The following is a 72089-nucleotide window of genomic DNA, read 5'->3' on the forward strand; positions in this document are numbered from 1 at the left end:
GGGGCAATGCCGGGTGGGCACCGGCTCGTATTAATAAAATAACAGCGGGGCAATGCCGGGTGGGCACCGGCGTCCAAAATTAAATATAAAGCGAGGTAGGCACTCGCGCTGCTTGGCAAAGCGCTCCAAAGCGCTATAATTAAAATAAGGCGCACCCAGCGCTTAGGGGGCAAAGCACACGGCAATATTGCGGCGTGGGCAGCCGGGGAAGTCAAATAAAGCGCTCCACAGCGCTAGCAGGCAATTAAGCGCTCCCAAGAGCTAGGGGCATGAAAGCAAAGCTCCAGCAGGGTCTGGAGGCAGGCAGGGGGGCAAGACTGGGCCAGAGCCAGCACACTGGGTCTCCAGGCAGGGAGACAGTCCAAGTGGCGGTCCTCCTGGTCCCAGCAGCAGCAACAGCCCCCTCTGGCAGGATCCAAAAGTAGAACAAATTGTAAGGGGACACAGCCCCTTCTTATACTGTGAAATCCTTTGTTTCCAGGGTGCAGGGTGGGGGTAAACCAGTTGCAGCTGGCTGGGGAGTACCCTTGATGGCCCAACCACCCCTTTCATTCACTGGGGAGGCTTGGGTCGTTAGACAAACCACAGGGGGGCGGAGCCAGCATTGTGTGGGGAAAACCCAGCCCATCCAGGACCCAGGTGCACTCCTCCCACACATCACTCATGCTGATCTCACACTCACCACCGGGCAGACCCATCCAGACTTCCTGGAGCCTGGCATGCCAGCCAGCTCCAGCCAATCACGCTCCAGCACCCTCACTGCACACATACATCCATGTCCAGAAGTAGCACTTCGCTTCTAGACACATACAGGCCGCAGACACCATCTTGCGGCATTCGCTCTCACGAACTCATACATACCAAATTCGAGCCTGCACTCCCCACACATCAGGAACTAACATGGACACACACATTCCCCATGCATTCCTATGGGAGGGCAGGCCAGCCACACTACACGCACGCACTTTACTCTGGGACACAGGGAAAAAGTGCGCCAAGACCCAAAAATCACTACACAGGGTCACAAATCAAAGCAAAAAGATTAGGGGTGAACCTGCCCTAAGGCCCAAGTCCAACAGGACCCCCTTCCAGCCAAAACGCAGGGCAGACCAATCACCACCGTGATGGACTTCCCTGCTTGGGGCGATAAAACACGGGCGCGGGCCCACAACTGCAGGGACACCCTCCTGTTTTACGCCACGGTGAACCCCTAGGGTTCCTTCTAAAACTACTGTAGGGACTAACTGGGGTACCCCACTGATACTCTCCAGCTGCCCTCGGCCAGGACCAGGCCCTAGGCCACCCAGGTACCACTGGATCCTGCCTACTCACAAAGTGGGGGGTAGTAACCCCTGGCACATAATAGCCATTTTCCACCCTTCCTGTCTGCAAGACAGGGCTAGACTGCCACTGGTTCTCCAACTTAGGGTCTACAACCTCAGGCGGACCAGGAGTCTCAGGGAAGGCTCTCCTCCCCTTACCTCTTCTCCTAGGGTTCCTCCTCCTCCTGCGAGGGGTTCCCTCTAAACAACATTCTCCCAACCTAGGGTTTAACCCCTCAGGTTGCACCGGGGTCAGAGGTGGGCTCTCCCATCCTCTGCACCCCCTTCCAGAGTCCTGCTCCCTCCCAACCGGGGCGGTACTTCTGGAAAAAGAACTGGTCAGGACACTGATTACAGTAGTCCCACCCTTCAGGTCAGGCTGATCCTGAACCTGGCCTTCCAACCTCCGGTCTAGAACCTTTGGTGGAACCAATGCCTGGCACTCCAGGACTTCTGGGGACTCAAATACTATCCCCCAATCACTCTTTTCGCTGGACTCCTGTACCCTCCCTACCGGAGCGGTACTGCCAGACTCTAGAACCATAGAAGCTCCGCTTACAGATGCTCCAGGTCCTCTACACACTAGGAGATCTTCCTCAAGTGAACTAACAAGTAAGCCTAGGTTCCCATCCTGGTGTTCCCTAAAGAAACCATCCAGGCTCTGTGACAGGGCTTCGGCCTCTGGGGACTCTCGGTCACACACTCACTCCCGCTCCACTGAGACAGGCAGTCAGCCCCTACACCCTCCTCACTAACCTGGGACCTAGCTGGGCTACTCTCACCCTCCTCCACCACGCTGGGCTGGAGGACACCTGACCCACTATTGTTGGAATCACTCACTAGTGACTCTAAAGAACCTCTCGCACTGTCCCAGCGCTCTGCTTCCTCTGCGAGGGTGTCTGGATCAGTCAACCCATATTCCAACAGGTGTTGGCGCAACCCTGGCAAACAACTATTAAGCACCTGCTCTCTTAGAACCAGATCAAATAGCTTGGTAACCTCAGTTCCCATGTGAACCTCTAGCCAATCACACAGTGCATCTTGACATTCATCCACAAACTCTTCCCAAGACTGGTGAGACAGTTTCCTAAGGTTCCTGAATTTCAACCTGTTCTCCTCCTCTGGGGAAACAGGCACCACACTCGGGAAACTGGGAGTGGGACTGTCTACACTAACACTTAAATAGCTGCCACCACTGGATTCAACCCTCCCTGGGGAATCCAGAAAACCACAACTGCACTCAGGGGATAACCTACCCTCTAGGGTTACCTTCTCCCTGAACAAGGCCCTTTCAGCCTCTAGCTTGGCGTGCTCAAACCTGAGCTGTTCCATCGCTAGCTGATGCTCCCGCTCTTCCCTCCTATCTAACCACTCCTCTGGGGACAGGACAAGGGATGGGGCGCTGGTACTGACACTGGGCTCAGCAAGGGACTCCCTACCTATGGGGTCCTCACTATCTGCTGATATCCATCCACTGTCATCATCATACAACTCACATTCTTCAGGGCTCTCCACAGACTCACCGCCCTCATGGCGTGCGGCCCGGGCCCTATCTCTCTCACTGCGCTCAAGATCCCACTGACCCTTTTGCCATAGGATCAGGCTGCTCCTAAGTTCTGACTGAGTATCTGACTCATCCACCCCTATGTCTCTCTCTTCACAGAATCTGACCAACTCCAACATACTGTATCTAAACAGATCACAGAAATCAAAAATAGGCTCCATTTTGGCGGACGTTCTCAAGAAAAGTTTGACACAGGGAACCTGGGGGTCTGAGCTTACACAGAAGTACACAATTACAAAATTCAGCAAGATTCCTATCTCAGAGAACTTGCACTCCTCTGTCCAGTGTAACACACCACTCATTCACACACACCCTCCCCTCGGACCGGTAAGGCAGTTTCTACCACCCCTGATTTTCTCAACCTGACCACAAGTGACACAGGTACCAAACTCTGGAAGCAGGGCGGGGAACAAATGTACTGAACAGAAATTACAAAATGACACCTTTCAGGAGAAGCAAAACTGAACTTCCCTCAAAAACAATAATCCCCAAAATGTGGTTATCTAAAATTGCAGAGTTTTGTAGTGTGGCCTGTCGCCACTGTAGTACAGCGCAAACACAAATCCTTATCCCACCGCTAGCCACCAATGTTAGAAACGGGATCTCTGGCTGGCCAAGGCTTGCGCCAAGGTCAGTCAGGGATCACCATTTCTAAGGTCAGGGCAAGGGAGTCACACACCAAGATAACCCCCGCTCACCCTCTAGGTAACGTGGCGCGAGCAGCAAGGCTAATCTCGGAGGCGATGTGTAAAGCGTTTGCGCGCGCACCCCAGCAGCAACACCCTAGGCCCACCACAAAGGAAACTCCACACAAGGTTATATCAAAAATAGCCTTTGTATTATAATAAAAACGCATTAGATAACACACAACTTTACAATGTGCCAACAGGCACGGGCAAGATTTACAAGGGATTATGTACAGGACAGGGCCACCTGGACCACTGTCAGGGGTATGCACTTTTTAGAAATAGTACTTGTAGGTATAACACTTTAGCACATCAACATATAATGAATGTAGCACACAAAATAGTTACATGTAGCACACAACCAGTAACTGGTAAAGGGTAAATACCTCCTACGCCACCCTAAACACTGTAGGGAAATCACGCAGGGGACTAGGACCTTATCATCAGGACCTATGGAAGGAAAACCTATCACCTAAGCAAGTCACATTTAGCAAAGGGAAGGAAACCTAAAATAATCACCTAAGCAAGTCACATTTAGCAAAGGCAATAAACCATCAACATTCCTCTAAGCAGGTCACTTTTAGCAAAGGGGAATAAAAACACAAGGCATTACCTAAGCAGGTCACTTTTAGCAAAGGTAATGACACAAACAATCCTCTAAGCAGGTCACTTTTTGCAAAGGGGATAAAACATAAACAATTACCTAAGCAGGTAACTTTTAGCAAAGGTAAAAACAAACCTTCCTCTAAGCAGGTCACTTTTAGCAAAGGGGAATAAAACACAAGGCATTACCTAAGCAGGTCACTTTTAGCAAAGGTAATGACATAAACAATCCTCTAAGCAGGTCACTTTTAGCAAAGGGGATAAAAACATAAACAATTACCTAAGCAGGTCACTTTTAGCAAAGGTAACAACAAACATTCCCCTAAGCAGGTCACTTTTAGCAAAGGGGAATAAAAACATAAAGAATCACCTAAGCAGGTCACTTTTAGCAAAGGTGATAACAAACAATTGCACATGAAACATTACAACACATTCAGAGGTGCAGGTAGGACATTTGCGCAGAAATCAAATTAGCAGTAAATCATAAATTGCGCAGGGTGCACATGGCACAACACTAGAATTGTCCCCCAGGCCAACTGGCCTCGCAAGGGCTGAAACGCCCTGAGTCTCAATGTCAGGGGAGGCTGCGCAGGCAGCCAAGAACAAAGCCTAAACGTAGCAACTGTCCACTAAGTGCTGGACAGTTGTAAATCACAGGTAGGCAAACGTTGGAGCCACGTGGCCTCAAGAACACAGGTGGGGCAAAACACAGTGTGGGAGCCTCGGGGCTCTAACCAATTAGCTGCCTGTGTCCCCTAAGAGCCACTAAGGCTCGAAAAACAATTATGCTGGCACTAAAGAGCTTCAGCGCTCTTAAACAATTAAAATGCCCCTAGAGCCTCTCTCAGGGCTCTAAATAAACCCCTGCTGGGGCTCGCAAGATCGCTGTGGGCGTGGGAGCCTCTCGGGGCCCGAAAACCAATGTGCCCCCACGAGCCGCGGGGCTCGTGAATACCGTTAGGGCGTGGGAGCCTCTCGGGCTCTAAACAAACAAGTTGCCCCCAGGAGCCGCGGGGCTCCTAATCCAACAATGCGGGCGTCGTTGGAGCGGCCCTCTGCCAACTGGGGCCGCTCGGAAACAAAGAGGAACGCCCCCGCACTCACCGGGTCTCCTGGGGCGGATGCGTCTCCTTGGCTGGTCGGCACGGGGCTCTCCCTCACTCGGGGAGCCTCGAGGACGGGGCCGGCTGCTCCTCTCGCGCTCCCGCCTGGACCCGTGTCCGCTGCACGCCGCCTGACTTCCGCTGGGGCCGCCAATGGCAGCGCGGCCCTGGGGGTCAGGAGGCGGGACTTCCGGGTCGCGATAGGCAGCGGCCCGGCAACGGTTTCCAACGCTCCGGGGCTTGCGGCGGTGATCACGGGGCAATGCCGGGTGGGCACCGGCACGTATTAATAAAATAACAGCGGGGCAATGCCGGGTGGGCACCGGCGTCCAAAATTAAATATAAAGCGAGGTAGGCACTCGCGCTGCTTGGCAAAGCGCTCCAAAGCGCTATAATTAAAATAAGGCGCACCCAGCGCTTAGGGGGGCAAAGCACACGGCAATAATGCGGCGTGGGCAGCCGGGGAAGTCAAATAAAGCGCTCCACAGCGCTAGCAGGCAATTAAGCGCTCCCAAGAGCTAGGGGCATGAAAGCAAAGCTCCAGCAGGGTCTGGAGGCAGGCAGGGGGGCAAGGCTGGGCCAGAGCCAGCACACTGGGTCTCCAGGCAGGGAGACAGTCCAAGTGGCGGTCCTCCTGGCCCCAGCAGCAGCAACAGCCCCCTCTGGCAGGATCCAAAAGTAGAACAAATTGTAAGGGGACGCAGCCCCTTCTTATACTGTGATATCCTTTGTTTCCAGGGTACAGGGTGGGGGGAAACCAGTTGCAGCTGGCTGGGGAGTACCCTTGATGGCCCAACCACCCCTTTCATTCACTGGGGAGGCTTGGTTCGTTAGACAAACCACAGGGGGGCGGAGCCAGCATTGTGTGGGGAAAACCCAGCCCATCCAGGACCCAGGTGCACTCCTCCCACACATCACTCATGCTGATCTCACACTCACCACCGGGCAGACCCATCCAGACTTCCTGGGGCCTGGCATGCCAGCCAGCTCCAGCCAATCACGCTCCAGCACCCTCACTGCACACATACATCCATGTCCAGAAGTAGCACTTTGCTTCTAGACACATACAGGCCGCAGACACCATCTTGTAGCATTCGCTCTCACGAACTCACACATACCAAATTCGAGCCTGCACTCCCCACACATCAGGAACTAACATGGACACACACATTCCCCATGCATTCCTATGGGAGGGCAGGCCAGCCATACTACACGCACGCACTTTACTCTGGGACACAGGGAAAAAGTGCGCCAAGACCCAAAAATCACTACACAGGGTCACAAATCAAAGCAAAAAGATTAGGGGTGAACCTGCCCTAAGACCCAAGTTCAACACAGTGCATTATTAAAGGCGCCAGAATCACGTTGGCTTGCAGCTGCATATATGTTACGGCTAAGACGTTAGCCGATCAGCCCGTACAACAGCTACCTTGTTATGATAACCTCGGAGGCTTTAGCACTCAGTGTGCAGACTAGAGTCACGATGTGAGTCTAGGGATGCTGAAAACAAGTCATTCTCATGTGAAGCATTTCACGCAGCCTAACTTACAACAGTTATATGCAGTGTTGTGGGCAAAAGCATCAAAAGGGAAAAATGGTGTTTACATTTCTATTAAGCCGATACTAACATAGCAATGTGAGTAACTAGGCCCAGCCCTCACTACATAACCTTCCGTCGAGAGTGGTCCAAGATCTCCTGGAAGTGCACACGCGATTGGCCTGTGCTAATCATTAACACAGCCAAGCGGTTGACGGACCAGCTTCTAATCCAAATCACTGTATCCGCGAACAGACTCAAAGCAAGGATATCGATAACTGAATTTAAATCTCGTCTAGCGGAAATCAATCAAGAGATGAATGATCACAAAGAATATCTTACGATGCAGAAGATTAACCAACTCCAAAAGGATATCAAATGTTTCGATAGAGAAAATCTATCCCTATACAAAGGAATAATATATCTTTCAAAACGGCGACACAACATCCGATGAAGGAAGCAGCAGTCATTCTACAAGATCGGACTGTACCAGCAGTGAGTCAATCTATGAGAATAGACAACAAAGACTAAGGGGTGGATACAGACATCAACCACCCCCCCTGTTCCAAGGCTTTCCACCTCACTCTTTTCAACCACCGATATATCAGGGCCCATGGTTGGGACAACAACCTATTTGGAATGGGCCACCGGGACTCAATTCTCATATGCATCAATACCAACAGTTCCCGAACTCCCCTTTTTTCAACAGAGGGAGGGGCAGAGGAAGAGGCAAAAGAAGAGGAGAATCCAAGAACGTCCAATGGCAAGACCAGGACCAGATGGTCTTGAGGAGAAAGACAGCAAGACCCTAATGGTGAACTTCTACCCCAGACTTTTGGCAGAGGGCGAGTACAGGCTCCTGGGGAAGGGCCTGGGCTTTATCCCCAAGCCCAAGGAAGATGACTTTAAACTACACCAGGAACTGCATCAATTTTTCTGGAAGGTGTGTTTAAAAGCATTCTTCCAGGATAAGCCTGTGCTCCCTGGCTTTAAGAACATTTGACAATCTATCCAAAGAAGAGAAAAAACTACTGAAGACCTTCACAGAAGACACCACAATTGTTTTCAAACCCGTTGACAAAGGCGGCGCTATTGTTATACTGGACGTGGAAGGGTATGAAGCTGAATGCCTACTCCAACTATCAAATAGCAGGTACTATCAACCTATTGAAGAAGACCCTTCATCACGGTTATCAACCAGGATACAGAGCCTAGTCCTCAAAGTAGAGACGGAAGGTTGGATCACCCTTGACTTTCCCTGGTAGGTCGCTCCCCCACCGCTGTAGCTCCGCCTGCAGCCCCGCTGTCTACTGCCGCTGGTGAAATCGAGGCACTCCACCACCCGCAGACATCCACCTGCGCCTCATCCCTGGTGGTCAGTGGTGGCCTTAGGTTCGTTGCAGTTTGCTGTGTGTGCCTGTAACTGTCTGCCCGCTCCTCTTCTGTGCACCCCTGCCCCCGGCTCGCCGCTTTGCTTGTGTGCCCCCTTTTGAATTCTGTACCCCTCACCAACCCCTGTGCCCCCTTTTATTTTGTACCAACTGACTTCTGTGCCTTCTGCGACTTCTGTGCCCCCTTGATTTTGTACCCCTTGTTCTGACTTCTGTGCCCCATTCCCGAGTCCGTGCCCCGCGCCTGTCTCCTTTCCTCCGTTCCCGCCGCTGCTTCACCTGTGGCCCACCCCCTCCATGCCCATTCGCTCCACCCGACCCTCGCCTCCCGCCTCCCAGCTGCTCCTCCCTCCCAACCTCCCCATATACGGCGCTGCTGCGCGGTGAGGAGAACGACCCTTGACCTTCCCTGGTAGGTCGCTCCCGCACCGCTGCAGCTCCGCCTGCACCCCCGCTGTCTCTACTGCCACCTGGTGAAATCGAGGCCCTCCACCACCCGCAGGCATCCACCTGCGCCTCATCCCTGGTGGCCAGTGGTGGCCTTAGGTTCGTTGCCGCTTGCTGCGTGTGCCTGTAACCATCTGCCCCCTCCTCTTCTGTGCCCCCCTGCCCCCGCTCTCCGCTTTGCTTCTGTACCCCCTTTTGAATTCTGTACCCCTCGCCAACCTCTGTGCCCCTTTTTATTTTGTACCAACTGACTTCTGTGCCTTCTGTGACTTCTGTGCCCCCTGGATTTTGTACCCCGTGTACTGACTTCTGTGCCCCCTTCCCGAGTCCGTGCCCTGCGCCTGTCTCCTTTCCTCCATCCCCACCGCTGCTTCCCCTGCGGCCCGCCCCCTCCATGCCCATTCACTCTACCCGACCCTCGCCTCCCGCCTCCCAACTGCTCCTCCCTTCCCACCTCCCCATATATGGCGGCCGCACCGCGGTGAGGAGAGTGACCCTTGACCTCCCTGGTAGGTCGCTCCCCCACCGCTGCAGCTCCACCTGCCCCCCCGCTGTGTCTACTGCCGCCTGTGAAATCGAGGCCCTCCACCTCCCGCAGGCATCCACCTGTGCCTCAACCCTGGTGGCCAATGTTGGCCTTAGGTTTGTTGCCGCTTGCTGCATGTGCCTGTAACTGTCTGCCCGCTCCTCTTCTGTGCCCCCCTGCCCCCGCTCGCTGCTTTGCTTTTGTACCCCCTTTTGAATTCTGTACCCCTCGCCAACCTCTGTGCCCTTTTATTTTGTACCAACTGACTTCTGTGCCTTCTGTGACTTCTGTGCCCCCTTGATTTTGTACCCCTTGTACTGACTTCTGTGCCCCCTTCCCGACTCCGTGCCCCGCGCCTGTCTCCTTTCCTCCGTCCCCACCGCTGCTTCCCCTGCGGCCCACCCCCTCCATGCCCATTCGCTCTACCCGACCGTTGCCTCCCGCCTCGCAGCTGCTCCTCCCTCCCCACCTTCCCATATATGGCGCTCGCTGCGCAGTGAGGAGAGCAACCCTTGACCTCCCTGGTAGGTCGCTCCCCCACCGCTGCAGCTCCGCCTGCACCCCTGCTGTCTCTACTGCCGCCTGTGAAATCGAGGCCCTCCACCACCCACAGGAATCCACCTGTGCCTCATCCCTGGTGGCCAGTGGTGGCCTTAGGTTTGTTTCCCCTTGCTGCGAGTGCCTGTAACTGTCTGCCTGCTCCTCTTCTGTGCCCCCTGCCCCTCCTTTCCCTCGTCCCCGCATCTGCTTCCCCTGCGGCCCCGCCCCATTCACGCCCATTCGCTCCACCCTCCCCATCTCCCCATATATGGCGGCCGCTGGCGCACCTAAGGCAAGCCCGTCTGCGCTACGACGCCAACACCCTTGTTGCTCTCAACACCTGCTGCAAGGCCGCCCCGAAGCGCACCCACGGTCCCTTCACCTGCCTGAACTGCAGCTTCTCCTGCCTCGTAAGCGCCGAGATGCCTGCCACGACAGAACACAACCAGCTTAGATGCATCCTGATCAACACCCGCTCCGCACACAAACACGCCGTCGAATTCTGGGACCTACTCGACACTGCATCACCGGACGTCGCCTTCCTGATCGAGACCTGGATGAATGAAGCCTCCTCGCCAGACTTCGCCATAGCCATCCCAGGCGGGTACAAGATCACCCACAGAGACCGCACCAACAGGGCTGGAGGAGGAATCGCCATTGTCCACAAAAACACCATCAGGGTCTCAACAAACACCAACGACACCCTCAGCACCACCAAACACATGGACCCCAAGACCACCCTAAGAGGCACCCTCGTCTACAGACTGCCAGGACCCCGGCCTCAATTCTGCGACTCCATCGCCGACCTCATCAGCACGCACGCACTGACCTCCACCTGATCGACAACCTCGCCAACCTCGGACTGAAACAGCTCGTCACGACACCGACCCACATCGCCGGTCACACGCTAGATGCCATCTTCTCACCAAGCCCCCACGTCACCTTCAGCCACGCCTCCGAACTCAACTGGACAGACCCCCACTGCATCCACCTCTGCTTCTGAAAACCCCTCACACACCACCGCACCCTACAGACCCTACAGACCCCCCGCCACTGCTGGGGCAAAGTCACCGAAGAACAACTACTGACAAGCCTCACACTCAACCCTCTGACCAACCCCACCAACCCCGATGATGGTGTGCTCACCCTCGAACACTGGATGAACGACTGCGCCAACACCGTAGCCCCACTGAAAAAAACCACCAACAGAGACACCAGCAAAAGAGTCGGATGGTTCACCCCAGAACTCCTCAACTCAAAGAGCACCTGCCGGAAATTGGAGAACATATGGCACAGCGAGAAGACGCCGGACAGCCGCGCTGCCCACAAAGACGCCATCCGCAACCACCACCACCTCATCAGGACCGCCAAAAGGACCTCCTTCACAGATCGCCTTGACAACAACGCACACAACAGCAAGGAGCTCTTCACCATCGTGAAGGAACTCTCCAACCCCAGCTCCAGCACCAACGACATCCCACCATCGCAAGCCCTGTGCGACTCCCTCGCCACCTTCTTTCACCAGAAAATCACCGACATCCATGACCGTTTCAAACCCCGGACGACCCCTGCAGACCTCGCCGCACCGGACCCAGCACACCCCACCACCCGCGACACCCTGAAAACCTGGAGCATCGAGGACACAATCAAGACCATGGGCACAATCCACTCCGGATCCCCGTCTGACCCTCTCCCACATCACATCTTCCACAAAGCCAGCAATTCCATCGCACCCCACCTGCACAAAATCATCAACCACTCCTTCGAGACCGCCACCTTCCCTGAGAACTGGAAGCACGCAGAGATTAACGCCCTACTGAAGAAACTCAAGGTGGATCCCAGCGACCTCAAGAACTTCTGACCCATCTCCCTGCTTCCGTTCCCAGCAAAGGTCATTGAGAAGATAGTTAACACCCAGCTCACCCGTCACCTCGAAGACAACAACATCCTGGACCCCTCCCAATCAGGATTCTGCAGCAACCACAGCACCGAAACGGCCCTCATCGCCGCCACAGACAACATCAGGATCCTACTAGACAACGGAGAGACGGCGGCCCTCATCCTCCTGGATCTCTCCGCCGCCTTCGACACCGTCTGCCATAGCACAATACGCACACAACTCCAAGACGCAGGCATCGGGAGAAGGCCTTGTACTGAACGACCTCCTTCCTCTCCGGCAGAACTCAGAGAGTCTGCCTCCCCCGTTCCGGTCCGAGGCCTCCGAGATCATCTGCGGCGTCCCACAAGGATCTTTCCTCAGCCCGACGCTGTTCAACGTCTATATGGCACCACTAGCACGCATCGCCCGACAGCACAACCTCAACATAATCTCCTACGCCGACGACACTCAGCTGATTCTCTCCCTCACCAAGGACCCTCTCACCGCCAAATCCAACCTCCACTAGGGAATGAAGGCAGTTGCCAACTGGATGAAGGAAAGCCAACTTAAGCTGAACTCAGACAAGACGGAGATCCTCATCCTCGGGTCCAACCCCTCAGCATGGGACGACTCATGGTGGCCCACATCACTGGGGACCCCCCCGGCACCCACCGACCACGCATGCAACCTGGGAGTTATCTTCGACTCAAAACTCACCATGACCAAACAAGTCAACGCAGTCTCCTCCACCTGCTTCAACACCCAGCGCATGCTCCGCAAGTCCTACAGATGGATCCCGACAAACACGAGGAAAACAGTTACCCAGGCCCTAGTCAGCAGCAGACTCGACTACAGTAACACCCTCTACGCCGGAGCCTCTTCCAAGCTCATCAACAGACTGCAGAGAATCCAGAACGCCTCTGCACGCCTGATCCTCACGTCCCGCGCTGCGACCACATCACCCCCCACCTGAGGAACCTGCACTGGCTCCCTGTCGACAGGAGAATCTCCTTCAAACTCCTGATCCACGCACACAAGGCTCTCCACTAGACCGGTCCAGCCTATCTCAACAGTCGATTCTCCTTCTACGTACCCCAACAGGAAACTCCGCTCTGCTGACCAAGCCCTGGCCACGGTCCTGCGCATCCGCAGAACCACTTCCGGAGGCAGGTCCTTCTCCCACCATGCCGCCAAGACCTGGAACACCCTCCCCCTCTACCTACGACAAACCAAAGACCTGGACCAGGAGACAACTGAATACCTGGGTCTTCGACCAGTAGCAGCAGCACCCTTCAATCCACCACCAGGATGCCCCATTGTGTCTGGCAGTGATTCATTACTGGAACCTCTCAGCAAGTTTTGTGATTTTTTTCTCCGCCCCCTGGTCGCAAAAACTCCTACATATTTGAGAGATACTACAGCGGTCCTAAACCTTATTGAGAATTTTTCAGAACCAGGGTCCATCAATCTCCTGCTAACTTTGGATGTCGAAGCACTATACACAAACATATCCCAGGACTCTGCCATCGCAGTCCTTGAGAAGGCCCTTCGCAATCTTAAACCCATGGCCTTATGTTACACCTATCACCTTCATCTGTGATTTCGCGACCATTGCCCGCAAGGAAAACTTTCACCTTTGAGAAGAAACTATACCATCAAATACAAGGCACCAGTATGGGGAGTACCTTCGCGCCGAGTCTGGCATTCCTCTTTATGGCCAATTTTGAGGAAGAATACATTCTGAAGGCGACCCATCCATATGAGAACAACATCTTACTGTGGCGACGCTATATCAATGATATCATTGTCTTCTGGAAAGGGGAAGAGGAAGAATGCAAGAACTTTTTGGGATGGATAAACACCCTTGACTCTTTCTTAAAATGTCATGCAAAAAAATTCCATTACTAGACCTCCTTATTTCTCTACAAGATGGTATCCTACTGACAACTAACTACAAAGAACCCACTGACAGGAACAGCCTCCTTATATATCAGAGTCATCACCCTAAGGCTTTGAGGGACAGCCTACCAGTGGGTCAGTTTCTACACCTTCGTAGAAATTGCAATACCCTCAACGAGTTTGAGAACCAACCCAGACTACTATCTGACAATCTGACAGCGAGACAGTACCCGAAAAGAATCATCAAACAAGCACATAAAAGAGCCAAGAATAATCATAGGGAAGCTCTGTTAGAAACTAGAGAGAAGACCAAGGTGGCCGCCCGCGCATGCATTGGTTAGCAGACGGCGGCGTGAACGAGCAGAGGGAGCCCCGGGATGCCGCGGACAAGGTAAGTGCTTTTTATTTATTTTTATGTGCCCATTTAATAAAATTAGGTATGTAGGGGAGGGGGGCATGCGGCGCGTAGTGGGGCTACGCGAAGTGCGTGGGTGAGCGTAGTTTCTCGCCCACTTTGCGTAGCTTCGCGTAGCCCCACTAGGCACACTACGCCCAGGGTTAGTCAAAATTAGGGAAAGTGTGTGCATCCACATCACTAAAATGGCCAGATGCATTGCCTCTTATGTTGATGGGACTCCAAAGTATTCCTGACAGAAAAACAGTATTGAGTCCCCATGAAATCCTCATGGGAAGGGCAATGAGACAAACATTTATTCCTGGTCATAAATTGATGAATAATATAACTGATGAACTGTTATTGTACTATTGCAAAGGATTGGCTGACCTAGTGCGTTCTGTGTCTCACCAGGTAGGAGAAGACGCAGTTGCCAGGCTGCCTGCACAGGCGCATGATTTGAATCCTGGAGACTGGGTTGTCGGGAAGAAACACGCCAGAAAGTCGTGCCTAGCACCCAGGTAGGATAAACCTTGTCAAGTCATACTGGTCACTACCACAGCAGTGACGTGTGCAGGTTTACCCAATTGGATACATGCGAGTCATACCAAAAGAGTTCCAGGACCTACCGAAAAAGAAAAACTGAGTGAATTAGTTGAAACAGCTGAACGTTGTGAAGTCGAAGAATCTAGAGTGATAGATTCTAAAGTGATACACGAGGAACAATAGAGCACAAGTCAGGAGGGTTTGATACCAGTGGTTGACATGCCTGATGTTGTTATTCAGACCAGAAGAAGAACCAGATTAGAGAGAGACAGGAAAGTAGTGAGGATCAGGTAGGTGTAGGAGAACACGCTCAGAAAGAAGTGAATAAAGCTACTCGAGACCCTGAGCAGGACCAGACAGGGAAAGAAGAAGATACTCAGGCAAAGGCAATCAGACCTATTTAAAGACCTTAGCAGAGACAGACAGGAAAAGAAGAACACGTTCAGGCAGCAGAGGAGCAAATTGTAGTAAGACCTGAACAGGACCAGTTAGATGAAAAAGGGCAGAAAAAGAAGATCAGTTTGAAATAAGACCCGAACATGACCAGATAGAGTAAGAAGAACAAGTTCAGGTGGATGAGATAACAATAATAAGACCTGAACAGGAACAGGTAGAGAGTAATTCAGGACAAGAACATATTTTGCCTAGACATACTGAAAATAAAAGCCCTAGAAAAAGGCGAAGAGGGTGAAAGTGCAGTTCAAGTTAAAAGGGTCAGAAAAGGTGATAACCTGCCAGGTGGAGTGAAAAGACTAAGATACTCTCTGAGAAAGACAAACGAAGACCAGAGCAAGTGAATAAGGTTATTACTCGTAACTCAGTCTAAACAGTCAACTGTATGAAATCCACAAAGAAGCCCAAGAATGAAAATTCTGAACAATAAATACAAGGCCCCTGAGTGGACCTATATAGTATTGGAAGAATTTGAGAATTTTGGTCTGAGTGAGGAAACAGAAGAAGTAGATGCTACACAGATTGATGAAAGTAAATTGAGACCACCTTCAAAATAAATGCCTGGATTTGAAAGTGAATAAAGAAAGAGAAGAAATTAACTTCTCAGACTAAAATGGTGAAAAATAGAGTCGCTGAGCAATCGAAGCGAAGTTTCACACAAAGATGTTGTAGAGCTTGCATATGTAGCATTTTAGTATTGATCGCAGTATGGTTATTTCTAACATTGACGGTACCTTATTTAATGATAACAAGTAGGAAGAATGATACAGTTATTAATGAGAAGACAGCTACAACGAAAGGAGATAGAGTAGAATTAGAAGCAGCAGATGCTTTTCATCACACAGTATCAGATAATGATACGTCTTTAAATCTTTTTTACAACATTGTTATTTCAATATATAGATAGAATGGAGATTAGTGATTGTTATGTTTTTAAGAAAATACCATTACAAAATAGGGTTGACTCAATGGTACTGGGACCTGGGTATTCAATGCTGCATAGATAGGGGTCCCAGTCTACGTGTTTATCAAAACATACACAAATTACTCGAAACTCATGTACATATAACTAATAACACAATTTCATTGAGTGATGTTATTTATTCACATCCTCATTTGTATATATTTTATGTATATATACTTTTTATACAGATTCACGTTGTGCCCAGAGTGAGGCAAAAAGGAGGCGGGAAGGGAAGTGGTAGGTGATTTGTGAGGATTGAGGTTGTGTAGGGTAGTTTCAGAAGTCAAATGTAGTCACACAAACCATTTTTGGTTGACATCACATGGGCATGTTGTTATAGCTTCATACATTTCTAACATCCTATCCCATACAATAAAACACAGTGGCAATGATCTGTTGATTGTGGGTAGGTGTTGCAAAAGGAAAGTCTACATTTCAACCCCTGGTTAGTGTAGGTTGAGTTGCACCTTACTTTGGGGTCTTCATCAGGACTAGAACGTGATGTGAGGGGTGGGGCACCTATAGTTTAAAGAAAATAAATGAGCTAACGAAATTACACCTATAATAAGAATACACAAACACAAATGAAATATTTACCAAAATGCCACCTTCAATGAGGGGCAGCCTTGGCGGAGAGTGGTTGGGCCCGTGGGCTCCTAGTACACAGAGAGCGTGCTATATCCTAAAAATAGGTAAATAAATAATTAAGTGGGCTATCATTTGCATAATCCCAAGAGAAAACAGCTCAGTCACTTGCAAGCTTGTGCGTTTAAATCTAAACAAAACCCAGCCGGGTTCTACCTAATCAAACGTGACTTAAAAACAGAATACAGAGGATATATTGATCAATGACAAGAAGGTCATACATATCTCAACATTTGGAAAGTTCGAGGGCACTACACTGTGCTGGTGCCGACAGCGTGTCTGCGTGTTAAAAAGTAGACCCATCCGGGTTCAGTAATACAAAGGATAATCTCGACATATATCAAATAGGAGCAAGAGAAGGAGAACGGACTGGACCTGATCGTAACCTGGGAAGGTACTATTCGTGCTAAGCGGTAGCAGTGTTAAAGAACCATCTAGTCAGTGTCTCTTATCAATTTCCTATCAGGACAGAGCTCATGAAGATCAGACTGCGCTACTTCTTCAGGAATAGCCCCCCATCAATCAATACATCCAACACTGGACTCCGAATACCCTCTACCTTTGTACCACCAGCAAGTACAATGACCAATCAACAGAAATCCCATGTACCACCATGGGCTGGGAAAGAGGGAATTTATACAGCTGGCAAGGTTCATGCTGCGATGTCCCCAGACTTTGAGAAGAAAGGGAAAACCTGCCTCCATAGATTAAAGACAGATTATAATAACATATTTATTGGTTCCTGTGAATGTGAACAAAACTTCCTAATTTTGGGAGGTTGGGGAATAAAAGGGGGAACTGATCCAGTATTTCCTAGTGTTTACTATGTGTGTGGGAATAATTCTTATTATGATTTACCTACACTGTGGTATGGAAGCTGCTACTTTGGGATAGTATTCCGAAATTCTATCATGTAAAAAGAATCACTGGAAACAATGAAAACACTAATGAACTAACACGAAGAAAGAGAGTTCGTTTTTCTGTAATAGCAGGTGATATATTCAGTGCATTGGTACCTTCAGTGGGAGTCATTCTGAATTCACATAGAATTTGTAAATTTTCAACAGTAGTCGATCGTCTCTCGACAGATACTGCTGGGGGTTTCTTGATAAATACAGAAATGGTTGCGATTAGGTCTATGGTTTTACAAAATCGACTTGCTATTAATATTTTATTGTCAAAAGTGGGCGGAGTCTGTAGAATGCTGAAAGTTCAACATTGTTGCACATACATTCCTGACAAAAGTAAAGAAATTAGAGGGTATATTAAGAATATTACAAAACTTCAAGAAGAATTGAAACCACTGGAGTTGACAGTGTATGGGAAAGTTCAATAAGGACTTGTTTTTCTGATTTAGGGAAAAGTATTTTAGGCCAAATAACTCTTCCAATAGTTAGTATAACAATAATAGTGCTAGCAATAATGATTTGGTGCAAATATTGTAGAAACAAAAGAAAAGGAAGATATGAAGTGAATGGAAAAATTCAGATGGAGGAAATGAGAGGAAGGATATATAAAAGGATGAAAGATTTCGAAAACAAAGACGAAATTAAGAAAGAAAAGGAAGGAAAAGAAACTGAGATGTGCTAAAGTTGGCATCTGATTGGGATGGGTAATTTTGTGATGGCTCACAATGCCATCAGAGAGGGGATTGTTGGAGCAAGAACTCGTAGAAAAGAGACTTGCTCTGAAGCAATCCGCTCCTTTAACTTGCTAACATGTCATTAAAACTGTTTTGTGTAAAACTAATGCGCACCACATCAACACGCGGGTTAGTGAACCTTGCTTATGTGTTTGCTAACTAGACTAACATGAACGAAGGACTATACTGCTTTAAATGGGGAAATCTTTACTGCGCCTGCGTCTACTGCATCTACGCAGTATGACGAGCTGTCGCTTGGAGAAAAATTCTTGAGCAGGAGCAGAAGGCACTAAAATTGAGTTTTGGAGACTTGTGTGCATGGCATCTGCTTGCATGAACTAAATTGAGTGGTTTTTACTAAAGCTCATGTGGGATAAGACTAATAAATAAACTGGGATAGAGTAGAGATGGGTGGTGTACAGTGAAACCATTTATTTTTTAAAGTAACATTTGTCTTTCTGACTTTATCACTAGTGCGTATTTGGGCCTTTCATGTATAACTGAAGTAAGCTGAGTCATGTGATGACTGCGCAAGTGCACTGAAAGTTAACCCGGAATGATGACACAGAGGTTGGAAGAAGGACAAGGTCGCTGAGTGTCCCTGCCTGAAAATGGATGGTGAAAAGTTCAACAGAGTGGACTTAAATTTTAGAGTTTTAACAAATGTTGCAAATGAAATGTGAATGCGGGTGGGAAATAAAACTGTGAGGAAAAATTAAGGGGATGGGTTTGCGAACAATGGGTTTACGGAATTAAATGACATGTAAGCATTGTGTGATGATCTTACCCCCTTGCCTGACCAATTAGAATTCGTATTATTATGGTATTGAAACATTAGTGGGTGGTACATGAGGAAAAAAAGGTATAATTGAGATAGTTTTAGTTAGTTAGTGATAGAGGAGAGTTTAGGAGATGCTGATGCTGGGAGAGATGCTTTGAGATGCTGACGAAGAACCGAATGCAGAACCTTCTATCCTAATTTAATTGGGTTAGATAAGAAGATCACAGAAGAATCTCAAGGAGGAAGAGAGTGTCAGAGAGGGGTGCTGCGCAATGGTGGGTATTCTAGAGAGGTCATTTATCCTGTCCTGATTCCTGTCCTGAAGTCTTTGTCACCTGATCTATCCCGGGGGACCCTTACAAGCCCTTTGACCAGAGGGTTGGTCTTAGCACCATTCTTAATAGTTATAATTTCACGTTATTTGTAGATGTTCTTTTCTCTCTGTCCTCTCCCTTTCTGAGCATTGATCATTGCATGAGTCCAAAGTATTTGTTTGATGAATTAATTTAATCTTCTCTCTTAAGAATGATGGTGACTTCACTGTGTATTTGAGATGGTTCACATGCGTTTGAAATTTAGATAAGAAGTTAAAACTTTCCTGAGGCTATGGTTATTTACATTAAACAAAAGAATAAGTTAGATTATGTAATTTTCACCATCAACTAGTTCAACTAGTTGAACTCTTGGGGAGAGGGGTTGGCCTAACGGCTAAGGCGCTCGACCTCGAACCTGGGGAACTTGGTTCGAGTCTCGGTAACGACGCCAGAAACCCCCTGTGATTCTGGGCAAATCACTTAATCTCCCCGTGCCTAAAAAATGAAAGTGTGTCCTCATGTAACGTAACTGGTGCTATGTAAAGTGCTCTGATAACTGATTCAGTTCGGTTCAAGTTCGCGCTATATAAAACTCTCTAAAATTTAAAAAAAAAAAAAAAAAAAAACTAATGGTCCATCGAACAGAGGAAAGAACTTTCTGATCAGGGAAGGCTTAGTTAGCAATATTATGGGCCCAGGTGAGTATATGGTAGTGGAGTATCTGTTGATGGTACGACGCTGGATCAACAGGACAGAGGAGTTTGCATGACTTGTTGAATTTGCAACCCAAGCGAGCTTCGACGAGTACAATTAGGTAGCATCAAGCACCTGGCTATCTCAAACTGGATCACATAATATTAATAACATAACCTTAACTTACCACCAAGTGAAAGCAGCATTCCATTTGAAAAAATTATATTACCATTGAGGAACACAAAAAATAAATCCTTACTCACGAGCCCCGCAAATTCAACACCCATTAGGTGAAGCAGGTCCTCTTCCCAATCGAGTACATTGTCCTGGCAGTGCGTCAGCTGCTGCACGGTGCACTGGACCTACTTGCTCTGACACATTCTCAAAAGGCACTCTCCCCCACAACAGCCAACGCTCCCACATGGTGTAACCCTTCCCAGGCCCACCGCCGGCGGATAGCCTGGAGGGGAGGTGGCACTGCACATAAAAAATAAGGGCAGCAACTGCTGCCTCACAAAAAATGGGGAGAGGCTGCACTCCTTGGAGGCACAGGCAGCCACAAAATGTGCAGCTTGCAGCCGCACAGGAACCGCTGCTGCTTCCACTCTGGTGCTGCTCCTCTGATAAAATGCACTTTAGGAAAGGTAGGACGGAAGAGAAGAGAGAGAAGCAGAAAGGAAGAACTGAGGAAGTAGAAAGGGGAAACATAAAAAGTGCAAACGCCACAGAATTAGGAAACAAACTGACAAAAATGTAAAATACACACACTGATAAAATAAAAGTAAATGAGGGGTGGATGAGTGAGATAGGAGAAGGATTAATAAGATATTAGAGGGAAGCAAGAAATCATTCCAAGCACCATGCAGAGAACAGAAAGCAGGTAAAACAAAATGGCTGCACCCATGCTGACCGCAGGCTCCCGGGCTCGCTGATTTTTCAGTGCGCAACGTGCTACTGGCCCAGAAAAGCTGCACAAATTGGTGGTCAAGCATCCTTCCTCCCATTCACAGAGTTCTCCAGAATCTCAATGAGTTTTTTGGGAACTCCACAGAATTCTGAAGAGCAAAACTCTGTAAGTTCCACAGATCCATCTCAGTTGTGGTGCCCAAGTTACTGTACAACTTGCCCATAAAAGTTCTGATGTTAGGACATTCTCAAGTTATATGATACCAATTACCTACTGATCCTTGCACAATTACCGCTAATATTGCCAGCGAGCTTATACAGCTATTCTAGGAAATAATACTATCTGTAATGTCAACAATATTGAATTTCGAATAAATAGGGATAGGAAAATTATGCATATCCTTAATCAGTTTGTCATTTAGGGTTTGGGGATGGGTACGCCACCACAAACATGACAGAAATCCCGTTCACTTATTCAGAAGGACATTTGGATATAACACACTAGTAATAAATGAGACAGGATATCTGTCACATTTGTGAAGGAGTACCTGTCCACCAAATTCTGAACCAGGCACTTAGTTCCCTCCATTTCTCTTTGGTAATCAAAAGCTTTAATTGTAATCGCCAGATAGTGCGATTTTAGTGTGATCCAAAATGTTAAATGTGGGTAGAATTTTGTTTATTTACACTATATTTTTACTGGAGGAACTGCAACAAAACAGCATATTAAACCGGAACTGCAACAAAACAACATATCAAACAAACCTTTACCTACCTTCTAAACCGAGAGAAATTGTTTACTATTCTTAGCATCTAAAGAATATCTCTGCGCTTAATTCCAAATTTGTTCTGTGATTCTGAAAATGGGATAAAATCAGCAGCATCCGTTAATTGATCAAGTTTCTAGATTCACAATTTCTCAATTTCTTCACTACAGTGGTGATTTTGGATGGTAAGGCTGTATTCTCTTAAAGTGGCACACAGTCGGTTTTATTGTTTACATTAGTTTTTTTGCCTAGAGAGTGCATACTATTTACTGCGAGGCCTTACCATCTTATATCTAACTTCTTTAAAACATTTCAGATATTCCACTTGGAAGCAAAGGTAACCGGTTCTAGGTGTAGCATCATGTGGTCCAAGATAACAGAGAAATAGGAGTTCCTTAGATCGGGATAACCAATCTCTGCAATGCCACCTCTGAAGCAGCCAAAAACTACTATTTACATTCTGGTAGTACGTATTCCCTGTACCAGTGAGGTACACACAGTTTCTTTCTTGCTACCTTGTGGTGTGTACCCACCAATTTAAAGGTAGCTACCAGTCTATTTAACTTCATAAAAACACACTCCAATTCAGGTTGAATGTTAGACATTGAAATAACAATAACAATGTGTTAAAAACACTATTTATCATAAGGTAATATGTCCCCCGATCGAAAATTAAATATGCTTCAATTTCTTTTGTCTACCACCTTCTATAGTTACATCTGTGCATTTCAGAAGCTTTACCATTAATCATTATTAGATATCTCCTTGGGCCTGAGGTTATCATTCAAATCATCTTAAGATCCAGATCTGTCTTCTACTCATTAATTAAAAAATCTTCAGTGTATTTCTCTGTTGATAGATATCGTGCTATTTTTGAAAATTGCTCAATGAAACAAAAGATGGGAAATATGTTTTAATGTGGTGGGGCATAAAAGAGGCTCTGCGTAGCCCATAGGGCAGAGTGCATTGTTATTAATTGGTTGGCCATGTAATTTTAAGTTTTACATGTCCTGGTAGTGTAGACCCCCAAAATTTCTTTTTCACTACTGTGAGACGTACTTGTCCCATAGGATAACATTGGGTTGCTTTTATTACATTTATTAAGATCTAACTTTTGATTGGGGACAGGTAGGCATTTTATTATGTTTAGTAGAGATACGATTGTAATTAAAAATCCTCTTTAATGATGAAGTCACATTTTAATGCCACATTTAGAAAGTTGAAAACAAAACCACTGGGTCTGGGCTCCCACCGGCATCGCTTGCCACAAGCATATAATGAACAAAAACAGTGCAAATGCCGCAAAATTCAAAAGTACACATTTGTTTGTATAAACATACGACTTGAACAATATGTTTATTGAATAAATTCAAACTGATTTTTAATTTCTTTTATATTTTCAATTTTTCACTTCTATTTCGATAGTGATTTCCGCAAATCTTATACAAATATTAAAAACCTGGGGTGCACAACAATAATTATTTACAGTGATTACAAACTCATTGTTTGCCATTCAATCATCATTCATACCTCACTCATCCCACAACAAAACAACAACTCACTACAAAAACGTGAATGATTCAATAAATGCTGTTAACATAAACAGCAACAAAAGCCAATGTTTACTTCACAATAAATTTGATATAAACAAATGTTTCTGCGTCAATTATTATTGAACCAATTTGGCTACTAGAAGGTCTACGCGTTTCGAACTACCATTATTGCGTAGTTCTCATCAGGACCAATCTCGCACTTGGCTACAAAAGCTGGGAAGTTTGGTGAAATCTCGGTTTCTAATTATTCCATGGCGTTTGGATTCTGCCCGTCCCGCCTATCTCTGTTGGCAAGTCGGGCGCGTTGTATTTTTGGGAAGGATTGCCGGTATCGGTAAATGTGCTCAGTCGGCAGTTAAGGCGCGATGTATTTTTTTGAGAGACGGACTCCCGTTGCCGGTCAGTGTGTTGGGAGATCGTCGTGTATACACATCTTACTCGAAGGCCATCCAAACGCTACACTGGTTGTTGGCACTTCCTGGCTCAAGGAAGTTGCTGTTTATGTTAACAGCATTTATTGAATCATTCACGTTTTTGTAGTGAGTTGTTGTTTTGTTGTGGGATGAGTGAGGTATGAATGATGATTGAATGGCAAACAATGAGTTTGTAATCACTGTAAATAATTATTGTTGTGCACCCCAGGTTTTTAATATTTGTATAAGATTTGCGGAAATCACTATCGAAATAGAAGTGAAAAATTGAAAATATAAAAGAAATTAAAAATCAGTTTGAATTTATTCAATAAACATATTGTTCAAGTCGTATGTTTATACAAACAAATGTGTACTTTTGAATTTTGCGGCATTTGCACTGTTTTTGTTCATTACATTTAGAAAGTTGCCATTTTCCTGCCCTAACCCTATTGGTGCTAGCAGCCTGTCTTGGGTCACATGACTGGGTATAGTTGGCAGTTAGCTTTTTAGAATTCTTCCCAGATGATTGAGGATTAGGTGTACCTGAATGGGCCATCTGAAGGCAGGATGGAAGGCGGAGCTGGGCATAGCCCTACTTGAAAGTGAATAGGCTGTGTTCTGCATTCACACCAATGGCTAGTTACTAGGCATGGGCGGGGTTCCCAATGTTCTACTACGAGGAACTCCGCAAAGTGCCAACAAATCTCTGCTGTGCTCCACAGAGTTCTGCAAGCAGTGGAGTGCGGAAGTTGTGCTGATTTTTAGCACGGGGAGTTTGTCCCACACTGTAAAATATGCACAAATGGCACCACGCACAGAGCAAGAAGGGCACTGCTCCTTTCTGCTGTTCAAGTAGGTGTTCTACTTGAGTGGTAGCTTCCTCAACGCGTGCAGCAGGTTTCTCAATGTTAGCGGTAGAGGAAAAAGACACATTACAAAGCAAACATTTACATTGCATGCCTTTACAATGCAGTTTTTACATCACAACATCCATTACAATGCATGATTTTAGAACGCATGCCATCACAACACATTTTTTGAAACTACATTCACAACTCATTACCTTACAATGCATAATACTTTTATGGCAACCGTAGGGTAAGTGTTGGATTGTGTAGGGGTAAAAAATACTATTCCCCATTACTTACCATGGCATGCGTTGTAGTGACATGCGTTGTAATGGCATGTGTTGTAGTGACATGCGTTGTAAGGGTTGCATAGTAATGGCATGTGATGTAAAGGCTGTTGGATGTAATGACTGGGTTGTAAATGTAGTGCGTTGTAATGACAGTGTTGTAATGGTTGTTTCCCGCGGTAGAGACCTGCAGCGACCGTATGCCTTGACAAATTTTGAAGGGAAGTGATCTAGCATATCATTTTCCTCTCTTGCGCTCAACAACTTAACGTTGGCGAGCTGCCTGAGAAGAAAATCTCAGCTTTGCTAAGTCTTTTGGAGCTCCACGATTGGAGCGGAATTTTATACCAAGGCCTACTTGTCACCACTGCATTATTCCTGCACCCAGCTTGGAGCCAGGGCAGGGGAGTCAAGAAATTCCCAGCACTACAAAGAGCAACCTAAACAAACTTCTCCTAAACCTCCAACAAGGCACCAGGTATAAAAATAGGGCCCTCAGACCCATTCTTATATTTCCTTTCAGGACCTGTGGAAGGACTCTCAAAGGATTGCCTGCTGCTGTGCCTGCTGTGTGCACCACAAGACTGCTTTGCTGCACCTGGAAAGACTGCATTGCTATCTGGAGCCTGCTGTGAGCCCTCAGAGGCCCTTCTTGCTGCTTGAGCCCTGCTTTAACACCTGAACCCAAGCCTGCCGGAGTGACTCCACTAGCTAGTTTGCTAGCCTCCCATTCAGAGCCACAGGGACATAACAGGCTCCCACCATATTAAAACCTCACCTGCACCCAGCCTAAGTGAGTCCTTACCCCCAAAGTGGAGCCCCTCCAGTCCTAGACCCTTGGTGTTGCTGTTAAAGGTGCCCAGATAAACAAAATCCAAAACAGGTGTTTGGCTAAAAACTTCTCTGAGAACCAAGGGAAGGCCACGTCCAACCTCCTCATCTATCTGCCCAAGGTACATCACTGGTTCGGCCTGACTTCACAGTTGCTCCACAGCAGCAAATCCTGTTCAACGATTCTTCACCAAAGGGTTATCGGGCCTCCAGGAACTTCTGTCAGCTACAGACTCCTACCTCGTCCCGCTGGAGATTACTGACTTCCAAAAAAGTGACTATGTCCGAACATAGAAATCTTCACCACGACTTGGTCCAGCACCTCTTCCTCAGGTACTGTCTGCAGCCTTGCCCTCCTGGTCTTTTACCCTCTCAGAAGTTTTTCTTCATAATTTCTTCAAAGTCCAATGGTAAATGTTGACCAGGCCCAATCCATTTCTTTTATTCAACTCGTACACCATCATGGTCGGCCATATTTCTAATCTTTGGACTAGTCTTACATAACCAGAAGCCCGTGGTTGGCGCTTTGATCTTTTGGGTGCTAGATTTCACTTAAAAAATCATAATTCCGGTTCTGTTATTTTGGTATCAAATAATGTATTAAAATTGACTCATTTTCTAAATTGGTGTGGCCTTTTTCTTGTGTTGTGTTTTTATCTTATTACTGTTTGTGTGCTGCATAAAAACCTTACATATTACCTTTAAAGTTAAGTCTGATTACATTTTATGCCAGGCTACCGAGGGTTAAGCACAGGTTAATGTAAAAACTTTTTTTGTAGTGCACCCTACCAGGGAACTTTCTCTAAGGACTTGCCTACCTCTACCTTTAAGGGGAACAATGTTTCCTTATTTTATTTTTTACAGAGTTTTATATAGCGCAAACTTGCCCCGAATCGGGTATCAGAGCGCTTTAGATAGCACCAGTTGCGTTACATGAGGACACATTCATTTTTTTGTTAGGCACGGGGAGATTAAGGGCCAGATGTAGGTAAATACTATTTACCTGTTCTTAAATACTGAATTTTACTGATTCGGTATTTAAGAATAGGTAAATAGTATGTAGGTAATTTTTCGGTAAATTTTACCGAATCTGTAAAATTCGGTATTTACCGAATCGGTATTTACCGATTCGGTAAAAGGGGAAAAACATTGAAGGGTGGCAGGGTGTCACTTTGACACCCTGTTGCACCCCTCAATTGTGAATGGGTGCACATGTTGCAGACATACATGCCCTAAGGGCATGAATGTCTGCAACATGGCACTGAAGCAATTTGCATAAAATTGCTTTTTTTTTTTCATTATATACCACCAACTTGTAGTTGGTGGTAAATAATGAATCCTAACATGCGATAAGCACTTAAATTTAAGTGCTCCCTACATTAGGAATTCGGTAATTTACCGATTCGGTATTTAAGAAATCGATAATTTACCGATTCCTTAAATTATCGATACGGTAAATTACCGAATCCTTATTTTCGGCCCCTACATCAGAACAGCCTATTACCGGTCGGTAACGGCCGAAATTCGTTCATTTCGGACGTTAACGATCGGTAATAGCCTTCCTACATCTGGCCCTATGTGATTTGCCCAGAATCACAGGATGTTCAGTGTCGTTGCCAAGACTCAAACCTAGTTCCCCAGATTTGAGGACTACCGCCCTAACCATTAGGCTATCTCCTCTCCCATAAGGGAACCTTCCTGCACCTAAACAATCTTCCCCTTAACGCAAACACCCTTGCACTACGGTGCAAGGGTTCTGGCGTTGGCTCTGGGTGGCTAAATTTAGCATCAGTGCAGGGGTAAATGTAGGGCTACACCATATTGTTGTAAATGTGGTGCAGCCCTGCATTTCTGAACTGGCAGAGCGCGGCGTTAAGCCCAGGAGGCTAATGCTACGCTCCACCACTTTGTTGTAAATATGTCCCAATGATTTTTGCAGAAGATACTTCTTCCTTTACTTTATTGAGTGCCTTGTCACAATTTTCAGTCTATTTGAAAATATCCCCCTTTAAATTTATTTTACACAAAGGTGCGTGATTGCTGCAAACTGGGGAATATAATGAGAACAGTAGCTCGCCAACTCCAGAAAAAGTAGAACTTTGCTACTTCTTGTGCAATCCTTGTTTGGTGAATAGTTTCAGCCTTGTTGGGATCTGGCTCCAAGTCTTCGCTTGAAAGCACGTTCTGTCTTTTTAAGCTCACATTTTTCTGCATTTAAGGTCAATCCCCATTCTGAGAGTTTTATCCATACTTCTGACAATGCTTTGTTATGCTCGACCTTCTCACTTTACGGAACATTTCTTGAAAAATGTCAGCTCCCAAAATGAGCTGTTTATACTGAAATAATCCTAGATGTATTGAAAAGACTGTCATGTATCATGATTGTTCATATAGTTGAAGCAGGTGGTAAAAACAATTCTGTTCAAGGACCTTATCATGTTTTATCTAGAGAGGTCCAGGATGTTATTCTCACTCGATGGCAGTATCCTGTAAAATATTGTCTCTTTCTTTTTTTAGACTCTGCCACAATTTGGGACACACAAGGGGTGGGTCCTGAAACTGGTTCTATCACATCTTGCTCCAGCAAACTTTAAATGTCTTCTTCAATATTGCGTTAACGAGGTATTGGCACTATTTTGGGATTTGTGTTATGGGTTCCAGTGTTTTATTTATATGAAAGGGCACGTCATCGCTTGGATACCCTCACCACTGAATAGTCGTGCTCTACATATTCACATAAAATACCATTTGGAGATGCTTGAATTTTCCGAAGTATTGTGATGATTGAGGTTGTTGCTTCATTATTTGATTACCATTTTTCTATAGAGCAAGGCTACAAGACCGATTATGTGTGCAGCCACATTATTCAGTATTCAGTAGACAATTTGAGATTATCACAAGGAATACAGCCACAAACTTTTTCAGGGTAAAACACTTTCAATAATTTAAGTCTGGGCTTTCCTCCCTGGTAGTTATGGCACAGAGAAGAAACGCTTAACTTAGGAAAATGTGTAAAGCATTTATCAGTAACAATGCAGTTAAATAGTCACATATAACACAAACATGTCCCACAACCATCTTAGAAAGTAGAGTAACATATAATAAGAAAATGACACCAAAACAACAAAAATCCAATTAGGAGAACTATAGATATTAATTTTAAAAATGTAGGGCAAATAGTTTCAAGAAAAAGTAAAGCACCGATCAGTAGTCACTGTTCGCATTTGACCAGGACCTAGGTGCGATTTCAAGTTGACCATAATGGAAAGCGGGTCAGATAGATCAAACAGGTTCGACTAATAAGAAATTTTACCTCCCAATTTAGGGGAATATTTATCTTACTTTCACGCAGCGCAACGCAGCAAGCCACCTTGCTGCACACCGCTGCATGAAAGGGAAAGGGCAGAAATACGCCGTATTTAACATCATACGGCGTATACCTGTTCTTTCTTTGCACTGGAGCACTTTTGGCTGCCTAGTGCCAATACAGGCACCCTTGCACCATAGTGCAAGGGTGCCTGCAGGAAACCGCACCTTTCTGCACAAAAACAATATTGAGAGGCATTTTCTCCTTTCTACGTGTGCTGCAGAATGTAGCACACATAGAAAGAAGAAAAAAGGAGGAGAAATAAAGATATTTCCTCTTTTTACGCCTTCCCTAGGGAGGTATAGCATTTGGACTCATCCTCAGGTCTATCACTAATGGTAAATCCGGGGATGCACCAAAATCCGGGTGTGGAAGCTTGGGAACACCCAAGCTTAACCCATAGAACACCTCCCTGGGGAAGAGAAACACAAGGCAGTGATTTGCGCTGCCTTGCTTTACTCCAGATTTATTAAGCCATGCAAGGCCACATAAGGTTGCAGACTGCTTTTGATGCAGGGCTCTTGAAGCCAGATAGCAATGCTTGACGTCCCACCAAAGCCATTAGTGGAAAAAGCTCATAGTGGGCAAAATTCAAATGTCATGGCAGTTGAACTCCTCTTGTTGGGCATATAGTTTTCAACCCCTGGCCTGGTCAAGATTTCCACTTTGGGGTTTAGTTTTTTTTATGGAACTTAAAACTTTCCGTCGGGGCAAGCTTGAAGCTTTATCTCATGAAGACATACTCAAAATTGACCACCTTTGAATGAGGTCCCTTTGATGCTCTACAGTTCTTGGAAATCTAAAAAGGTTCTAAGCACCAACTTTTAAGTTTCTGGAGCAACTCATCTCAGTCACTTCTAAGGCTCCTGATCTGACGAGCACTTCAGGCAAAGTCCTTTTGCAACCAGTTATGCCAATGTCATTAGGATGGCCAACGGTGAAGGAACTCTACAAGGAGGATCCTAAGGCTTGGGATTGCCATTGGTGTAAATCCCTCCTGAAGCCCTGCCATTGAGCACCTCCCATTGCTGGAATCGAGCCAAGGAACGTGATTTATCAACTATTAACCACTGCTAATTACCTTTTGTGATTGAAACAACGAGAGACCACTGGGAGGATTTGCCTGCAAGATACTTCAACCTCACCACAAACTGCGAGCCTCGGTACACCTGTATAGCCCGTTCCCTGGCCACACAGCAGTTGTTGGACGGTTGCTGAGCTGTTTTGCGTGGACCCCCGGAGGCACCTTGAGCCCAGGGAGAGCTGCGACTAGTTGGTAGGTGGCATCAGCAGCCACCTGTTCTTAGTGGCCTATGACCTGTTTTACCTACAGCCCTCATGTGGACTCCCTCAAGTCAGAGGCACTGTGAGCCTGGGGAGTGCTGTGGCTGGATGGTAGGTGGCAACGGTAAGTCCTCTGCCCCCTTTTCTCAGTGACCGTAATTTGCATTGCCTGACCAGCCCCCACCACACCAGTCTCCCTGCAGTGGCTCGCGTTGTACTCCTGTGACAAAGTCCTCACTTATTCTTGAGGCCTGTGGTGCGGCTTAGAGGCCCTATACCTGCCTTGCCTGGACAGCCCCCGCTTGTCGCACCTTGGCGGCGTCTTTTCGGTTCCTCAGAGACCATGACAGGGGCTCGACTCCCTCCGCCTGCTGCTGCACATAATAACGCCCTATCTCTGGCGACAACACCAAGCACCGGTAAATGGTTCAATTACCTGCTTGCACTGTTCCTCCTCTGGGAAGCACCTCTTTCCCTGCTAAGATGAACTGTCCCTCTCTCCTCGGATGGGGGGAGTTCACCTCTTCCATGAAGTGCCTGATCACACTGAGAAACAAGGATCATAATTTTGAGCCCCCCTCCCCCCTCTTCTACATCGACCCTGGGACTTGCATATCACTCACTAACACAAAAGAAGGACCAAGGAGACCCAGGTGTTCCTCATTTTCCATGCACACAAAACAGAAATAGACTGAAGTCGCTCTTGAGCCTCCTTGGCTCCTCTACCACCACATTCCAATAGAAATGGAACTGCAAAAACCCTGCCTCCTCACTCTCCATTAGCTTTGTGGCCATCTTGGAATGGGCTCTCTTCCAAGGTAAATTGACAAAAGGAGCTCAGAAAAGGTCTTAGTCTCTCTTTGACCCCTTTGACACCCCCAGCAAACCCCACAATTAGAAAGGGGATTCCCTGAACACAGCCTCCCCACTCCCAATCAGCTAGGTGACTCCTCCACCACTACACTCCAATAGAAAGGGGACTGCAAGAACCCTGGATCCTCACACTCCACCAGTTTGGTGGGCATCCTGGAACAAGCTCACTCAGACAAATAGAACAGAAAGAGCTAGGAAGAGGTTGTAGTCTCTCCTCGACTCCCTTGACCCTCCCAGCATACCACAGGAATAGAAAAAGTACTCCCTGAACCCAGGCTCCCCATTCACCACCACCAGCTCGGAGAACATCTTAGAAAGGGTTGGCTCTAATCCAACTCTACTCAATTACAATGCTAGGAGTTGTAATTTCTTACCCTGGCTACACTAAAAGGCAATAAGGGAGAGCTTTCCTCCTCTTTTAGGGTGGCCAGAGTCAATCGAAGGTCACTTTCCACCACCCACATTCAGTCTTCGGGCCCACATAAGAAAGAAGGTAGGACATATGCCTGTCTTTACTTATACAGTACTACGAGCTACTCCCCCAAAAATATATGTATTGCAGGCTTCCACAGTGACCCGCACCCCTGCACTACCCTTCCCCCTAAAACCTCATGGTCCAAACACCTTCTTCCCCCCCTCCCTCCCAACCTCTCGACCACAACGGTGAAGATTGTCCAACCCCTCCTAGACACCCTCCCCTTAAGCAAACCAGACATAATGAAACATGTAAGAGTCCCACTACCAACTACATTCCCTCAATCTCGGCCCACCTTGCCCTCACACCAATCAGTACTGAACATGGTGTACCTTGGAACCCACTGATACACAACACTACCGCTTGCTTGCATAACTTGATCTGCTCACCTTCCAACACACCTACCAGCCCAGCTCTGAACAACAGCTTAGCTCAGAATATCACCACTATCACTACCTCCATCCAAACAAATCCTCCGTCTAACACCCTTCTAAGCAAACCAAACCCCCTTCTTCTCCCACACTGACCTCTTGGAATGTTAACCAATCTGCTCCTGCCTCTAACCCCTACTACTTGCCCTCTATGATCATCAACACACTGACAACACCTTGTCAAAGGGGCCTATACAACTCTCCCAACAGACCCATTACTAACAATAAAGGACTTGGCAACCTCTCTAATAATACCCCCAGTAGCATCTCGAATATTACTCCTACTGAAAGACTTTAAATGTCTCTGCACTGCACTACCGCATACAATCTGATACGAAACACCTGCACATCCTCTCCACTAAATCAAAAGCACTTGTGCATGCTTAATGAGTGACTAACTTGCCTGGAATACCAACTAGAGAAAGTAATATAGGGCCTAAACAATATTATAATGAACCAAAACATATTTCTGATCCCTGACCATGACACCCCCCCCCCCACATGCAGCAATGGACACCTCCCAAGACTAACCAAGACACAATCACACATCTAGACCATAACACCTCTCAAAAACAAAGCTCAGAGACGTTGAAGAAGGATCGCCAAAATGTCTCTGAGTGAGATGGAGGAGGTTGCTAAATCATATAACCCAGAACCTCTTAGATTCAAACCCTCCTCTAAGATCCAGGTTATCACTGGAAAAGGAAGAAACCCCACATTAACAAGAATGACCAGACCACCAGCAAACTTCATCCACATCCAGTGACTTCCTCCCCTACAGAACCCAAGCTCTGCAAATGAACCAAAAGCATGCTCATAACCTGCAGATCTTCAAACAAGCATGCTACAGAAATAGCAGAAATTATCCTGAATATTGACATCACATTCATCACAGAAACTTGTCTAAAGGAATCCTCTGTCCCGATTATGGATATGCTAGTCCCACCAGGTTTTTCAATCATCAAGAAATTCAGGAAGGACCGCCACAGTGGAGGCATTGTCATTATACACAAGAAAAACATCAACATTGTTGAAACAGACACCATCACCTATAACACATTTGAACATTTCAGCACCACCATGAGGATAAAAGACAACATGACTATAAACTGTCCCCTACTCTACCACCCACCAGGCAATGTAAACTCATTCAGTTAACACCAAGCAGATCTGATCACTCACTGTTGACTCTTTCATGGCAAAAATATATTCTTAGGGGACCTCGACCTTCACTGGAATAATGAAAGAAATACCCTAATTCAATCTTCAAAGGACATCTTACCCAGTAACAATGTCTCCCAGCTTTGTAAAACTCAAATCCAGCACAAAGGATCTACTCTGGATGCTATCATAGCTCAGGAAGAAACACTAGCCGCACAAGAGTTCTTCCAATTGAGCCTTGGAGTCCACTTCTTAGTTCTGTGTACAATTGGTAGCATGTTGAGTCCTTCAGATCTCCACACAGCTCTCAACCAGCAGATCCAGTACTCTAGTGTGCTTCTGCCGGTCTGTCAGGAATCAGGCTAATAGTGTAAAGCCCCAAATGATTAATCTATGGAGTGATCTGTAGGTTTACATGGAATTGTGCCATTTCAAGATGGCCGCTGTATTTGCCCGAGTTTTTGCATGCTTCGAAGTGATAGGCGTAAGAGGAGTGCACGTGCTCTTCATGCGCACTTCAATTTAGAAAAACCTGTGGAGAAGTTTGATTTCCGTCCGCTCCTCTTCTCTGAGTGGGAGGTGGACTAACTTTTCGTGAAATATTTTGTTGAAGGGATAGTTTTCCCTTCTACTGTGCCATCAATTACTAGAGCGGCATTTAGCGGGGTTCAGTCACCGTTTTGTAAATTCCGCTACTTAGCACTTCGAAGCATCGCAACTCGTGAGGAGTAGTTGCGGATTGCTTCCTACCGGTGCAGAAGTATTTCCGCAGACAAGGTCATACTTTGGTGAGCTCTATCACGCATCTTCCTAGAGCTGCGACTGAAGTTTGTCAACATCTTCACCAGAAGTCAGGATGAGCTATCCAGCATTGCGAACTGTACTGTCCTGCCTCTTCCTCCCTTGGGCGAGCTTTCCTATCTTTTCCTTCCATTTTTTACTTCACTGTATCCTATTTGCACACTCCCCTTCAAGAGGCATCTTGGAACAGTATATTGGTGAACTCTGCATCTGCACTTACAGAAAGTAGTGCAACGGACTTGAGATAATACAGATACTGTGTTCCTGATTCAGTACAAGGAACAGTTCATGTTTATATGAACAATAGTTATTATCACAGAAGAGAGGCAATGTCTTCAGGAGTTATTGGTAGGAGTTAGTTCAACATCTAGATAGTGGTAGAAACTGTCTGAGTAAGTTTCTTTATTGTATTTTATTTCCTTTTAGCATGAGGTGAAACTTCTTTCTGGGATCAATACTGGGGGCTGGATCGAAGAAGTTCCCCCAGCGAAAGTTTCATTACCCAGAGGATTTTCACCATCCTGAAGCTGTCTCTTCTCTGTCCCACTCCCCTTTCCCCCTTGCTGGTGGGCGTTACTATTTTTACTTGGCGACGGTACCGGTGAGGGGGTATTGGGAATTTACTTTAGCATCCATCCTGCTTCCGTGGAGACTCAGGTACTTCTGACAGATTGAAGTGCCCACGAAATTTACTCCACCTAGGCAGAATGGTGGCGGGTTGTAGTCTAAGATCCCTGGGAGAGATGTTGGAAGTTATTCAGAGGGCGTTAGGAGAGGTCAGGGAAGAAAATAAGAATTTAAAACAATACATAGAAGCTTCCCGCCAAGAGACAGTACTATTACACAGAAAGTTCATGGGTTGATCGCAGAAACCACATAAATTCCCTAAACTCCGTCTCATAGTCCTTCAACTGAGTCTAACCCCAGAACTGTAGCACAGGTGGTTCATTCAATATCTCCATTGATTCCTTTGACTCCTCCCGAAAGGTTCCCTGGGGATCCACAAAAGGCCCACATTTTCTTTACACAGTGTTCTCTCCATTTCATCTGTCGCCCCACCATATTCCCTGCTGCCCAATCCAGAGTCGCCTTTATTTTATATTATTTGAGTGGAGATGCGGCAAACTGAGCAATGTCATTGGTGACAAGAGATGATCCATTTATTTATGACTTTGAGCGATTTAAGACAAAGGGCCCGATTCACAGAATGAACTTAAGACTAAATCCTAAACTTACTACTATTTGGTATTCACAGAATGCACTTACTACTTTCGGGATTCAGAGTGAACTTACTACTTTCGGGATTCACAGAATAAACTTACTACTTTCGGTATTCACAGAATTGATTTAAGACTACTAACTCTAAGTCCGAACTCGGGCCGGAAATTCCGCCCCGGAGGCGGAGCTTCTGGCTTGGGGGGCTGTGCTTCCGGCTTGGGGGCGGAGCTTCCGGCCCGGAGGCGGAGCTCGCGGCTTAGAGGCAGAGCTTCCGGCTCGGAGGTGGGGACTTTAGCCATGGCTGAAATCTCCACCTCTGGGCCGCAAGCTCCGACTCCGGGCCGGAAGCTCCGCCTCTGGGCCACAAGCTCCGCCTCCAAGCCGGAAGCTCCGCCTCCGGGCCGGAATTTCCGGCCCGAGTTCGGACTTAGAGTTAGTAGTCTTAAATCTATTCTGTGAATACCGAAAGTAGTAAGTTTATTCTGTGAATCCCGAAAGTAGTAAGTTCACTCTGTGAATCCCGAAAGTAGTAAGTGCATTCTGTGAACACCAAATAGTAGTAAGTTTAGGATTTAGTCTTAAGTTCATTCTGTGAATCGGGCCCAAAATTCTTAAGAATCTTTGACAGAAGGGAGAATTCTCACGCTACTGTTAACGGACTATTAGAAATATGTCAAGGCAATAAAGATTTAGTGACTTATTTGACCCAATTCAATAAGTTATTGCGGAAACCAACTTGTCAAAAGAGAAGAGAGGTGCTCAATTCTATTGTGGGTTACGTGATGAGCTTGAGGATACTCTAGCTCAAATTCCCAACCAACCTTCTGAATAATACGCCTTAGTGGATTTAGTCTTGGAAATCGATTTTAGATGGACGGAACAAAAAGGATAAAAGAAGAAAGATTTTTGCTTCCCTTCTTCAAGATTTGACCGAGTCACATACGAAACGAGCAAAAACACCACTACTTCCTAAGAGGTGGAACTGATGCAAATTGGAGCGGCCCGAGGTCCATTCAGTAAGGAAGAAAAGGAACAAAGAAGACTGAAGAAGCTGTGTATGTATTGTGGAGTTTCTGGACACTTTGTCAAGGAGTGTCCAAAGAGACCAAAGATTCCGTTGAAGGGAAACAAGCAAAACCATCAATAGACGGGGTCGCTCTGATGGTGCCAGAGAATATAACGGCCTCAGATTCTTATGAATACTTTGCAACCGTTGGCACATCATTTGATTTTACATATAACCATTAAGTTTCAAAACCAAGAGATCACAGTGGTGGCTATTATGATTGATTCTGTAGCCACAGGAAATCTCTGTGATATCAAATATGCACAAAAGATTGGAGTCAGATTTATTCGTAAGGAAAGAAGTGGGTTGGTTCAGGCTGTCGATGGGACTAATCTTTCGTTCGGGCTGATTACACAACATACGGAACCGTTGCAACTGATTCAAGCCGATGGGCATTGTGAAATAATCCAATTCAATCCTATTGATGGTGCACAATTTCAGATGATACTGGCCTTACCACGGCTCACGACCGACAAACCAACTATTGATTGGGAGAATCGTACTGTAGAAATGAGATCCAAGTGTTGTTCTGACCATTGTTAACAGGGGCAGAATGTAGGTTCTGAACCTTCTCTTGGTGGAGAATCCATTTGCATCATCAATTCCACTGAGATTTCTTGAATCAAGAATTCCAAGACGTTTTCTGTGAGCAAGAAGTGGAGAAATCACCTCCACATTGTCCACATGATTGCACCATTGGATTCGAACCTGGTGCAGTCCTTCCTTGCTCCAGAATCTATGCATTGATTGAAGATGAGAATCATTATCTCAAGGAATACTTGGATCGTTATTTGGCAAATGATTTTTTTAGAACTTCCCAGTCTCCTGTATCCTCTCCTTTATTTTTCATCCCTAAAAATGAAGGATCCCTTCGGACTTGCATTGACCATAAATAATCGCTATCCTCTGCCTCTGATTTCAGTACTCCTTGATCACATTAAGGAAGCACAGATCTTTACGAAACTGGACCTTCGAGGGGCATACCATCTCATTAGGGTTAAAGAGGGACACGAATGGAAGAACGCATTTCGGACAAATTATGGGTTGTTCAGATATCAAGTTATGCCGTTTGGCCTCTGTAATTCCCCAGCCACCTTCCAACATTTCATTAACGACATCATGGAACATTTAATTGATAAGATAGCTGTTGTCTATTTGGATGATATCTTAATATTTTCCAAGATTCCTCAAGAGCACAGAACACATGTCAAGATGGTACTGGAGAGATTATGTCACCACCAATTGTATGTAAAGCTTGACAAATGCGCTTTTAGTGTGCAATCAGAGGAATTTTGGGAATTTGTTCTTTACCCAGAAGGAGTGACCATGGATCAGAAGAAGGTGTAATCAGTGATCAATTGACCTTCCCCAAGGGATGTAAAGGAGGTTCTACGATTTTTAGGGTTTGCCAATTTCTATCGATGTTTTATTCCAGGATTCTCACATAAAATTGTTCCCAACACTAAACTGCTTAAAAAAGGAGTGAAGTTCCAGAACTACGCGGGGCAAGATGGCGGCCGCGTGCGTGGCCGCGTGAGAGGTCGTGAGAGTGGAGTCCCGCCTGCAGCCTGTTCATACCTGAAGGTGCCTGAAGTCCTCCGTGGTGTAGCGAAGCAGTGGAGGCGAGGTTCAGAGTGCGGTAGACGGCAGGCTTGCGGAAGGGGAACTTGCACCGGGAGTGGCTCAGAACAGCAGTACGCCCGGAGGTAGCGTACACTCGGGAGTTAGAGTGGCCGCAGCTGCATGCCAAAGAACGGAAGCAGAATTTGCGGAGTACCCGGAGCGGAGCAACACGACGGAGTTGTAACGGAAACAGGAGCTGGGGCAAGAAGCAGCTGGAGAGCTGGAGAGCTGGTCGGAGTTGATCGGAGTTGGTCGGCGCCCGAGTGCGGCACAGGGAATCATAAATTGATTTCATCACTGAGGAAAAAAACATTTTTTGGGCTACTGTTTTAATTATGCATATCCTGGGATTGTATTAGGATTCCCTGTGTGCTCCCTGTTCCCTGGCTGCTTCTGTGTGGTAATAGCTCCAAAGGGAAGGGGGGCAAAGACAAAAGCTGCGGCCAATGCAGCTACTGTGGTAGTAACAACGGCGCCCACTACTGCGAGTGTAACAACAATAACCGGGACAATTGCAGAAGGGGCTTGATGACCTGGCAGCCCACCTGTGCCGAATGTTGCAAGTCCTCTAAGACGCCCCGAGCTACCTAGCAGTAAAAGTGGTGAGGAAGGACTCAACAGGCACACTGGGCTTAATGTGCACACCGGGCTTCAATCGAAAGAGTACACAGTAGCCGATATATTTCGAAAAAAGACTGTGCTGCCCGCTAAACAAACAGCGCCTACATCTTCATCTGCAGGCAGTAAAGTACTGGTTGGTACAACACCTAAGTCTAATCCTGTGTCTATGCCTGTAGGTGTGGGGGAAGACGCTATGGCTGAATTGTGTCAGGCTGTGGATAAAGTTAGAGTTTCTCCTAAGACTGCTGCAGACGGTACTGAAAGCTGTCTAGATATAGGACTGTGTGCTGTGGTGAGTTCGACTCCTGGGACCTCTGAGATTTTAGATGTAACGAAGGCACCGGCACCCCAGGAGAATAGGAAAGATGACTATAACAAACATGACAACGATATAGGAATGGTAGTTGTGAATGATGGAGATTCAGCCGGTTCAGGGGGGCAATTTTACTCTTTGTCTGATGTATCTATCACTTCAGTGAATGAGAATGAGAATGAGAATGAGAATGACAGGCTGAGTTATTTGGGTGATTGGGCAGATGAAGGCAGCCTATCATTAGAAGATGACATCCTAAGTTCAGATTCTGCAACAAATCAAGATGGCCAAGAGACAGTCCGTAGAGTGTTTGAGTCAGCGAAACCACTGGCAGCCGATAGATTCAGCATGGTTAATCCACCTCAATGGGATACCTCGCCCTGTCTACAGTCTGACCTAGGCAAAGCAAGTGATGAAGCTGAATTAGAAAGCGAGATCACTCTTATAACCATTTATAAGATCATTATGGCGCATCGGGAGGAGACCAAAGCTGAAGGGTTGTGGACCCAGGGGGCGGTACGCAAGTTACAAAATACTGTATGTCATATTGCCAAGTCATGCACAGAGGTAACCACTAGAGTGCACGAAGCAGAGGAACTGATTTCGTCAGTTGAGGATCAACTTTCTTTGCAAAAATCCTCTATTTCTACATTACAGAAAAGTGGGCAGGACGTCGACTGGAAACTCACTGATTTGGAGAATCGTGCACCCAGAAATAGCCTACGTGTTATAGGTGTGCCGGAAGGTAGTGAGGGGAAGGATATGTGACGGTTCGTAGTGGAACTATTCACAGAAGCCTTTCCAGATTTAAAGGATTGGAATTGGGATACGGAGATTATACAGGCTCACAGATTCCCCTTTGTGCAGAAACGAAACTCACTGGGTGGGGCGGAGAAACCCAGAGCAATCCTCATATGACTTCATAACTATCTGCTTCGTGAAATTCTCTGTGATTTGGCCAGGCCAGCTCGGCCGAGGAAAGGCAATGGCTGGGATTTTTTTGTGTGCCCAGACTCTTGTCAGGTGACTGTACAACAAAGGTGGCGCTTAAGGCAAATGATTTCCCCTATTCAAGCCAAAGGGGGGGCAGGCATTTTTATTAAACCCTGCAAAACTGAAAGTGATTTATAAAGGGAAAACAATATTTTTTTTTTAGAAATTAAGGCACAGGAGTTTGTGGATGTGATGTAAATCTTGAAATTTGTTAGGCTTAGTTCTCTTGTGCTAGTAGTAGAGGTTGTTATTAGTTTCTCTCTGTCTCTCTGTAGTGTGTGGTGGCATGGTAATGGAAAGAAACGCATATGAAGAGAGGGAATTGTAGCTTTGGGTGATGGGTTTTCGATAGGACATGGGATATAGGACTTGGGACACGGCGGAACTCACTCACATACACGATCACTTACCATCACTGAGGACTTGGTCCTTAAGCCTCTATTGGGTGGGGTCACAGAGGGTGGGGGTGTTAGGGGGGGAAGTGGGAGAGGGAGGGGGAGGGGGGTTGGTGTATGGGGCAAGGAAAAACAGTAAAAAAACATTTTGTGCAAACCAAATTCGAGACTTAGGCAATTTGTATTATTTTTGTGCTGTAGTTGCTGCTGTGAGCATTGCTTGCTTTGTTTTTTTCGCTATATTTAGATTTGAAAATGGGTAGATTTATAATATGTTCTTGGAATATCTGTGGTCTCAATGACAAAAGGAAAAGGAGTATAATGGCCCAAAAACTGAAAACTAAGAAAATCGATGTCTGGTGTATCCAAGAAACACATATAACCTGGAAGAACAGAAATTGGCTTAAAGATTTAGGACTTGAATTAGTAGGATGCACTCGGCAGGGTACCACCACAAGAGGAGTTGCTATATTAAAAAGGTATGGGATAGGGTCGAGTAAACAGGTTAAAGAGGATCCCATGGGGCGATGGGTAATTAGTGAATTATGTTGGAGGCCACACTTTTGACTATCTGTACTATCTATGGCCCCAATTCAGATGATCCGGATATGTTGAACCAATGGAGTATTGAATTAGCATTGTGGCCGTCCCCTTTACTTTTATGTGGGGATTTTAACCTACATCTGGATTGGAAATATGACATCTCTAGTAATCATATCTATGGTGGTAGGAAAAAAAAATGTTTTTAAGACCATGAAGGGGATCATCGATGAATTCGGACTAGTAGATGTAGGCTATTTAAAGGGAGGGGTACCCCTGGGAGCACTTTTTATTCTTCTCCGCACCAGAAACATTTTTGTTTAGATTACTTCTTTGTTACTGCTGGATACATTAATACTGCCAAAAACATCAGGTTTGAAATTGTGCCTAAACTAATTTCCGACCATAACCCTATCATTTTGGACTTAGATATCAACTTTAGACAATCCCCCGGAAGTTACTTTTCGACCCCCTTTACATTGAACACATGGGGAAGTGGATCCCTGAGTTTTTCGAAATTAATCAAGGCTCAGCATCAATTGAGATTGTGTGGGATGCTTTTAAACAGGGGTTCGGGGAGAAACGTTAAGTTACTCAATAAATAAACAGCGTGAATTAGGCAGGCAGCCGATTTTGAGATGGCTAAATTGCGAGATATCGAGATCCAGTTGATGACGGCATGTAGTAGAGGGATATGTACTGAGCAAATTTTAAAAAACAGAGCTGTACAGAAAGCAAGGATTCATCAGACTTTTGCCACTAAATTGGCTCAACAAATTGCAGCTTTTAGATGAGAGATGTATGAGGTGGGGGATAATTCAGGCAGGCTCTTAGCAAAAAAACTTCGACAGAAGGCGGCATCCGCAAATATAGATAAGATCATGGATAATTCAGGGCAGCTACATGATAATCCATCGGATATACTGTTTTTTTTTCCTGAATTCTATTGTAATTTATATACAGAAGACATCACTAGAGGTATTGAAGGAAGGGTAATGGATTTGATTGATTCCTTACCCAATATTATTTTGCCACCAGAAAAGTCTGAACAATTGCACACCCCTATTACTTGGGAAGAAATAGAATTATCCCTAATGTCATTAGCTTCAGGTAAAGCTGTTGGCCCTGATGCTATTCCTCTTGAGTTCTTCAGGACCTTCCAAAATATTCTAGAAAAAGAAATGATCATACTTTTTACGGAGGCCCAAAAAGGAAAGGCTCCATCCTCCTGGCAGGACTCAGTAATTACTGTCTTTAAAAAAAAAAGATAAATCCCCTTTACTTCCGTCTTCATTTTGCCCCATCTCATTGATAAACGCGGATAGCAAGGTGTACTTTAAGATCTTAGCCTCAGGCCTTCCTAGAATTATCACACCACGTGTCAAAAATTCCAACATGGGTTTATTCCTGCACGCGATACAGCTGACCATATTCGCCGCTTGATTACATTTTTGGATTGGGCTCAGGTAACCGGCTCCACCATTGATATAACCCTGTTGGATGCTGAAAAAGCATTCAACAGGGTTGCCTACGCATACATGTGGGGCATCTTAACTAGAAAGGGACTTGGTCCAGGTATTCTAACAGCCTTAAAAACTATGTATCATTCTCCTACTGCTTCTATTCGTTTGAACGGTCAAACATCTTCTCCGTTTTTGATTACCCGTAGCACGCGGCAAGGGTGTCCGTGCTCACCGTTACTTTTTGCTTTTTATATCGATCCTTTTTTAAATCGTTTAAATCTCGCTGAAAATATAAAACCAATTCATTTAGCCTATACAGATTATTGAGCCCTAGCCTATGCGGATGATATTGTGGTAGTCACAACAGATATTGGAACTGCGCTTCCAGCTATTAACGATTTAGCGGCACAGTTCGTGTCCTTTTCAGGATATAAGTTGAATCTATCCAAAACTCAGACTCTCTATGTTGGAGGTAACCCACCCACTACTATACCAACTGTCCCAGAAGTTACATATCTGGGAATTAAGATCTCACTCCAAGTCTCTAATATCCCAGAACTAAATATTAATCCGGCAGTGGTTAAAATCAATGTGATATTAGAAAGATTAGACCATCTTCACTTATCTTTATATGGTGGAGCGAATGTACTAAAAATGTTGATTTTGCCTACATTTTTATATATGTTTCGTGCAATACCCATTGAATTCCCTCTTACTTGTTTAAAAAAATTAGAGAGGGCAACCTCCAGATTTCTGTGGGGTTACAAACGGCAACGCCGAGCTCACAAAGACATGATTCTTCCTAAAGAGCGCGGCGGGTGGAGTATTCCCTACTTTCTATTATATTATATTGCCGCGTCTCTACAACCCATTAGTCCACTCATAATTGGGGATAAAGCTCGAATTCCTCTTTGTAATGCTCCATCAAGCTATGAGTTGGCTATGGGCGAAGAGATGAAAGGTTGTCTCTTGAAGGTAGTCGAACCTAGCTACTTCAAGAAGACCAAATTTAAGATTCTAAAAGCGGCATATGTAGTGTGGAAATTAGTTAGGCAACATCTGGGTATATCAAAATTAAATGTATATACACCTTTCACTGCATCTGATGTATTACCCTATATTTTTCAGGATCAAGTTGCTATTAGGTGGGGTACTAAAGGAATTTGCTGTTTAGGGGATTTGTTTAATGAGGGCCATTTAGTTTCTTTTAACGACTTACAAACCAATTTTGCTCTATCTAAATTTGTTTTTTAAATACCTTCAAATATGCAGTTTTTTACAGAATGTAGGACCATCATTAGAACACCAAATGAGTAAAATCCTTCTTATTGAACATATGGCAAAAAAGACATAATTCTATTCTTGTCTGATTCAGGAATTTCAGGATGATTTGGAAAACTGCCCATGAAAATGGGTAGCTAAGCTTGGGATACCTGAAATCAATATTCTTGAATCTATTATGTTGGCCAATCGAGTTCTTATAACGGGGATGATGGGATCACAGTATTTTATGTCCATATACGATTTATACTATACCCCTAGGAAGAGTTCTAAATGGACCTTGACCATAGGGACAAAATGCAACAGGTGTGGTCAACCCGCCGCTGATGCGGTACATATGTTTTTTCAATGCTCCAAACTTTCTGAATTCTTTTCTCTTACTGTACATTTTTTGGTGTAATTTTGGGGTGTGCGATTAGTATAACCAGTGAGCTGGTATTGATTGGCTGTGGCTCGGGAACTGTGGGTCAGCCAAGACCAAAAGCTACGACATGTTTTCTTTTTATTTGTATGGCTGTGATACGAGCTTGTATTACAAGAGATTGGTTTAATCCTGAGCCCCCCTCCTTTTTTAGCTGGCGTAAAAGACTATTGTCAATGTATAATCTGGGTTTGGCCATTTATAAAACTGAAGGGATAAAGAGGAGGGTTATGGGAGCAAAGATATGGGCACCTATTATGGAAGGGATTTAGGAAATGGCAATGTCTTAGTTTCGATATGTATTATTACTTACTGTAATTTATTTAATAACTCTGCGATATTTTGAAACATTTGATTTGTATTTGCTGTTTTTTCCTTGCATAAAATAAAAAAATGTAAAAAGAAAAAAAAAGGAGTGAAGTTCCAGTGGTCAGAAGAGGCGGAGCTGGCTTTTGAGTTTCCCAAGAAGAATTTTACCTCCACCCTCATCTTACTACATGCGGTTCCAGCCGAACCCTTCTTTGTAGAAGCCAATGCTTCTGATTTGGCGATTGGAGGGGTGTTATCCCAACGCCATAAGAACACGGGGCAGGTACACCCAGTGGCATTCAGGTCTAGAAAATTAACTCCTACAGAAATCAATTATATGATAGCAGAAAAAGAATTATTGGCTGTAAAAGACACTTATGATGAATGGAGGCATTACTTATTGTGTGCTAGACACACAGTAACTGTATATTTGTATCACAAGAATTCGCAGTTTTTGAAGTCTGCCAAGACCTTGACCCCTCAACAGTTGCGATGGTCTCTTTATTTTGCAGACTTTGACTTTGTCATTACTCACTAACCTGGAAACAAGAATGGAAAGGCTGATGCCTTGTCTAGGATTCAAACAGGGAATCAAGAACATCCTTTAATTCAACAAACCATCATTCCAGAGAATAAAATAATCTGTACCATCTTGTTGGTGGACTTTAAGGAAGAGGTCAAGAAAAGTTTCTCCTAAGAAGAAATACTCAATTGGACCCTACAGGACTCTGGAAGAGAAGTACTCCATCAGTTGCCATACTTCCACGGTGCTTGTACTGAGCTTCGAGAGAAAGCCCTACAAGCGTGTCATGATCAACCTTTAGCGGGCCATAAAGTAATGTTAAAGACTCTTGACTTAACCCAACATTATTTTTGTGGCATGAAATTCAGACTCATGTTACACAATATGTGGCTAATTGTGAAATCTGTGCCCGAGGGAAAGCCTTGAGACAGGCCCTGCATGGACTATTGTATCCCTTACTCACCCCTTCCCAACCATGACACACTATCACCATGGATCTGATTGTTGACTTGCCCCTTAGTCATGGGTTTGCCACAGTGTTAGTTTTTGTGGACACCTTAACGAAAATGAGCCATTTCATTCCTCTAAAAGAGGTCCCTACAGCCAAAGAGTTAGCTAAACCGTTTAGTGAGCCTATAGTCAAGGTTCATGGGGTTCCAAAGATTTTGATTTCTGATCGGAGTTCTCAGTTTCTGTCCCACTTCTGGAGAGCAGTCATATCTGGCCTTGGAGTGGAAGTCAGATACTCAACCAGTTATCTTCCTGAGACAGATGGTCAAACTGAAAGGGTCAAGCAAGAGTTGGAAGAATATCTCAGGTTGTTCCTTCCAGATCAGGAGGGTGAGTGGTCTGGGTTACTATGGATGGCTGAGTTTGCATTCAATAATGCCAAAAATGTTTCCACTGGATACTCTCCTTTCATTTTAAATTATGGCTGGCACCCTAACCCTTTAATTGTCAGGGAGACATGAGGGTTCCAGCAGTAAAAGGTTTAATGCAAGACCTCGTCCATATTCGTAAATCGGCAGAGTCCAATTTAGCCAAGGCCAAAGTGAGTTACAAGAAACATGCAGATAAACATCGAAAACTTGCACCAAAGTACAGGGAGGGAGATCAAGTTTGGTTATCCTTATGTCATCTTCATTTAAAGGGTAATTGAAAATTCCAACCACGTTTCGCGGAACCCTATGAGATAGAAAGAATTTTGGGTCCGGTCACAGTAAAATTAAAATCACACTCTTATTCAGGCATTCATCCAATCTTTCATGCCTCTCTACTAAAGTAAAGTGCTCCTGATACCAGGTTGACCAAGCCTCCAGTACCTCTGTTGATAGATGGGCATACTAATTATGAGGTAAAAGATATTCTTGACTCTCAAATAACCAAAGGAAGACTTTACTATTTAGTGGACTGGAAAGGTTATGGGCCTGAGGATAGATCCTGGGAATTAGCTGTAGATGTTCACACCCCTCGACTCCTGCGGAGATGCCACACACGGCATTCTTTCAAGCATGGGCCGAGGAATCGGCCTTTGAAAGGGTGTACTGTCAGGAATCAGACTAATGTTGTAGCTGAAATTCAGGGAGGGTTGAGGAAATAAAACAGAAGATGAAGAAGAATCTGCGTAAAGCCCCAAATGATTAATCTATGGAGTGATCTGCTGGTTTGCATGGAATTGTGCCATTCCAAGATGGCCGCTGTATTTGCCCAAGTTTTTGCATGCTCTGAAGTGATAGGCTTGAGAGGAGTGCATGCGATCTTCACTGCGCATTTCAGTTTAGAAATCCTGTGGAGAAGTTTGTTTTCCGTCCGCTCCTCTTCTCTGAGTGGGAGGCTGACTAACTTTTCGAGAAACATTTTGTTGAAGGGATAGTTTTCCCTTCTTCTCTGCCCTCAATTACTAGAGAGCCATTTAGCGGGGTTCAGTCACCGTTTGGTGAATTCCGCTACTCAGCACTTCGAAGCATCGCAACTCATGAGGATTAGTTGTGGGGTGCTCCCTACCGGTGCAGAAGTGTTTCTGCTGACAAAGTCGTCGTTTGGTGAGTTTGTGCACGCATCTTCCTGGAGCTGCGACTGAAGTTTGTCAACATCTTCACCAGAAGTCAGTATGAGCTATCTAGCATTGCGAGCTGCACTTTCCTACCTCTTCCTCCCTTGGTCGAGCTTTCCTATCTTTTCCTTCCTATTTTTCCCTTCCCTGTATCCTATTTGCATGCTCCCCTTCAAGAGGAATCTTGGAACAGTGTATTGGTGAACTCTGCATCTGCACTTACTGAAAGTAGTGCAAAGGACTTGGGACAATACAGATACTGTGGTCCTGATTCAATACAAAGAACAGGTCATGTTAAAATGTGCAATAGTTATTATCATAGAAGAGAGGCAATGTCTTCTAGAGTTATTGGTAGGAGTTAGTTAAATATCTAGATAGTGATCGAAACTGTCTGAGTAAGTTGCTTTATTGTATTCTATTTCATCTGTGCATTAGGTGAAACTTCTTTCTGGGATCAATACTGATGGCTGTATGGAAGAAGTTCCCCCAGCAAAGGTTCCATTACCAAGAGGGTTTTTACCATCCTGAAGCTCTCTCTTCTCTGTCGCACTCCCCTTTCCCCCTTGCTGGTGGGCGTTACTATTTTTACTTGGTGACGGTATCGGTGAGTGGGCATTGGGAATTTAGTGTTCATCCTGCTTCTGTGGAGACTCAGGTACTTCTGACAAGGTCAAGAGAGTATTCCTATGAGCTGTGGGCAAGGTACCAGCTTTGTAGGTTTCCATCATCAGTGAGTGGGTGTCAATCCTGGACACTCCCTAACCAATGAGAAAAAAAGTTCCCAGTGCAGTCCGTCCCACTTTAGCAGCACAGCTTGCCTGCCTTACTGCAAACTCTCCCATAGTACATTATTCTGAGGCAAATCAAACCTGGCAGAATCTTTCTGCCTCTGAAGGGAACTGGTGTGTCAACCATAGGTGTGATTAGGGAAATTAGCAGTTCCCTCCTATTCAGACAATCCAAACTGTTTTTGGGACCAGCTACCTCTCCCACGAGCCTGGTGCAAAGCTGGTGGCAGTTGGCCTAAGGAAGAAAAGTCTTCTCTTCCTCATGTCTCCCTTTCAATTTAAGAATGGGCAGACTGTATGCTGGTCCCTTTCGAATAAAATAATTTCTTAGACCCTCTCCAGGTTCCCTTCCTGTGCTGAGAAGAGTAATAATCCTCACTACTAGGTGTTCCTTTTAAAAGGCCTAAACCTTTGTTCTTGCTCTGGGGGCAGTTTTCACGCTTCATTAAGGGGCAGCACCAACAGGGTGCAGCTGCTGGCTAATTTAAATTAGCCAACACAAGGAGATGATGGATGGAGCACTGAAACTTTTCAGGCACCCACCCCCAGTCAGAGATCTGGGTTTAATCCGTCATTGTTCTTTAGCTCACTTCATCACACTAGTTCAGATCCAGCCAAATGCAAATCAATCTTGACCCGGTTCCTTATGGGAACAGGCCAGCCTGAACTGCCAAGCCAGGTCTTCCCTGGATCGGAAACAAGCATCCAGGAATCAGTTTTACGGTAACACCCCTCATCAGCCAGGCTATCTTGAATACAGTGGCAAAGTGAGCAAGGGACTCATGTCTGGGCAATCCCTGCTAGCTTAGGGTGAACAAAGCAAACGCAAGGAGATGGTGGATAGAGCACTGAAACTTTTCAGACACTTACCCAGTCCCAGATCTGGGTTTAATCCATCATTGTTCTTTAGCTCACTGCGCCACACCAGTTCAGACCCAGCCATATGCAAATAAGTCTTGGCCTGTTCCTTTTGGGAACATTCCAGCCCAAACTGCCAAGCCAAGACTTTCCTGGACTGAAAACATGCATCCTGGGACCAGTTTCAGGGTAACACCCCTCATCAGCCAGGCTAGCTTGAATCCAGTAGTGTTACCCCTTTTGAGTGAATTTGCAATCCACTGAGGCACAGACAGCTCTAACAGTTTTCTGTCTTTGGGCATGAAATTGAGCCTCACCAGGGAAACACTCACTTCACTTTTCAACATTGTCCACACATCACTCACCCAAGGCATCTTCCTAAAAGTCTTCAAGTCTGGCCAGATCCCATCTCTTCCGAAGAAACTCACCATCGACCCAAATGATCTGGCCCACTTAAAGCTCATCACTCACCCAATCTTTAATGACAAGTTAATAGAAAAAAAATATCTACGTCTAACATCAAGTACATATCAACATCAACCACTTCTTTTTTGACTAGCAATCAAACTTCAGGATGTATAACACCACTAAAATCCCACCAGGCACACTGTTAATGTTGCCCACCTGGCCACCAATAGAGACCCATTGCTCCTGATGTGCCCTGACCTTTCAGCTGACTTCAACAACATCCACTACTGGGCGTTCATCTGCACCATGACCTCATTTGTGGGATTCACTGGTACATCCTCCACAGGTGTGTCTGATTCCTCTCCATACGATGATAGTTCATCTATATGGATTCCTCTGACCTTCGAAGCTTCCCAGGGGCCCATTCTATACCCTATCATCTTCAACCTCATCATTGAGCCCCTTGGAAGCATACTCACAGAGAACAACAACAAAATCCACCAAAACGCCATTGACACACAAATCTACTTAAATATCCCCTCCACCCTCATCACTCTGTCACCCAAGCACTGCCCACACCTCGATTTGATACCACAGTATCGTTGTCAGGATATTGTCTGACATATACATTGTGTTCAAAATATTGTTTACCAAAATATTGCTCCATTCAAGTTAATAACTGAAAATTCACACACAAGGATAGTTTTGTAAAAAAAATATCTAAGATATATGCAATCCTCCACCACATCTGGGCCTGGATGTCCAGTGCCTACTTTAAACCTCTCTAAAGTCAAATTCCCACTATTTACTAACAACAACAACAAAATAAGTAAACCTCACTCAATTACATGAACCTTAACAGTTTCAACTATCAACAGTTTTAACTTCAATCAGAAATCTCCCTTGCCCTCCAATCTCTGGTGGCCGTCCGAACTCAACCCTCCGCCAGAACCAGTCCAAGCCGCCCGAAACCTAGGATTCCAATTCATCACCTCCCTCTCCTGCAAAACTCAAGTCAACAAAGTAACATCAGCCTGTTTCGGGAAGCTACGAATGCTAAAAAAAATCATCCCCTTTCTTCCTTTGGACTCTCGAAAAACAGTAGTCCATGCCCTTATCACCACCCATCTGGACTACGCTAACAGCTTGTATGTAGGTGCTCCTACCTACATCATTAACCAACTTCAGAGAGTCCAAAACGCAGCAGCCAGGCTGGTATGCAATATCCCTTACCGCCATTCCATCTCACCCCACCTGATCAAACTCCACTGGCTACCTATCAGACTGCGCATCCAATTTAAAGCCTTAACTCTGGCTTTTAGAGCCCTCAATGATCGAGGCCCCACATACCTACGCCGCAGAATGAGGTTTTCACAATCCCCACGAAACCTCAGATCCAACCAATGCCCCCGCTATCGTCTTGCACGTACGGTTGGAAGGGCTCTTGCAGTTGCTACATCCAAACTCTGGAACCAACTGCCTACAGAGTTAAGATTTCTTACATCAGAATCCCTATTTCAAAAAAAACTGAAAACCTGGTTTTTCTCCCAAATTTACTCCTAATTGCCTCCTCTCACACTCCCCTGACTCTTCAGAGATAAGGTCTTCAGCGCCGGGACACCTCCGTCGGAGGTAGCTGTGCGCTCTACAAAATACTAAATAAATAATAAATAAATAATAACTATCAACTATCTTCTAATGCGAGAACAGTCAGGTTTAACGTAAATACCAAGTTATACCTTAAGGAAAACATAATCAAGAACACAGCTCTCTCTACTGGTACCGTGAAGCCGTTTCTCTCTACAAATAACTCTGTAACAACTGTGCAGGAGATTCTACTGCTGCATCTGGACAGAGGGAATGGTCTGCTCTACTGACTCCCAGAGGCAGCTCTTGTCCTTCACCTTCAGAAAGGCATTCTAATTTTCACTGCTTGCCTTATCGAAGATCTGATTACATTTGCCTGCACCCATCTGCATCCTTTAACCATATTGGTTGTGTGGTCTACAAAGTTATCACCAATGGCACACCTGCATCCAATGGTCTTCAAACTTTCTAATGCTGCACCCCTTCTTCCCCTACCCAGTGGGAAAAAAATCATTGGGTACCCTTCGGAATTTTTCACAATTATTCTATTAAAAGCACAGTGTGTGGCTGGGGTTTTTGAAGATTATTTGGAGTCCCTTCCCTTTTGACACATTCTCCCAGCTAGGAAGTAAATGGCAAAAGAGGTTAGTGATGGCCCATTACTGAGCATAATGCTTCTTTTGGCCAGAGCCTGGAGCCTCCACTGGGATCACCTAAGGCCCCCCTAGAGGGTCCTGCTCTCAAGTTTGAAGACCCTTGCCTGCATACCAACCTAATAAACTGGCCATATCTAGTGGCTCTCAACTCCAACGCAGCCAAAACACTGCCAAACTAGAGATGAAAAAAATGCAAGAAATGACAAAACCAGGAGCTTTGGCTTCGATGGTTATCTGCCCACGGTCTCGAACATCCCTGTAACCATGAGAACAGCTATAATCCTCTAGCAAATTCAGGTAAGCTCTGTAGACATGTCTATTTAACCCCTTCGATGCTGATGACGGAGCGGTTCCATCATCAGCATCGGTTGGGCTGTGCTGATGACGGAACCGCTCTGTCATCAGCACAGCCCCCGGGGGGAGCGCTGGCGCTCCCCCCCCCGGGGCATCGATCAATGTGCCTTAAGCAGGGGTGGCAGCGGAAGAGTTTCCGCTGCCACCCCCGGGCCCCCCCCCACACTTCCTGATGACGTCAGCGCGCACAGCGCGCGCCGACGTCATCAGGAAGTGCTGGACGCGGTGGAAGCCATTTCTTTCCAGCGCGTCCAGCAAGAGGAGGTAGGTTTTGGCCTCCGGTGGGGCGGGGGGACCGTTGTTTAGTGCCTTGAGGCATCGGGGGTGAAGAAACAGTGTTTCCTCTCCCCTGATGTCCCAATGCAGGGCATTCCTGTTGCACAATCGCGCACAGCGTCGTGATCGTGCACCAGGAAGGCCGCACTAGACACGAGGGATTGTTTGTTTATGTTTGAAAATGTGTGCAGGAAGCGACCCCTTGGGCAAGGGTCGCTTCCTTAGTGGGGCAAATTAATTTTCAGACTTTTCTGCCTCCCCCCTGGGGCAGATCGGCCTTTTTTTTGGCCGATCTGCCCCAAGGGGGGGGGGGGGGCAGAAAAGCCCACTAGAGCCAGGGATTTTCTATTTTTTCAAAATCGGAAGTGGCCTCTTGGGCAAGGGTTGCTTCCTTAGAGGGGCAAATACATTTTCAGACTTTTCTGCCCCCCCCCCCCCCCTGGGGCAGATCGGCCGTTTTTTTGGCCGATCTGCACCCAGGGGGGCAGAAAAGCCCACTAGAGCCAGGGATTTTCTATTTTTTCAAAATCGGAAGCGACCCCTTGTGCAAGGGTTGCTTCCTTAGAGGGGCAAATACATTTTCAGACTTTTCTGCCCCCCCTTGGGCAGATCAGCCGTTTTTTGGCCGATCTGCACCCAGGGGGGGCAGAAAAGCCCACTGGAGCCAGGGATTTTCTATTTATTCAAAATCGGAAGCGACCCCTTGGGCAAGGGTTGCTTCCTTAGAGGGGCAGATACATTTTTAGACTTTTCTGCCCCCCCCCCCCTTGGGCCGATCAGCCGTTTTTTTGGCCGATCTGCACCCGGGGGGGGGGGGGGGGCAGAAAAGCCCACTGGAGCCAGGGATTTTCTATTCATTCAAAATCAGAAGCGACCCCTTGGGCAAGGGTCGTTTCCTTAGAGGGGCAAATACGTTTTCAGACTGTTCTGCCCCTCCTTGGGCAGATCAGCCATTTTTTTGGCCGATCTGCACCCAGGGGGGGGGGGCAGAAAAGCCCACTGGAGCCAGGGATTTTCTATTTATTCAAAATCGGAAGCGACCCCTCGGGCAAGGGTCGCTTCCTAAGGGTAAAAAATGTGTTCAGACTTTTCTGCCCTCCCTGGGGACAGATTGCCCGTTTTTTGGGCTGATTCTGAACCCAGGGATGGTTGAAAAGCCCACTAGAGCCAGGGAATTTGTTTTTATTAAAATTGGAAGGGACCCCTTGGGCAAGGGTCCCTTCCTAAGGGGGCGCATTTTTTTTCAGACTTTTCTGCCCTCCCTAGGGACAGATCGTCCGTTTTTGTTGGCTGATTCTGAACCCAGTGGGGGTAGAAAAGCCCACTAGAGCCAGGGAATTTTTTGTGAAATCGGAAGTGACCCCTTGGGCAAGGGTCGCTTCCTTGGGCCCACATTTTTTTTAAAGTATATTCTGCCCCCTCTGGGGGCAGATTGTTTTTTTAATTTGGCATTTCTGACCCCAGGAGGGGCAGAAAACCCCACTAGACACCAGGGAATTCTTTTATTTTTAAATGGAAACGACCCCTTGGGCAAGGGTCGCTTCCTGGGGGCCCACTTTGAAAATAAATATTGTGCTTGCTTCCAGGGGACATATATTTATTTATGTCTAATCAGCCTTTCTGCCCCCATTTGTGTAGTGACATAGCCTGTGACATAGCTTGTTATAATGTGTATTGTTTTTCTTGTAAAGTGTAATGTTTTAATTTCCCCTTTTTTGTTCTTGTTCTAGGCTTTTGCTCTTTAGACTGTTGGAGTGTGCGGTTTTGTTACTGGTGGTTCTGCTGTTTGTGTAGTTGCATGTGTTTGGTAAGAGACCTTTTTTGTACTATTTCAATGTAAATGTGTTTGTTGCAATGTGTGTAATAATACCAGTATGTTCTGTTTCTGTTTTTTGTGATTGTAAAACATGTTTTGCATTAGTGCTTGTTGTGTATTTCTTTTTCTGTACATTTATGTTTTTTTTCTTCTTTCTAGTGGGATATTGTTGACTGTTTGCTGTGTCTTTGCAGAGTAGGTGCTGGTGAGTGTGGCTGTCTTTTGTAAGTGAATTGTATAGTTATTCAGTTTATAGATCTTTGTGATAAAGGCTTACATTTTTTTACCTACTTTGCACAGTGTTGGTTGTTGAGTTGTTTGTGCAGTCTCCTTTCTTAGTGAGGATAATGGCTAGACGCCGGATTACCGCTCAGCAAGTTGTTGGAATGCTTTTTTATTCTTCCTCTGACCATGGTGCTGAGACTGACTCTGATTCTGAGGCAGTGGTGGGAGGTGAAGATTCTGGTAGTGAGTTTTCTCTCCACATGGCATCGTCTAATGATGAAGATACTCTGAGTGCTGATGAAGCTACTTTTGGTGTGGATGAAGTGTCTGTGTTAGAGGAGGACATTGTTGTGCCGGTAGTGCGGCAAGAGGCATATGGGCTGCAGCCTGGGGCTGCTAGACTTCCAGTTGGTGTAGTGAGACAAGAGGCAGCTGGGCGGCAGCCTGAGGCTGCAAGACTTGTCATTGAAAGTTCTGACCTCTGGGTTGTCCCAGGCATGGTGCAGCGTGTTCCAGGGTGTAGGGTGAGCACTGAACACTTTTTGCCAATTGATTTTTTCAAGTTGTTTATGGATGATGTGTTTTTGGCAGAGATTGTAGAGCAGCCTAATTTGTATGCAGAACAGTTTTTGAGGGAGAACAGTGCCAGCCTTAAGCCCCACGCTAGAGCTACCCGGTGGACTCCCACAAATTTGGAGGAGATGAAAAAGTTTTTGGGTTTAACTTTTTTGATGGGCTTGCTTAGGAAACCGTCAATGGCTTCATATTGGTCTACTAGTCCCTTGATGGCAACAGCTATATTTCCGGCAGTCATGAGTCGTGATAGGTATTTGCTTCTGCTTCGGATGATGCATTTTGTTGACAATGGTTTAGCTTTGCCACGAGATCACCTTGATTGTGACCGTCTTTTCAAGATTCGGCCTGTCATTGATCATTTTGTTGACCGATTTCCTGAGATCTTTGCTCCTGGAAAAGAAATTGCAGTGGATGAGTCTTTGGTGTTGTTCAAGGGCCGCTTGGTATTTAGGCAATACATTCCTAGTAAGAGGGCAAGCTATGGAATTAAGCTTTATATGCTGTGTGACAGTCGGACTGGATATGTCTCTAATTTCAGGGTGTACACCAGTAAGGAATCCATGATTAAGCCCCCTGGTTGCCCGTCGACTTTTAGAGTGACTGAGAAAATTGTGTGGGAACTTGGTAGAGGATTTTTTAACAAAGGCCATCATTTATATGTAGATAACTTCTACACTGGTGTGCGGTTGTTCAGGGAATTGGCCAAAGTAGACACTGTTGCTTGTGGCACAATCCGCTCTAACCGTAAAGGTTTCCCAAAAGAACTTGTTTGTCAAAAGCTTGCTCGGGGACAGTGCAGTGCATTGCGTTGTGAGGAGCTTCTAGCTGTGAAGTTTTCAGACAGGAGAGATGTCTACATGTTGACTTCCATACATGAGGAAAGCACTGAACCGGTGACTGTTTGGGGTCAGGTTGCAGAAGCGCGCAAACCTGTGTGCATTTTAGACTAAAATAGGCACTTGGGGGGTGTTGACAGAGTAGATCAGAGGTTGGAACCGTATGCTGCTCTTCATAAGGCTTACATTTGGTACAAGAAGTTGGCTATCCATCTTTTCCACGTGGCAACCTTTAATGCTTTTGTTGTGTTCCAGCAATCTTGTCCTCAGTCAAAGATGACTTTTGTAAAGTTTCAGGAGTCTGTAAAAGGCAGCCTTGTTTTAGTGGAACAGGCAAGTGTTCCTAGAGTTGGAGTGGTGGAGGATGTTGCCAGATTGAAAGATCGCCACTATCCTGATCAAATTCCTCCTACAACCTCAAAAGACTTTCCCAGTCGGAGATGTAGAGTCTGTTGGCGAAGAGGTTTGCGGAAGGAGGTTCGTATGTACTGCCCTGACTGTCCTTCTAACCCTGAGCTGTGTGTACCTGCTTGTTTTAGAATGTACCACACGCAAAATAATTTTTGGGAGCATCCATGAGTGGTAAAGTGAACTGGCTGGTCTCTATACTTTAAAACTTATTGTTCAGTTTCATAGTTGGAATTTGTGTAGTGTATTTAGATTTAGTTGTTGTGTTAGTAGATTTGTATCAATTTGCAATTTGTTTTTGTTTTTTATTTGTATTGAAAAAAAACTAAAGTATGATGTTGGTTTTTGTGTAGTGTCCATTGTCTGATGGTGTGTATGGTTTGGGGCTTGGCTGGTGGTGTCTGTGGACTGGTGCTTGGCTGGCGGTGTCTGTGGACTGGTGCTAGGCTGGCGGTGTGCGTGGTCTGGTGCTTGGTTGGCGGTGTGCGTGGTCTTGCGCTTGCCTGGTGGTGTGTTGGGATTGGTGCTTGGCTGGTGGTGTGCCTGGGCTGGAGCTTGGCTGGTGGTGTGTGTGGAGTGGCGCTTGCCTGGCGGTGTGTGTGGACTGGTGTTTGGCTGGTGGCGTGTGTGGTCTGGTGTTTTGTTGGCGGTGTGCATGGTCTTGCGCTTGCCTGGTGGTGTGTTTGTATTGGTGCTTGGCTTGTGGTGTGCCTGGACTGGTGCTTGGCTGGCGGTGTGTGTGGAGTGGTGCTGTCCTGGTGGTGTGTGTGGACTGGTGTTTGGCTGGTGGTGTGTGTGGTCTGGTGTTTGGTTGGAGGTGTGCGTGGTCTTGCGCTTGCCTGGTGGTGTGTTTGGATTGGTGCTTGGCTGGTGGTGTGCCTGGACTGGTGCTTGGATGGCGGTGTGTGTGGAGTGGTGCTGTCCTGGCGGTGTGTGTGGACTGGTGCTTGGCTGGCGGTGTGCGTGGTCTGGTGTTTGGTTGGCAGTGTGCGTGGTCTTGCGCTTGCCTGGTGTTGTGTTTGGATTGGTGCTTGGCTGGTGGTGTGCCTGGACTGGTGCTTGGCTGGTGGTGTCTGTGGACTGGTGATTTCCTGGCGGTGTGTGTGTGGACTGGTGCTTGGCTGGCGGTGTGCGTGGTCTGGTGCTTGACTGGCGATGTATGTGGTCTGGTGTTTGGCTGGTGGTGTGCGTGGACTGGTACTTGGCTGGCGGTGTGTGGGAAGTGACTTAATGCTGGTTACTACACACAGTGCTAGCTGAGAGCCACTCATTGTAATCCATGAGTTTGTATAGTTGCTGTGTCAGGAATGTGGGCGTGTGAAAGTGATGGGCCCTTGATTGGCGTTGTCTGCTGGTAGAAGTGTAGTAATGTGATGGGTCCGCGGCTGGCGGTGTGAATGTTTTGTATGTGTCACATGCATGAAAGGTGTATGAATGGCCTGTAAAGAGGTTGGTGCCTTGTCGTGGCTTTACAGCTCACGAGCTGTGAGTCAATGGTTCAGTTTCTCGTCCTTTCCATTATTAACAGTGTATTTCATTTTTTGTGAAATCACTCGCTAATACAATGGTATATACTGAACCATCACTCACCCTCGTGCCAAATCCAACCAGTATGTGTGTGTGTTTGAAAACTTGTGTAGTTTTTTTTTTTTCGTTTTTTTTAAGCAGGACGAACCTTGTCACTTTTTTTGTAAATGTTGTGATGTGTTGCTTTGTGCCTGGTGGTGTGAATGGTCTTCTGTGTGTCAGGTATGAAAGGTGTGTGAATGGCCAGTAAAGCGGTTGGTGCCTTGAAGTGGCTTTACAGCTCACGAGCTGCGAGTCATTGGTTCCGTTTGTTTGTCCATGTAATTGACAGTGCATTTCGTTTTTGTGAAATCTCTTGTTAATAAAATTATATATACTGAACCATCACTCGCCCTCGTGCCAAATCCAACCAGTATGTGTGTGTGTTTGAGGATTAGATGGCTGTGCAGGGATCTTGTTTTTTTTAGTCTCTCTGCCAAGGTGTACATTCCGCCTACGAATAACCTGACAATTGTAGATATTGTTGAAAACCCATGGGACTACATGGTGATGTCTCTCTGGTGAAATCTAACAATTAATCTTATCCACAATATCCTACAAAACTCACAATGTCCGTCATATTTTCCTTGCAATATTGCGCCCAAATTGTCACGCTGCACATGTAAACAACTAATTTTGTCAAAACTAATTGGTTTAGCTAGAGGGTCACATGGGTTTTTCACTCCTTCCTCGGTTGCCATCTAGGGAAACCTAGCAAACCCACACATTTTTGGAAAGTAGACACCCGGGGGCTTTCAAGGGGGTATGGCTTGTGTGGATTCTCCAACGTTCCTTTTCTCAGAATCCATAGCAAACTCTACATGTTGCTGAAAAAATTTGTTTTTTCAAACATTTTTGTGTGTAAAAGTGTGGCATCACTGGGCTCACTTGTGTGGGTGGGCCAAAGGCCTGTGACTAGGATGACCCCAAAACAGTAGAATTCTCTGTGCTTTATTTGTCAATTCCGAACGCTACAATTTCTTAAAAATTAATTTTTAGCCTGTTCTGCTTTGGACACCCACAAAAGTGAGGTATCATTTTACTCGGGAGAACAAGGGGAACGCTGTGTGGTAGGGCATTTGTGCCGGCACAGAGATCCCATGCCAAAATGTATGGAAAAGTGTTTTTTTTACCTAATTTTAAGGTTTGCAGGGAATTCTGAGTAGGAAAATGTTGGGGGACCCACGCATGCCATACCTCCCTGGACTCCACCGGGTGTCTAGTTTTCAGAACTGTTTGGGTTTGGTAGTTTCCCAAGTTTGCCGCCGAGCCCCGGGCCAAAACCTCAGGTGCCCCCCCCAAAAATAGGGTGGTTTTGTTACAGGTTATTTTTAAGTCTCCACCGTACGATTTGGGCCTTTTCCTGTTTCAGCCACTATGCCTACCCACGCAAGTGAGGTACCATTTTGTTTGGGAGACCTGGGGGAACAATAGGTGGGTGGAAAATTGTTGATCCACGCAGATTCCAGATCTTTCCACCACAGAAATGTGAGGAAAATGTTTATTTGTCATTTTTTTAGCTTTGCAAGGGATTCTGGGTAACAGAACCTGGTGAGAGGCAGTCGAGTCACCCCATCCTGAATTCCCCTGGGTGTCTAGTTTTCATAAATGTATAGGTTTGCTAGGTTTCCCTAGGTGCCGGCAGAGCTAGGGTTCATAAACGAAAGGTAGGCACTTTGCCAAAAAAGAGCCAGTTTTCACTGCGAAATAGAGATGCGACCACGTTGCGTTTTGCGCTGTTTCCTGTCGCAGGCACTATGCAGACCCAGGCAAGTGAGGTACCATTTTTTTCGGAAGGCCTGGGGGAACGCTGGGTGGGTGGAAATTTGTTGATCCACGCAGATTCCAGAACTTTCCACCACAGAAATCTGAGGAAAATGCGTTTCTTTGTCATTTTTTTAGCTTTGCAAGGGATTCTGGGTAACAGAACCTGGTGGGAGGCAGTCGAGTCACCCCATCCTGAATTTCCCTAGGTGTCTAGTTTTTAAAAATGTATAGGTTTGCTGGGTTTCCCTAGGTACCGGCAGAGCTAGGGTTCAAAATCGAAAAGGTAGGCACTTTGCTAAAACAGGGCCAGTTTTAACTGCGAAATTGAGGAGCGAACACGTTGCATTTTGTGCTGTTTCCTGTCGCAGGCACTAGGCAGACCCAGGCAAGTGAGGTACCATTGTTTTTGGGAGACCGGGGGGAACACTGGGTGGGTGGACAGTTGTTGATCCACGCAGATTCCAGAACTTTCCATCACAGAAATGTGAAGAAAATGTGTTTTTTGTCATTTTTTAGCTTTGCAAGGGATTCTGGGTAACAGAACCTGGTGGGAGGCAGTCGAGTTACCCCATCCTGAATTCCCCTCGGTGTCTAGTTTTCAAAAATGTATAGGTTTGCTAGGTTTCCCTAGTTGCTGGCAGAGCTAGGGTTCAAAAACGAAAGGTAGGCACTTTGCAAAAAAAGGGCCAGTTTTCACTGCGAAATTGAGGTGCGACCACGTTGCGTTTTGCGCTGCTTCCTGTCGCAGGCACTAGGCAGACCCAGGAAAGTGAGGTACCATTCTTTTCAAGAGACCTGGGGGAACGCTGGGTGGGTGGAAATTTGTTGATCCACGCAGATTCCAGAACTTTCCACCACAGAAATTTGAAGAAAATGCGTTTTTTTTGCCAATTGTTTAGATTTGCAAGGGATTCTGGGTAACAGAAACTGGTAAGAGGCAGTCAAGTCACCACATCCTGAATTTCCCTGGGTGTCTAGGTTTCATAAATGTATAGGTTTGCTAGGTTTCCCTAGGTGTCGGCAGAGCTAGGGCTTAAAAACGAAAGGAAGGCACTTTGCCAAAAAAGGGCCAGTTTTCACTGCGAAATTGAGGTGCGACCACGTTGCGTTTTGCGTTGTTTCCTGTTGCAGGCACTAGGCAGACCCAGGCAAGTGAGGTACCATTTTTTCGGGAGACCTGGGGGAACGCTTGGTGGGTAGAAATTTGTTGATCCACGCAGATTCCAGAACTTTCCACCACAGAAATGTGAGGAAAATGCGTTTGTTTTGTCATTTGTTTAGCTTTGCAAGGGATTCTGGGTAACAGAACCTGGTGGGAGGCAGTCGAGTCACCCCATCCTGAGTTCCCCTAGGTGTCTAGTTTTCAAAAATGTATAGGTTTGCTAGGTTTCCCTGGGTACCGGTAGAGCTAGGGTTCAAAAATGAAAGGTAGGCACTTTGCTAAAACAGGGCCAGTTTTAACTGCGAAATTGAGGTGCGAACACGTTGCATTTTGTGCTGTTTCCTGTCGCAGGCACTAGGCAGACCCAGGCAAGTGAGGTACCAATTTTTTGGGGAGACCTGGGGAAACACTGGGTGGGTGGAAATCTGTTGATCCACGCAGATTCCAGAACTTTCCATCACAGAAATGTGAAGAAAATGTGTTTTTTTGTCATTTTCTAGCTTTGCAAGGGATTCTGGGTAACAGAACCTGGTGGGAGGCAGTCGAGTCACCCCATCCTGAATTCCCCTGGGTGTCTAGTTTTCAAAAATCTATAGGTTTGCTAGGTTTCCCTAGGTGCTGGCAGAGCTAGGGTTCAAAAACAAAAGGTAGGCACTTTGCCAAAAAAGGGCCAGTTTTCACTGCGAAATTGAGGTGCGACCAAGTTGCGTTTTGTGATGTTTCCTGTCACAGGCACTAGGCAGACCCAGGCAAGTGAGGTACCATTTTGTTCGGGAGACCTGGGGGAATGCTGGGTGCGTGGAAATTTGTTGATCCGCGCAGATTCCAGAACTTTCCACCACAAAAATGTGAGGAAAATGTGTTTTGTTTGTCATTTTTTTAGTTTTGCAAGGGATACTGGGTAACAGAACCTGGTGGGAGGCAGTCGAGTCACCCCATCCTAAATTCCCCTGGGTGTCTAGTTTTCCCAAATGGATAGGTTTGCTAGGTTTCCCTAGGTGCTGGCAGAGCTAGGGTTCAAAAACGAAAGGTAGGTACTTTGCCAAAAAAGGGCCAGTTTTCACTGCGAAATTGAGGTGCGAACACGTTGCATTTTGTGCTGTTTCCTGTTGCAGGTACTAGGCAGACCCAGGCAAGTAAGGTAGCATTTTTTTCGGAAAACCTGGGGGACGCTGGGTGGGTGGAAATTTGTTGATCCACGCAGATTCCAGAACTTTCCACCACAGAAATGTGAGGAAAATGCATTTTTTTGTCAATATTTTAGCTTTGCAAGGGATTCTGGGTAACAGAACCTGGTGGGAGGCAGTCGAGTCACCACATCCTGAATTCCCCTGGGTTGTCTAGTTTTCAAAAATGTATAGGTTTGCTAGGTTTCCCTAGGTGCCGGCAGAGCTAGGGTTCAAAAACCAAAGGTTGGCACTTTGCCAAAAAAGGGCCAATTTTCACTGCGAAATTGAGGTGCGACCACGTTGCGTTTTGCGCTGTTTCCTGTCGCAGACACTAGGCAGACCCAGGCAAGTGAGGTACAATTTTTTTCCGGAGACCTGGGGGAACGATGGGTAGGTGGAAATTTGTTGATCCACGCAGATTCCAGAACTTTCCACCACAGAAATGTGAGGAAAATGCATTTTTTTTCCTAATTTTTTAGACTTGCAAGGCATTCTGGGTAACAGAACCTGGTGGGAAGCAGTCGAGTCACCCCATCCTGAATTTCCCTGTGTGTCTAGTTTTCAAAAATGTATAGGTTTGCTAGGTTTCCCTAGGTGCCGGCAGAGCTAGGGTGCAAAAACTACAGCTAGGCACTTTGCCATAAAAGGGTCAATTTTTAACTGCACAATTGAGGTGTGACCACTTTGCATTTTGGGCCGTTTCCTGTCGCAGGCCCAAGGCCGACCCACACAAGTGAGGTACCGTTTTTATCAGGAGACTTAGGGTAAATCAGATTTGTAAATCAACTGTTATTACCTATTGAGTTTTCATGCATTTCTCCCTTCCCAATAAAAGACATTGTGTAAAAAAAAAATCATTTTGAAAAATGACCAATAATTCTCATGCTAGTATGAATATTCCCAATTTTGAAAATGTGCAAATATATACTGTTTCTAAACTCTATAATTTGTACCCAATTCAGAAATACATAGGGGTCTTTCATACTGATTTTTCCATGTATACATTTTCCAAGAATAAGTGCTCAATACCCGGTAAATAAGAAAATACCATTGCAAGGTGCTGCTCAGTTTTTGGATCTGGGTTCGTCGGGTTCTTGGTGAAACTACAAGTTCTATATATCCCCACAACCAGAAAGGTCAAACGAATGTAACGATATATTGCTTTCAAAGAGCTGTCAAAATTACAAGAAGTTACAGATGAAATTAGTTGAGACAAAAGGCTGTTTTTTTGAACTAATTTTCAAATATTCCAAATATTTAACTGTTAGTTTCTATGAAGAAACCTTCATGGATTTAGACAATGACCCCTTTCTGAATTCAGAATTGTGTCTACTTTTTGAAAATGTATAGCTTTCCAGGATCCATTATTGCTTTCAAACTCATTTCTACCATTAACTGGAAGGAGGTTGAAAGCTCTAAAAATAGCAAAAATAGGCTATGTCCCAGAAAAATGACAATAAAGTGTGAAAAATGTTGGTTTTCTGACAAAAGACTGTCAATCCCTAAAAGCTGGGAAAATGGTGATTTCAGCCCCACAAACCGTTTTTTGATAACATGTGCAGGGAAAAACCCAGAGGCTTTCATTTGCAGCCCGTTTTTCCCATTTTTCTGAAAAAAAAAAAACATTTACTATATTTTGCTTAATTTCTGGGACCCCTCCAAGGGAATCCACAAACCCTGGGCACCTTTAGAATCCACATGATGTTGGAAGAAAAGGACGCAAATTTGGCATGGATACCTTATGTGGTCAAAAAGTTCCAGGGGCCTAAGCGTGCACTACCCCAAATCGCCAAAAAAAAGACTTAGCACAGGAGGGGAAAACGCCTAGCAGCGAAGGGGTTAACTAACACTACATCTCACTGCCTTAGATGGCTCCCTACACAGGGTCTGATTCACAAAGGTAAACTTACACTTTGGTGTAATTTTACGATTGTTTGATTCATAAAGGGATTTACAAGCAGTCTCTTTAGAGTGCATAGTCTCCGCACATAAAGAAAGGTCTTTTTATGTGCGGAGACTCCGCACTCGTTAAGGTACTACTCGTAAATTCCTTTGTGAATACCAAACAATTGTAAACTTACACAAAAGTGAAAGTGTAGCTTTGTGAATCAGGCCCTCAGTTCTAAACTCACTTGCTGCCCTACACCACCACCCCATAGAGAACCACAGGTCATATTTTTGGCCTCTAGCAGTGTACAGCGCTCTGTTGCCCATAGTAAGGGTTGTGCTTCATAATTACCATCATACATACATGCAGCCCTAGTTATGTCCCTGCAAGGCCTGCCCTTTACTACCCAACCTGTGGGTGGTGCCCAATTTCCCCTTATCCCATCAGGCCCCCTGCATCCTTCTCCACGCTGCTGTGCAGTTAGTGCCTGGACAGCCTTGCCTTTATTATGAGATTGTTCTCCTGTGACTCGTAAGCATCTTCTTGATCGGAAAGACCTGCATAATTTGAGCAAATAAAATATTTAGTAAGCAACATGTATCTTTGTGGCATTTTAAGTTAATGCGGCCTCCATTTATCATGTTTTTCCATCTCGCAAGCCTTTAGATTGAAAATGGAAAATCCTAGTGCACGCGAGACTCAATTTTGATGCCTCAGTAGATAGACCTGAGGAATTTAGACTCCAAATTAGAAAAGCTTTCTGAATTTTGGCCGCTCTAGCTAGTATTGCCCGACTGTCAAATGTGCCTCGTGAATAACGCATGAAATGCATTATTGAAACAATTGCACGTCACAGAAATACTGCTGGATTCAGTGAAAAGCCACCTGAAGACGCTGCGAGGATCACAGGCCACACACTTTTGTGCGGTGCTGCCTGGCGCTCAACACAAGAGGCGGGATGCTTGCAATGTGACACTTACCTACAGTCAGTGCACTGGAGAACAGAGAGTAAAGAATCAAACACATTGTCAATAAGCAATACGCAAAATGCTATACAGATGCAAGATTGGCTGAAATCGTAGATTCTACTTAAAGTGACTCCCAAACAGTGTTGGGAAGTAGGTGGATCCCCCTGGACCCCAGTACTGGCAGGTATTCTTCGTCCGGATCTGGGAACCTGCCAACTAAGGGAAACATGCTGAATTTCTCCAGGTGTCACTCTTACGACACCAGGACATAACCCTGCAGGGCCCACATATTTTAAAACAAATTCACATAATGCAGCAAGATGCTTTGCTGCGCTGTGCTATGCTGTGTGAAAGCCAGAGGGCAGGAATGCGCCATATCTGTCAAGACATTGCACATTCCTGCTTTCTCCTTGAGCTGGCGCACTTTTGGCTGTCAAGCACCCATGGCGACACCCTTGTGACGACACCCTTGCATCATGGTGTAAGGGTGCCTGCGGGGCAGGCAGAATTGTTTTTGTGCTGGAAGTGACACCTTCCTGCACAAAAGCAATCCTTTGAGTCTGTTTCCTCTTTCTACATGTGCTGCTGCATGTAGCACACATAGAAAGAGGAAAGAAAACACGAGGAGAAATAAAGGTATATCTCCTTGTTAGGTCTCACCTGGGAAGGCATTGCATTTTGACACAGTTCCAGGTCTACCACTCATGGTAAATCTGGGAATTTGTCAAATTCCATGGGTGATGCGTGGGAACACCCATGCTCCATCCCTGGGGCACAGTATAGCAAGCCAGCGACTTGCACTGCCTTGCGTTACTCCAGATTTAACAAGCCACTCAAGGTTTCCTTGTGTGGCTTGATAAACGTCATTCTAGATTTTGTGTCACCCTATGCCAACTTGTGTGGCCATTAAAAACCATGATAAATATGCCCCTTTATCTGCATTACGTTCCATGCAGCAACCTGCAGGCAGTATGGCGTGGTCTTATTTTCACTTACGACTTACGATCGGGCACAAACAAATGCCTGATTCAAAGGGCCTTCAACAATTCTTTTGTTCAAGCATCATCCTGGCTGAGAGCCATGTGGAGATTAATACTTAGATGCCAATGCAATGGCTTAACTTAATTGCAAAGCATTTTATCAATTCACAAGTTCTAAAGAGAACCTATGATTTGAGCACAGGTTTTATACTTTGTTCAACTCCCTATGTAAAAGATGTGCGTACACTGTAATAATGCAAGATGTTTCTGTCTAAATGACTAATTACAAAAATATTGTTTAAATGGCTCCTACTTATTTTTTTATTTAATTCTTTTGTAGTGCTACTCATCCTAGTGTAGGGAGTCAGAGAGATTTACATCACACTATGAAGCACAATTAATCATACGATTGTGTAAATCAACATACAGGAAATCTAAGACAAGACAGGAGGGCTCGGAATCACATAGTATAGTATTTGTAGACACTGTATGTTAAGAATGAACGGTGGAAGAAACAAAGTCAGGATATAAAACATAACAAAGTGATTGTGGTTGTCTGTACTAACAAGCCTTTATTGCTTCCCAAAGGAACCCTTCTTTGCAGTCTTAGAATAGCAACAGATTGGGAAAAAACAATAAGGATCTAAACCCAATACTTACAATTTCCATGTTGCTCTTTGAAGCCGGTAAGTAGATCACTTTGCTATATTAGAAGGCTTGTAACATATGAATTGGAAGTAACAAAATGACCCCAGTGTCAAAAGCAGTAGCCCACTCACCTATCTAAATAAACTACAAATCTGTGATCTGCATGTTATACGATGTGCTTTGCAGCAGGCGCATTAACCTTTCATACTACTGGACAAAACACAGAACTCTTCCAGAACCGTGTTAACCACTAGAATTATCTTATGCTATCATAAGCCGAACAAAATTGATTGCTGGAAACAAAATGAGCTGTACAGCAGATGACTTAACCTGGTAATATATTTTAAAAAGTAGCCTCTTTGTGATCATTAAGTAATGTAGAATAGATCTACGGTGTTACAAATGTCCTTGTTGCCAATTTCTCTGCAGTAGATCTTTTAAAAATAAATGTGTAAGTGAACTATCAACCTCAGCCTTTCAGTCTGTTTCCACCTCCTTTTCACTGCCACGCCTTATCCCTGAATTATAGGTTCCCGGAGTAAATAGTTTTCAATTCCAGCACTGTTGCCAATGTTTCTACATACGTTTGCAGCGACTATTTTAGGGTGTGTACCAATAGAAATGGGTCATGTTTTTCCGATTCACTCTTTTTGTCACAAAGCATTAAAATGTCATGTTGTTAAAAAAATATATATAATAATACGACAATACGTTATACTTGATGAGGTAAGCTCTGAAGTAAGCCTGAGAGAAGAAGAAAGGCCAGGAAACTCAGCAGATAGCCCTGTGGCCTTTAAAGGAGGAGAAGCGTGGCTGAGGAGCAGAAGTCTTTCCAAAAATAGCTAAATCTGGCCGTAAATCCAGCTGACAGAAAATCAAGGCAACAAACGAGTCAGTTAGGCAGAGGTCATTTCCCATGGAAAACAACGAGGCAATCCAGAAAGAAGGTCAAACAGACAGAGTTCATTCAGAGTAATAGGAGCACCAAAGCAAGAGGATGGTTGTGGAGCGCCGGAGCAGTGCACACGCCTCATTGGAGGGCCTCGAGCAGCACTTCTTATGCTGATGTATAGTTATCTCAGTTTCAGCATGCAGATTGATGACACACTTGACATCTTTCTCCCAAGTCAGCAAGTCAGGACTTCCTGCTGCCTTACACATATTTTTTACCTCACTTTTAATTTACTCTACTCTACATCGGTGCTCTCTGCCTTGCATCTTTCTCAAATTCTCTCGCTACTTAATGTCTTTTTCTGGCTTGCCTCTCTATACCTCATTTTACTGCAAACCCTGCGCTTCTCTCTACATTTCAGTCTCCTTTTTCTCTCTACCTCACACTATAACCTCACCAAGCTCTCTGCTTATGTTCCTTCCCCTGTCTCATTCGTTCTGGCTATGTCAATGTTCTCCCATCATCGTATGTCTCTCCCTACCTCACCTTCACCTTATGTATTTACCTATCTCACCTATCACTGTCCTTCATCCATGTGTTTATGTCCCTTCTCTCTCTACTTTACTTCTCGGGCTGGACCATTCGCTTTGCTTCCCTGCCCTGTCATTCTCCTGCCTCCTCACTGTCTAACCTAAGATGTGTGCACTTTCTAAAAGGACAGGAGAGGCGAGGCGAGTGAAGACAGTCAAATAGAAAATGATCAGGTTTCACCCTAATGTTTTGTCTGTCACTGCTGCAGTGAGAATGCCATTTATAAAGGTGGATTTACTTCAGATTATGAGTATGCAGCAATTAAAGTAAAATGCTATCCTTTAGCTGTACATGCCTCATTTCATATAATGTGCTAGATCACTAAACATCCACCAAATCAGCCGTGCGACGCTTTCATGCAATGGGAGGAGCAGGCTGGTTAGGCATTGAATTCTACATCAAATGTTGCAAGATAAAACAAATGTACAAAAAAGTGCACCACATCTGGCTTTGTCAACGGTTGCTTAAGAATTACCTGGCTCTCGTCTGATGATGCATGTCACCGTTTCTGAAGGTTTAGTATATAATACAGTATTGTGTGGCGTCGGGAGCGATGATCAAATGAATCAGAGAAACACATTCAAAAGTAGTTCTGAAACGGGGACCCTGAAATGCGCCTGGCCTAAGGCCCCACAAATCTTTCAGAGGGCACTGCTTCAACATCTTCGTATTTTTGCCAGTGTGACATCATACCTTGCTTCGGGCCAACTCTTTCCAGTCCCTGGTAATTTATGTTACATAGCACAATCAATGGGCAGGCCAGAACCCTGGAAGGGAGAGAAGCCAGATGGGGGCCCAATCCAATAGTTTTCTTTGGCTTCCAGAGCCATACCGTGTGCAGAGCCAGAGGCCACTGCGCAGGGTACACATGTAAAAGCTGCATTCTAAAAATGCCACCTATACAGAAAGTGCACCAGTGAAATAGGGATACTTTAAGTGTAATGTATTTCTCCTCATAAGAACACGCTTTTCTCAATTCACCCATGTATTTTTTATCAATTTTTTGTGACATTCCTTACATTAGAAAGCTGGGCGTGCTCTGTCTCAACCAAAACAGCAGACATTTGGCTCAAAGCAACATTTACTTGTCCATCTTCATGGCTCTTGTAGTCTTAGTCTGATTCCATAGAGTTAACTAGACTGCAACTCTTGATAGCAATGACTTTCAGATACATAAATAAGATTGAAATGGTGTCAGTGACAACACGGAGAGTAAACAGCACTCGTAACCACTCTCTGATCATCATGCCCTCACAGTATCTGATTCTCTACTTTGCCTGCTATCCCCGCATCAGAGACTTCACATCACACTTTGGGGAATGTTTACAAGGGATTGGCATAAGGCAGCGTCACAACTCATATTTCTGCGCTTCCCTATGCAATCAGAAGGGCAGGAAGCTGCTCCCTTCGCTCTTGGACCACCTCTCCTCCAACTGGGGGGAGCTAGGTTTGCGTGGGTTTCCGACAGCGCACCCCCAGAGCCCGCCAACATTCCAAATTCCAATGGCTTTGCAGTTGGTGAACCCTCCCCATACATTCAGGGTACCTCATGATGGGGCCTCTTCTGAGTTAGTGATGTTCATATTGGTCAGTCTCTGTGAACCAGGAACCATAATAGATCAGGCTCTTCCTCCCGGAGATACACTCTTACATGAATCAGAACTGTCCCCACCTTAATTAAAACAAGACAGAATTCTCCTCTTAGTTTCTTACAAGCAATAAACCCTAAACCATTTTACAAAAAACATACTACTTGGACGTGCTCTCATCTACTCAGCCAATTAAGGAAAAGCTCTCTGATTTATATCTGAATCTGAGTAGGCAGACCGAGTAGGTTGGGGTGGCATCATCCAATTACTCCTCCCTACCACTTAGGAGAATTGGCCAGTTTCGGTCTGAATAGGTATATAATAAATATTCAAAAGCTTCCGGTTCTGCAGAATCCTGTCCCTTGACCAGATAAAATGACTGCAAGGAAAGAGCATAAGAGGTCCTGTGGAAACTGCACTGTCGCTCACACAAGACGGAATCAAACTGAAGACTCTACACGGTGAGACATCTCATTCTTTGAAAAAGTGAAACAAATGGTTTCCCCTCATAATTTAAGAGCATGTGGAAAGATGCTATGGGAGAAAATGAGAGTGAAACAAACTCATTAGGATAGAAGTGTTTTTTTTATTTTTTATTATGTAAGCTTACTTTCTGGTTCTAAGAGGACAATAACACCTCTCATCGTTTTTTGGAGCGGGTCAAATCATCTCTTTTAATATTGGCCTGATATATGGCTTCGATTCTGAAAGTGGGAAGAATCCCTTTTCTTTATAAGAGTTGATACTGATGAAGATATTGAAAATGGTGATAAGTGGAACAAAAACCTAAAGGGTGCCAGCTTTTAAAGTGCCCACTTTCAGGGATGCAGACTTCCTTTGTGCTGGGTGAAGCTGGTAATTCGCAATGCCATATATGCATGGTCTGGTGAGCAAGACCTCTGACCTCTGGTCAGTGACCTGCTCTCTCCCCAGTATCTCCACATTGTGCCACCGCCGCTGAAGCTGATCGGGTAGGGTTTGAGCCTGCCCTGCTGCCTCCCGCCTCGCTGTGCCTGTCTTGTTTTGCTTCCTGTGTTGTTCTGGTAAGATTATCATCCTTCTTGTGTATTCTGTCATTGTAATTGTCATCCTTCTTGTTAAACTGTATGTTTGCTGTTTTCTTTTCTCGTGTAATTGTCATCCCTCTTGTTAAATTGTTTGATTGCTGTTTTTCTGCCTCGCGCGTTCTCCTGCCACTGCTCCCCCATGGCCCCTCCCCCTGCTGATCCCGCCTCCCAGCTGAGCTTTTTCCTCCCTCCTTCCCTATTTAATGGCGGCCGCTGCGTGGACGCGCAGCGGAGGCACGCCTAAGGCAAGACCGTCTACGTCCGTCTGCGACCCGCCGCGACCATCGCCAGGAACCCTGGATCTCCAACCATCCACCTATATGACTCAGCTACCCTCCCCGCACTCAACCATAGCAGGAAAAACAACTGCCAGCTATCCATGCCGAACACCACCCACGGACAGTTCTCCTGCCTACAATGCCGCCAGACCTTCAGCGCCACCACCACACCCACAGCCACCATCTCCACACCGAATGCCAACACCTCCGAAGCCCTGAGGTGCATCCTCCTCAACGTGCGCTCCCTGCACAGACACGCAGTAGAGATCTGGGACCTCCTCGACACCCTCTCACAAGACGTCACCTTCTTTACAGAAACCTGGACCAACAATTCCTCCGCGCTGAGATTGCCACCGCCATCCCCAAAGGATACAAGATCCAGAGGAAAGACCGCACCAATTGACCAGGAGGACTCGCCATAGCACACAAGAACTCCCTCCGACTCTCCACTCCCACCACAAGTTACTCCCTCTCCACCACCGAACACCTCCACTTCCAAATCCAGACAAGCCCGAGAACCACACTCCACGGCATCCTCGCTTACAGATCCCCCCAGACCTCATGCCACGTTCACGCAACAATCACCAACCTCATTGCACCCCACGCTATTGCCTCCATGGACTACATACTCATCGGAGACCTGAACTTCCACCTCGACAACCCCAGCAACTCCCTTGCTAATATCAGACTGAAACAGCTCTTCACCACCCCTACCCACAAGGCAGGACACAACATATACTTCAGACACACCACGCAACCCCCTGGATGGACCACCACTGCGTACACTTAAACGTCACCAAACCCACCACCCCAAACCTGCACCAGATCCTCCATAAGGAACTGGAGCAAAATCCCTGAGGAACAGCTCAACTTCGCCCTCAGCCCCAACGCCCCCACCACCTTGACCATCACCAACCTCGCAGCCAAAGAACTCCACAGATAGATCTCCAACTGCGTAGATGAACTCACACCCCTAGGCAAATCCGACAGACAGCGCCCTAGAAAAGCTACCTGGTTCACCACTGACCTTCAAGAATCCAGAGACACCTGCAGACGCCTTGAGAAGAACTGGAGAAACAGCAAAATGCCAGAAGATCACACCACCTACAAGGATAGGATAGGACGGGAATTTATAAAGCGCGCTAAACCAGAAAGGTGACAAGAAAACCATAACGGGATCCCACCAGCGCATCAGATCCACCAAAAGGACCTTCCTCCAAAACAAGATCCTCACCAACACCAGCAAATCCAAGGAACTCTTCAGCGTCATCCAGGAATTCACCAAACCCCTAGCAAAACCATGGGCGTCGCCTCCTCCCAGGACCTCTGCAACAAGCTTGCATCCTACTTCCATCTGAAAATCAAGGGCCTCTACGACAACTTCAACGACCATACACCTTACTCCCACCTCTTCCTCCAGCAATGCCAGCCAGCCTACTATCTCCTTCTGGACACCAGTCACCACTGAAGACACCACCTTGACCGTGAAAGGCACCCAATTCAGGGGCCCCAACGGACACCTGCACCACACATCTACCACAGGGCCGCCACCATCAACACCATCTTATAGACCGGCACCTTTCCCAAGGACTGGAAACGTACAGAAGTCAGACCCCTGCTCAAAAAACCCTCAGAAGACCCCACGGACCTCAGGAATTACCGACCCATCTTCGCAGCAAAAGTCACAGAGAAGATCGTCAATACACAGTTAACAAAATTAATCAGAGAAAATTACATCCTCAACCCCTCCCAATTTGGATTCCCCAGCAACCACAGCACCGAGACTGCCCTACTCGCCACCACAGATGACATCCACGCCCTCCTCAAGGAAGGACACATCGAAGCCCTGATCCTACTCGACCTATCGATAGCCTTTGATACTGTCTCCCACAGCACACTCACCACCAGACTCCACGAGGCCGGAATACAGGAAACTGCCCTCGACTGGATCGGCTCCTTCCTCACTGGCACAACCCAAAGGATCAGACTAC

The sequence above is a fragment of the Lissotriton helveticus genome, chromosome 1_1, assembly GCF_964261635.1.
Source record: "Lissotriton helveticus chromosome 1_1, aLisHel1.1, whole genome shotgun sequence".
Lineage (NCBI taxonomy): Eukaryota > Metazoa > Chordata > Amphibia > Caudata > Salamandridae > Lissotriton > Lissotriton helveticus.